Below are 72,089 nucleotides of genomic sequence, written 5' to 3' on the forward strand. Positions count from 1 at the left end.
ACAATATTCAACCAGACTGCTATCTCACCAGGCACTCAAGCCGCAACTTCAAAAATCTAGCTTGACATTACGAATTAGGTCCTGCATGGATCATTTGCCCAAATCCTAGCCCCCAACATGGATCCCTACCATGCCAGGGGCCAATCCAACGCCACAAGTGTGCGGAGCTCAGGCACCATTCTACTTCAAAGAAGTCCAGGTTCTCCCATCCAACAAATCGTCGCTTCAGACAAGCCCAACAGTGGCCACACCTCCATACACCTCTCACCCCACTAGTGAGGGCTCCTGGACTCCCATCTTTCAATCCTTCCACTGGCCTCATCTCCCAGCCCCCACTTGGCCACATCCATAGCTGCTCTAAATCTAAACAAATAAGAGGAGTACCTCTCCACTGCCACCCCCAACCCACACGTTTTTTGAACACCGCCACAAATTGAAATTATTAGTTTTTATAATTATTTTTAAAATTATTGCATCCTCGTATACCAAAAAGGGTCCCTCCCACTTGGCCTTCCAAAATCCTCAACTGCCCCCAAGTTGCCATACCCGAGACCCTCACATCTGAAACACCACCATGAAAACCCCTTCTGCACTGATCGGACTTAGATTGCCGGATAACAGAATTCACCTGATCCGCCGTGCTTTCCACATCCTGAGATAAGATGTCCCCAGGCCTACTCTTAGACGAGCTCACCCACTGACTGACCTGCATGGCCTCCAAAAATGCAACCACAAAAGCTGCTTTTAAAAACACCAGCTCATACTTCCCTGTAGATATGATTTCCAACACCCCAACCAACCCATGAAGCAACTCAAAAGTCAACCCATTTAAACCAATAAAAAACCATCCCCGTTCATTTTTTGCTCACCGCCACCCTGGACAGCCCAGCTACAAAATCACTCGCTAACCAAAAAAACAACATATGAACAGTATCCTCAACTGACCTACCAACCCCTAACTTCTCCCTTAACCCCGCCCACTCATGCCACACCCCAGAAAACACCTGCCACGGTACTTCTGAATTAAATCACTGATGATCCCATGGCAATTTTACGCAACTGGTCTGGACTGGGAAAAATTCCTTAAGCAATTTGTGACTCTCGGGTCAGTTTAACCGATACCAATGATCTTTTTGGCTATTTTTCTGTACTGAAGAAAATGTACTCAAATAGCCTGAAAAAAGAAATTTAATGCAGCCAGCACATTTAAGAAAATAATTAATCAAATATTTATTATTTCTTATTAGCTTACCAGTAGAGAGGAAGACATTTTTACACTTCAAGAGGGTTCCCCTCCTCACTGAAAATTTTAACAGCTCATATTGCCCAGGGTTTGATGAATTAGCTAATATGCTTACATAATTTCATGTTCCAACAGATTTCCTTCTCTTCTGGTACCTCAAAGCCTCTACCCTTCACTGCCCTATTGTACGTACCTGTCTGACGGCATCTCAAACAAATGCAGGACCAACAATCCTGCAATATACAATGCAGGTCAACATTCCAGAGCATCAGACAGTTCTGGAGAGTCCAGACTGTGGAGAATGATCCAACAGTGAATGTTTGTCCTTTGATTTCATTTAATGGAACTCATTATTGAATATCTGAGGATTTTATAATAAATATTTTGGGAGAGACATCTAATACAGGGACAGAACTTTCAGAAATCTGTTAGATATTCAGGTAACTAATGGTTGCTTTTTCTTAAAATTATTATTTTTGTCTGTCTAGGCATATTAGCAATTTTTAGTTTGAAACATAAAAATTATTAGAATTATGCCAGTTTCAATACAGTATTTGTGACGGCATTATGCAATTAGCTTAAAGTTATTTTTCACATTGTTTGGTTCTCTTAGGCTCGGACAATTTCAGCAAACACTTTAAATAAATAGCTTCTTATTTTCAGTGACAGCTGTATACTTGTATTAGGATGAATTGTTGTTTTATATGGTCAATTAAATGTGTGCAATACTGGATTCAATACCTTTTGTTGTTTGTTATTTATTATATTTTAAAACAGATTATAGTATCTATAAAGTTTAATGGACATACAACACTTTGACCTTTCATCAGTGAATCTGCCAAGAATATTCCATTCCATGGGAGCCTAATCACTACCCGTCAGCAATAGAAAACAACAACAAAGTAAAAACTACTTTTTCATTCCCTGGAGAGATCAAAGCCAGAATCCAACACCATGCTTCATAGAACAAAATATTTGTCATATGTGCCTTGTTTCAAAGCTTGGTCCAGGCTATAATGTTGTTTTCATCTAGTTATTTTATCTTAGTATAAAGGTTATTGTTTGATCAAATCTACCGTAGCATTGTACTGTAGCTTCTACAGTTTCTATTGTTTGTATGATCATCATATGAGTGGGATGTGTTTGTACCATTGCTAAATTTTACTAAATGTGTTGCTATTGGAAATGTTTTATGTAGCATAATGATGATATATTAACTCTCATATTTTAGAGATGAAAAAATATGAAACCTTTTTAAGAAACTAAAAATTACACAATAGGTCTGATTAATTAAATATCTCCAAGACTGGAGAAAATAGACTATCGTGGGTAAACTTGATGACCCAACAAACCTGGAATGGATTTGCTCAGGGATTTAAAACATTTGTCAAATGTATGGAAATGTTTTTATGAAATCCATGTTAGATGTTTGCTTGGAGCTCAGCTTTAATTATTGTTGTAATTTTATCTTATTTCAAATCCTATTGAAAATATCAAGCACCAGTACACTGTTTTCTGTATTTTTGTTTCAACCATATGTCCATACATCTTATGTGATGAAAAAGTCAATATTTTATATTAAGAAAAAATTCAATACCATAATTCTCAGAATAGGGCTTTTTTGTGTTTTCATGCATTTCATAAGGTTGCATTAGTTTTTCAATCTCTGATTCATAGAAAAGAATAGATTATTTTCACCCTTTTTTAAGCATTTTCTTCTTGTAGCCATTCTATGTACATCTATTCACTTCCCATCACTTTCCAGTAAAATAACCTACTGAGAGAACAATGGTAGTTTATAATCGTGTCTGAGCCTGTTTGAGATTTCACTCAGATGTCCTTTAATAAGATTACCAGGTAGTAATATTGTGCTTTATTAAATGTCATAGAAGAAGGTGTCACTTCCCACTTCCTTTTTAAAAAGTGCCAGACTGACCAATCTGTGAGTGAGCCATGGATTACATGTGAGCTTTTCTAAAAGTCTATAGTCACGCTAGTTAAACTTAAATTAAGAATATTTTTATTATATCTGTATTGATATTAGTAATGTAGAGATCATAGGGACCCATACGAAAATTTGCATTGGATCCTCAGGAGGAAAGTGACGTGGCAAGTTGTCAGGCAAAATTGTAGTGAATGAACTTTTATTAGTTACCATTAACATTCCAACTAATCAAAAATTAGCTTACCAGTATCTTCAGCATTGCATAGCCTTAGTGTAAAATCCTTGTTTGTTTTTCCTTTGAAAAGTTTTGATTCGAGTATAAACCCAGGACACAAAATCACATGGGCACAGTCTTTGTATCTTTTCACCCACTTTTTACAGGTTATTTTTTGCTTATGTGATGTTTATGAAGGGGGCACTTGTTCTTATGTGATCTTTTGTGCATTATTGTTGGCCAGCAGTAGATGCTGTGTCCTCATAACAATTGCCAATATGATCTGCTCCAAGTATAAACTGACAATGTTTTCTTTCAAAGGCATGTTCAATAATAAAAAAAACCTTGGTTTATATTCAAGTATAAAAATATTTTTTTTTCTAGTAAGCCCTACCCTTTCAACCACCACAGCAAGCAAGCACTGTGGGAACTTAAGACAGAATCAGTGTCAATTTATAACTAAGTTTCTCTGTTGAAGACTGCATTGGGTTTTTTTCAGTTCTTGCCAGCCTGACCAAGAGCCCTATGCAGACAGCCAATAACTAAACAGTGTACAAGGGGGTAATATTGGGAAACCTAATACAATAAAGGTATATGTTTTATCTTCACATGTGCACAACCAATGCTCTCTAAGGCTGCATACACACGTGCAATCACTGTCGTTGGAAAGCATCTTTCACGATCATTTACAATGACTAACGAATGCAGGATGCATGAACGAGTGCTGTACATACAACACTGTTCTGCTCTATGGAGAGGGGAGGGGGAGAACGACGGAGCGGCACCCTGCTGCGCGCTCTCCCCACTTCCATTACGATCGTTTGTCGTCCTTAGTTTTGCCAGGACAGTCGTTCGGACGATGGATGATGGGCAATGTACACACGACAGATTCTCGTCCGATATCGGCCCTGAGCCGATTATCGGATGAGAACCATTAGACGTTTTTACGTCTTATGGTTCGGTTAAGAAAGATATTTTTGTTCAGAAAGATATTATTTCATGAGTAAGCATTCAGTAACTTGGCAAACCCCTCCCCCCTACTGCCCAACCTACTGAAGCATTGAAAGTCAATCCAGACTAAAGGCAGTGCATAAAAATTCCCTAGAAAATATCGCCCTTTATTCTGCACCAATTGGTCACACCTGGTATTTGGAAGGTACATGGTATATTTAGAAACTGTGTACCAAGCTTATATTTTTAGCCTGTTGCTAAAATAGATATTAAATAAAATAAAAATTGTAGCTCCTATTCCTTGTAAAAAAAAAAAAAAAAAAAAAACTTTGCTCCCTTGCCTGGCATAACACTTCTTATACAACAAACTTCTTGTCCCACTACACAACTAAATACAGGGTATAATGTCAAATAAAAGTGTGATAAAAAAAAGTTCTGCAAACCATACAATCTGTCCTAATTCAAGCAGTAGTGAAGTAAGTTCATGAAGACCCTGAATCATTTGAGATCCACACCTTATCACTGATTATCATTTAGAACAGTTTGAACCTATTTTATGCAGTAAAATTTGATGTAAGGTCTTTTATGTTGGCTGATGAGCAAGTATAGATTGCAGTATTTCAGGACTATTGTATTTTCCTCTAATTGGAAGCTTTTCAGTATTGTTAAAACCACTTTAACACACACTGTGAACTGCTAATAATGACCTTTTAGAAGGCACAGATTTTTTAGACCTATACAGCTTTTTCAACTGCTTTTTTAGAAAAGAGAGAAAATGCTAGCCCCAGTTTAAAAGAATGCCAATTAGCTCATATAGAATGAAACTTCTAATTGAAAAGAGTTTTCTTTTCACTGTCCTTTTTGTATGTTATGTGTATTTGTACATGCCGTGAAAAGCAAACTTCTTAAAGGACACCTGTCACGAAAAACTGGTGTCTTTATCTATATTTAAATATTATTCTGTAAATGTATAATTAAAAAATGTATTTGTATGTACCTGCAGTAATGGTTTTTCTTTAGGCTTTTTTTTTTAAAAAAACTAGTGGCATTTAAATACAGCATGGGGTTTGGAGAAACTTCAAGGCTTACATATAAGCAAATAAAAAACCCTACTCATCATTTATAACTACTCTGGACCATGAGAGCTGGTGGAAATGCTGCACCAAAAGACAAAAAGTATATGCCTGTGAACAGGAGATATAAAAACATCAACAACCTAAGAAAAGGGGGGAATCTGACTAAGTCTGCACTAAAGCAAGTCTGCAGTGCATGAACATGTGATGCAACGTAAGCTAATAGTCATAGCCAAAAAGGGCTGTTCGTGCAAGATACATGTATCATCCCAGTGGGGTTCCTCTTCTCAAAAAAGCAGCACCACAACATAAAAATTTTGCTTTAAAAGATAATAAATCAGTGGGCCTTATTTATTAAAGCTCTCCAAAACTAGAAAACATACACAATCATGGAACAACCTGAGTGATCCATCAAACCAGGAATGGATTTGGTCCAGGATAGAAATCATGTGACAAATAGCAAATAAAAAAAACTTTTTAGGAAATCCATTCCAGCATGATAATCTATCTTCTCCAGTCTTGTAGAGGTTTATTAAATCAGTTCTAGGATCTTAATTATGGGAGTTACTGACTGGAAACATTTGTAGGGATAAGCAACCCTACTTTTTTTGGTCAGGTACAGCTGTAGTGGGGTGGCCAGCATCCCAGGATCCAGGAGTGTCAGAGGTAGAGGTGTTGGCCCCACTCACAGGAGTGGCTTTTAATTGTGGTATTGATGCTGGCCACTTTAATTGCTTTACCCAGAATTCTCAGGGATGTTTGACAAGACCAGAAGTGATAAAAGCTGAGGAGTACAGAGGGGAGGAGGTCAGTGTGACCGAATCTGATGGGGCAGCAGTAGCTGAACATGTAGGCTGCAGCCAGATTGTGTGGTCGCCTCCAGTCTTTACGGAGTTCGGGCAGCTGTGGGCCAGAATAGAATGAGTGGTTCCTGAAAGACTCAGCTACTTTGATCAGGTGTATTCTGTCAGCTGTCACTGTCCTAGAGTTCCAGTGGGATGGCCAATTCCCCAATCTGCGAGTGTTTGTGCAATCCACCGTGTGCATCCAAATGTGGGGAACACAATATGAGCAGCTTGAAGGCTTCTTAAACTATATACAGCTAAGTGACATTTGCTATTTGAGCACAATTTGCCAAGTGTTTTAAGCTGCGTACACACGTGCAATTCTTGTCGTTGGAAAGGATCTTTCACAATCCTTTCCAACGATAAAGGACTACACGATGCATGAACGAGTGCTGTACATACAGCACCGTTCTGCTCTATGGAGAGGAGAGGGGGAGAACGACGGAGCGGCACCCTGCTGCGCGCTCTCCCCCTTTCCTTGCATTAGGATCGCTTGTCATTCATCGTTCGTGGATCCGACTGTACACGCCAGATAATCGGCATCGGCCAGATATCGGGCGAGAAAAATCTGACGTGTGTACGCAGCTTTAGGCAAACCTTAGACGCCACCTAGTGTCCATTGTTGGAAACTGTATATGATAAAATATATTCTGCTGAAGATTATTCCAGACTGTTTTGTAGAGCCACAGATTTCAGATCATTTGAACCACTAGTATCAAGTTAGATTTAAGGGAGACAAATCTCCTACTTTGTTTATGTCAACTTCAGTAAGTGTTGTAGAAGAACCCCCTCCTTTCCAAAAGAAGCATCCATTCTTATCTAAATACATTGTATATACTGTGAGATCACCCATAGCAATGAAGGGTGTTTCAAACAGGAAAACAGGGCCAACAGGTTATCCATGCATCAAGGGTTTTATTCACTAATACTATTTTAGCAAAAAAACAGACAATATAAACAAACAGCAAAATAAAGCCTGGCCTCTTGGCCTCTAACTTACTGTTAGATCTCTTTACTAACAATCCAGCCCAACCTAGTGCTGTGCAGGACTCTAAGGCCCTAACCATAAAGCTTTTCCAAATATAGTCTGTGTCTTTACTCACAGTTCACCTTGGACCTCCTTCCAGCTCACTAGCCAAGAACAGAAACACAGGAAAGAGCAGGCTGGGAGTTTATATTCCAAACACAATTTCCAGGATAGGTTTCAGCTGAAACAAATACACTTGATCATCCCCAGGCCTCTTTAGCTCCCCCATCTGGCCAAGAAGTTCATTGTCATTCAGCCTGGTAATTCAGCACCACCTTCAAAAGGAAAACTGTCTGATTCCACAGAAAAATACTCTGCATATAACCTGTATCTGGAGCAAATGTACCTATCATCCTGGATGAAACCCTGGGTCTTCGTTGGCCAGCTGTTACAATATGTATAACAAAAATGGAACCAGTTGGGCTGTTTTTGTGTTTTACATCTCTATACCTAGACATTCCTATACCTGTAGACGTTATTGCAAAAAACTTCTATTTAAATGTATATGTATATGATACTGAGGCATTTTTTGTTCTCAAATATAACCAACCCATGCCCATTTCTTTTTTTACTCAATATGCCTACCGCTACACCTAGGTAGAAAAAATAGTAATAAAAAATGAAAAAAACAAAAAACACATACCGTATTTTTCGGACCATAAGACACACTTTTTTTCCCCCAGAAGTGGGGGGAAAAAGTCCCTGCGTCTTATGGTCCAAATGTATCAAAATGTATCCTTCCCAGCTGCTGTCCCGTCCCGTCTCCTGTTCAGCGCGGCCAGAGTGACTGTCTCCTGTATGTTGGTTTTTAATGCACATAAAATATTTTAGGACACTATTTGTTTCAGAATCTTTTTTTTCTTCATTTCCCTTCTCTAAAAAACTGGTGCGTCTTATGGTCCAGTGCGTCTTATGGTCCGAAAAATACGGTAAATGTATATTCAGTTGTAGCCTCAAATCAAATATTCTTTACATGTTTTTATCTCATGGATACTTTCATTAAGAAATAAACTCATCAACTCACCCAGACATGATGACATATTTTTGTGCAGTAGTCATTTAGGTTATAACAAATTAAACATTTAATGTTTTCAGATCATTCTTCAGTGTTGAGATAGACTCTGTTGGTCAAGTTATGATCTATTTTCAGGCGACATTAGTTCATGTGAGGTTAGTGAACTTCTTGTTTTAATAACTCACAGTACAATATGAGTCACTGTATAACTTGAAGGAACTGTCATGGACTAAAAGTACAGTATATAGCTGGTGTGTAATTTACCAAGGCAGTGAAAATGAATGCTGTCAGCTTCTCCAGACGAGAGGAACAAAAGCTGTCAAATACTTTGAGAATGTAATATATCACTAAAGACAGTTAATCTAGAATATATGACCTCTGGTGTCCAGGAGTTAATAGCGTATTGGTTGTTGAGCTCTGATTTAACTGCACTGTGTGTTGTACAATATTCTAGATGGCCATCATTTACATATTCATTTACCAGAGCAGATTATACATATTTGCATATTTACATTAGTGGAAGAAAAGACATATTTGTTGTGTATTCCCTGAAGCTCCCACATTCTAAATTAGAAATCATCTTTATTATAATTTGCTGAAGTAGAAGCCAAACATTTCTCTTTACCCACTCTTTACTCACAACTTTACCCACTAAAAATGAAGAGTACACCAAACATACAGGAGTGAAAAAAGTTGTGTAAAGTTTACAGAATAATGTTTGGACTACAGGTAGAGTAGTGTGCAGGGGGTTATCTCAGTTAATACAATTTGAAAATGGAAGTTTAGCTGGATATTACCGTTTTCAAAGTTCTACTTTGCCAGGAACATGTTTCTAAGGTTATCTGTTGTTGCTTATACTCTGTTTAATAAGCTTTCAAACATTTTAACATAGCAAGTGCTGCATGAAAACAATCTTAGATGTATTTTAGGCACTAGGTTATTTCGTCATGCAAGCAACCTTTATTTGTCGGAATATTTTCATTTATTCAGGTCATTGCTTAGCTGGAGGTAGTTGGTTACATTTAACTGATTATGTTCAGTAAAGTTCAAGACATTTCCGTGTTAATGCAAACAGCTTCCTTAGCTTTAATGAGTGTCAGCAGCATAACCCAGCATTATACCCTTCTGAGTAACTCCCCTTAATTTATTTACAATTGATTGGTTTAAGGCTGTTGTTGATTGTTTATAGATATTTTGGATGGTGTGAAAGTCTGTGAAACCATCCTGTGCAAAAACATGCTTCAAACCCAAGATGCTGTGAGAATTTGGAATGGTGTAGAAACTAACCGTGTAAGCTGTGATCAGAAAAAATGAAAGCAAAATTGCCTTTGAGCTTTAGCAGCAGATGTTTTTCCCAATTAATGATTTAGGATGCCTTGCATTGTGCCTCAGAGTGGAAGTGGCTATCGTTGTAGAGACAGGGCTTTGCCTTCCCATGGTGGGTCTGATGGCTGATGGTAAAAAGATCAAGTAGCATTAGGAGAGGATCAGAAAGCACAGATCCACTAAATGAATAGCAGGAGCATGTAGATTCTTGCACTGCATGTCCTCAGGTACAGCTTCCTTTCAAGCAAGAAGAACAAAGAGCAGCATAGTAATCATATCACCAAATGTCACTCTAAATCTGGTGAGACTAGCAGGGCAAAAGATGATCTTACTTTGCATATAAACATGTACAAGTTTAAAGGCATGCCTAGGCTAGGAATGCACTTCTATATTTTAAGATATTTAACCTTTCTTTCCATTTATTCATTCAAAGCAGAAACATTTTTTAAACAATCACACCTACCTTTATTCATGACCACAGTGGACCTTTTCTCATTTGGGTCCCGCACTGCCCTGGAATTCCTTTTCATTCTGACGCGGAGTAAGCGCCAGGCACCGCTATCTTTAGTCTTCTTCTTCCTACTTCTGGGTACATCACCCAATCTTGCACATGTGCAGTTAAATAGCCTGCTGTAAAAGGGAAAAAAAGAAAGCCAATTTTATTTTGCACGCATGAGATTGGCATCTCTTTCCCCTCAAGGTAGGAAAATGCCCCTTCAGTGCATGCCTGATCTCGGACATGCACTGAAGGAGCATTCAGGAGCCTCGAGGAATGCATGATGTAGTTATCCCAGAAGGCTCTGCCCACCCATTGCCCCTGATTCATCAATGAAATCCGCACTCGCTGGAAGCGCGAACAGTTGTTGAATAGCGCGATCGCGCACGATTCCGGATCGCTAATACGAATGCGCGACCGATAATCCGATTTTGCTTGATGAATCAGGGGCATTGTGTCTTGATCGCCACAACCATGGTCCACCAAGTCCCTTCACCCTTATTTAAAAAAAAAAAAAAAAAAGTTGTAAAATTAAAAAAAAAAATTATATTTTTATTTTATATAAAAGAGTTTTCTACTATTTTTTGTAATGTAATTTTTTTGAGTCTGCTTTAAGGGTCTTTTGTATTTATTATTATTTGTTTTCACTTTGTTTCACTGTTCCTGAAAACTTGGTCCTGAAAACATACATTAAAAAAAAACTTGTTATCAGACCATTCATTTTATCAGCAGACTTTCCATTGCATTTTTGTTTATTCAAATGCAGTAGGAATAAAACACTTTTATACAATATGTTATGTCAATGGTATAATAAAATTATTTTCAGATATGTCTTTAGATATTTGCGAAATTGAGATTGGGCTATGCAATTCTTTAATGATGTGTGCTCTTTATGTAATCGGATTTAGAATTACCACAAGGTCACAGTATTGTTAAAATTCTCTTGCTTAAAAAGCTTGGAAATAATCCACTTTTAAAAATATTACAGTGACATGTTTTTTTCCACATTACGTTACATGTTAAGCACCAGTAACCTTCAAAGTTTTTGTCAATATCAATATAAAATAAGATAGAATCACCAGTACTGACAAGTAAATAGATTAAATGTTTATTTAATATTAAAGTGATTTGTTTTAGTAGGTCTAAACATTTATATGCAGTCTCTGTCTTATTTATTCTTCTATTAAATAAAGTATTAATGGCTGCCAGAGAGTGATGCTGGGAAGTCCTAAATATGGTGTTAAAGTGTAAGTAAAACAAAAAAAAGTATTTCTTAGGATAGGGTAGGGAATGATTAGATCGCTGTGAAAAGGTAGGCCAGGGAAAGTAAAGTGGCATAAAGAATCCGCTGATTATGCTTTGGGTTATCAATGTATATTTACAAAAACCAAGGGTCTTCTGGCCAGAAAATTGAATCATGTGACAAAGTCTGCCATTCAACACTAAAAATGGGAGATGTCTGGTTGCAAAAAGTACTCAATATAGGGAACAGCTTTAGAGTAAAAGTGAGTATTGCGGCAAAATGTACTTCTGTAGTTATAGTATTACTGGGTGATGTTATTACTTTTTCTACCTTAGGCTAAAAAACTACAGGCTACTAGTGAAAAGTAGTGAAATGGAACAACTATGCAACACAAGCACTGAATTTTCTTGTTCAACCAGAGGTCCAGCTGGGTTATCAACCCAACCCATCTGTTTGATTATGCATCCATCTTCTGCCCACTCTGGCTTGATGGATTAATTGCCCCTTGAGGGTCCTACTGGTAACCAGTTTGTTATGGGAACTGGATCTTGTGTACTGACATGTTTTATTATTTGTTTTGTTTATTGTTCCTTGGTTGACCACTGATAAGACATCCCCTAGGTGATCCAGATGGCCAGTACAAAGAAAAACAGGTTTCAACATTCCTGCACCTATACACATACCTATGCATACCTATATATATATATATATATATATATATATATATATACACACCTCTATATACATATACATATCTATTTACATATTCATAAACAATCTTGAGGTGCAACAGTGTATTACAGGTTGCTTTCTTTCTCATGACCCATATAAGCATAACATCCATACCTTTCTTCTTATCAGGTCACTCCCACCCAAACCTAGTGTGGGAAGGAGGACACAAGATGATCACAAGGGCACAGACCAGACAGTTTACACAAATCCACCTGTATATCCACAATACATGTATTCACTATTCCATGTTTTTGTATTTGACTTGCTAAAAAGTTGGGTGGCTCCCCAGAGGAATAATCAGAAAGCCTCACTATTCCTGCTACATATGTGTATATGTGTATTTTTTAGGTATGCACATTAACAGATAGAATTTTAAGAAAAAATGGTCCTATATAGCAAAAGGAGCTCTGTCATTGGAGGAGAACTGGATCATGTAACCTATCCAAGTCCCATGCCTGAGTTAACTCTTCTTCATCTAGAGTTCTTTCTATTTCCTAGAAAATTTTCTACCCAGCTCCATTGACTTTTAAATGTGCACCTTAATGATATAAAAATGAATACATAATTGCATTAATTTGTGTCTGTGATATACATCTGAAGTTCAGCTTTGACATAAATCCAAAGGCTGAGATCGCTGTCCTTCTGACAATCCAATTTTTCTGGATGTTTTCTTTTACATATTGGCTTCAATAATTTTTAGGTTGGGGATAAAAAACACGTTTGCAGATCAGAAAATGGTCGTGATTATTTCAGGTATGTGACATTTAAATTAGAGTCACTGCAATAGGTAAGCAAACAGCTTTCAGCTGCTGGTCAAAGCATGCACTTGTTCAAATAATATCTGATTTAGCTCACATGTCTTAAACCTAACCTTATATATTCATTTTGGTTACAATGATTAAGATATTTTTCTTTTGCATTTTTCATGGAATGTGGTTTGGTGTTTTGGAGGCATGTTCCAATATTTTTTTTTCCTCTATTGGAATAGATCTCAGCAGTACTCATACATTTAATGAAGGTGAATGAAGTTGTCACAGCAGAGGAAGATGATGAGGGATGGCTGTGATAGGAATGGAATAAGAATTCACAGCATCCACATAGCACATTTGTGCTTTTTCATGATGTGTTCACTCACATGTTGATTACCGATGACCGTTCTTGAAATGGAAGTCAGCAGGTGCAATAAAAATACATACAGCTAACAAACCCCACAACTTGATACCTGACAGGCAGGGTGATCATAATAGACTCAATCTTTATTATGGACAATCATTTCTTTGGAGACTTACATTTCAATGTTCTGCTTACCTGGATTTAAAAAAAGAAAACACATCAATACTAAAAAGCACTTATGTCCACTCTTTTGTAAGTTGTCTTGAGATCTATTACTGTAACAAGTACAGTTATTGCTTGTAGATTCTTCATTAACATATAATACACAGAAATGTGTTTCTTGTTCAAGTAAGATATTTATATAGCCAAACCTTCTTTAGGGTTATGGTTAGAGAAGGGAGCAGTGATTGATAAATACAGCAGTTTATCAAGACATCAAATTAGAAATTTCAAAAATTATACCATAATATAGAGCACATAGACTATGTCTACACAGACTGTTTAGTCATCTTTGAAATTCCTATTTATTCCAATAAGCCTGTCTAAAATGGAACATTTTCTTGATGAGCTAAAAAAGAAATAACATCCTGCAAAGTTTTAGGGCATTTGAGAGTTTTATTTGCTACATATTTAAGGTTTTAAATATTGTTGTAAATGCCTAAACAATTCCATACAAAAGCTCTTGTAGCCATACTGTAAAACAGAAAAAGTGAATACAGTAAATACATCCAACTATTTATTTATATAAATAAATATATCCAAATACATCCAAATAAGAAGCATACAGTAAAATACATCCAACGTTAATATATACAAAGAGATGAAGATGGGAATAGAGTTGTTAAGTAAATTATTTGGCCTTAATAAGTGAGAAAGGGAAGCACATGCAAAGGAAGGTAATACATGATTGTGGGGGTAAAAAAGAACGAGCCCACCAGGGAAGTGGATCATCCCCGCATAGATCAGGGATGAGGTGAGATAGTTGTATTCCCAAGGCTGACACCTGCAGAATGTGTAAGGATACTTTAGGTTACTAATAGACCGAACATTACAAAAAGAACAACAACCTTTTGTTCAAATGTTGCTGTTTTTTTCAATAGCAAGTAACCCATAGCTTCAAGAAAGCAGGAAAGAGGGAATTAGGTAATTAGATGAGGAAAACACTGCTTTAATATATGGCCAAGTCCGAGGAAAGAAGAGAAACCACTGAGGTTCATTTTTAAAGAATTTTAGGCTGTTTCTAGGGAAAAAAACACTTCTAAGAGGTTTTTCACTTAAAATTTCATTTAACTTAAGTAAATGTGCTGCTGAAGATTGGCTAACGTTATTCATCCAAGCTAACAATCCTTTTTTTTCTATTTCAATAATTTTTTATTGAGAAACTTACAAAAAATAAAACAAGAAAGAAGTAAAGTAGAAAGGGATTATAGGTATATTTATGTGAACAGAGTCCAATTCATATAAACATAGGCGATGAGGCCAAGCGTTAAAAAAATACAGGGACCATTTTAACTGCTGTAATTAGGTACGTAAGCAAGAAAAACTGTAAGTGTGTACATTGAAAAGGTTTAGGATTGAGGAGAGCCTCGGCAGGTCTTTTTTGTAACAAATAACCCAAGGCAGTGTATGCCATTTGATAAACCCCAATCCAAAATCATCTTATTTTGAGACCCTCCACTAGACTTGGAATAAGGTCCTATCCATGGGGCAACCACAAGAGCACTTTCCAGTATTGTTTAGGAGAAACTTTTTTAATTTATATCGCAACATGTACCAGCACATGAGCAATTTGTAGTTGGCTTCAATGGCTGAGGCATTACTCAACAGAGAATCATTATGTGACCAAAAAATTACAGCAGGATGAGGAAAGAGAGAGGAGAATTCAGTAAATATGGCATCATGGTCTGACCAGGGAATAGCTAGGATGTCACAGGAAGTTAGAAGTGGCAATGTTTGTAAGAAAGTGAAGACTTGGTCAATTCCGGAAAACAAACGCTGCGAGTGGTAAAAATAAGGAAAGCCCCATTTAATTAGATGGAGTTACCCCCATACATCAGACAGCATCTTTATATGAAGCAAATATACCAGTTCCTGTGAAGCAGCATCTTCAGGAGAGACTGATGGGGGGGGGCACTATTTTTCTTGTCCAATCGAGGCAACAGAGTTACATTGAAGTCACCGCACATTATCAAAGTACCCTCTTTGTGTGCTGGTATCAATTAGAGTATGTGGGGGAAGAATGATACATGCTTATCATTGGAGGCATAGTAGGACACTAGCAATACCAATGCATCTTGGAGCTGGCCCACTAAAATAAAGTATCTGTCTTCTAGATCTGAAATTTGAAAAATGTAGAACATTTGAAAAATTGTAAAAATTGAGAAAAATATAAAAGGGACATTGTTTTAGAATCCTATACGAATTCCACAATTCTTTAGTGAAGCACTAGACCACCGCTACACCACTGGGTAGGAGACCAAAGGAAGTATTTCAGGCAGAAAAATGTAATCCTATAAGCAAAAGGCATCTGTTTTCTGGGTGTTAAATTTAATAAAAGGCTCCTGAGCCTTGCACATTAACCGACCAAAAAACTAATCAATATAATTATGTCAAGTAGGAAACGGGATTACGCCAATGATCCAATGATCTCAATAAAGAAGAGGGAGGAGAACCAGAATAGAGAAATAAACAAAAAAAATATTGTGAACAAAAAATAAAGGGAAAAGAGGCAGGAATTAAAATGTCATCTGCAGCCAAAAAAAAAAATTCCGACTTCTTCTATTTCAATAATTGTCCTGCGAATCTCTTCTTTATCATAACAATAATCTTTTCAGGTGTAAAATTATTGACAGATTCTATTTTTTGCAATCCTTTTGGGAGATGGAATGCAAAGTAAAGTTTTTTTAGCCTATTCAGGTTAACATGAGGAGTAAGCTCAATTTAATTTGCTGTGGACTGCTGGGATTGCTTTCTATCTACATCTGAGCAGAACAGTATACTGTGTGAAGAGCACAGAGGTTTTCCAATTATTTGTCTCAGCGGGTAAAGCAAGGTGTTAAAAGGAGTTTAAAGGGAATGAATTTACCTTGATATAGTCCTTACTTACTACTGACTAAGGTAAACACCTGTATGTTGTTCAGTTTACAATCTCAGCATAGCTGGCTTCCGTGATTGTAATTAACTAATTTTGGCCTGGCTAATAAAGATGACTCAAGGTTCTGAACCCAGAAGAGGACTGGGTGAAGATATCTGCATTGGAACGAGGGGAAAAATTGCAAACAGGCAGATGATTTTCATGTTAGAGATATTGCCTGTCCCTGCAATAAGGAACTTGCCTGCTCACATTTTGTAAGTTTTGTTTCGCTGTAAAATACAGCCACTAACACTATGAAGTAAACAATTTGCTGTAAAAATGTTGTTTTATTTGCATAAAAGAGCAATTACACCATTACAAATACATTTTCCATGATGTTTTACATTTTAACATAACATTTGTTAAGCTGAATCTAACATACTTGAAAAGTAATAACTAAAAAGACTAATGTACTGAAAATTGGACAATAATGTATTTTTTTTTGCACTTTAAAGGTATTAACTACAGACAGGTGAACATCCGTAAACGTTATTTACTTTAAATGTAATGTTCAAATGAGAAGTGCAGAACTAAATGTTATGTGTGTGTAAATGTTATGTGTCTTTTAATGTGATTGTAATAACCACAAACCAACTGAAGTATAAGGTGTACAGGAACAACCATTATTATTATTATTATTATTAATAATAATAATAATATTATTATTAGTAATAATAATAATTAAAAACACTTCCTGCAACCCTGCATAAAACAGGAACATGCTGATTTCACTGGTGTTGTTTGTCCCATAGTGGCCAATAATGTGTCCCTGTTTACAATGTGTTAACTAAACTCACCTCACCTTGCTTTTTCTGCCCTCTTCCAGGTTTGGGATCTTTGACCATCTGGATTAGTCAGGTCAGTATAATGTTACTTCTGAAAAAGTAATTGTTTCTTTCACATTTTACTTTTGTCAAAGGATCCTTCCTTTGCAGCAATTACAGTCTGGAAGACCTTGGGCATTTAATTTGTTGAGGTAATCTGAGGAGATTACACCCCATGCTTCCTAGAACATCTCCAGAAAGTTGTATTTTCTTGATGGAAACTTTGTTTGTATCTGTTGGTCAAGCTGCTCACATGAAAACTCAGTAGGGTTGCAGAATTGCAGTAACTGCTGGCCACTCCTACACACTGTCCAGCTGTCTGCTTTGTTTCTAAATAGTTCATGGAAAGTTAGAGGTGTGCTTTGGGTCATTGTCCTGTTGTAGGATTCTAGCACTGTCCACAGGGTATGGCATGGTGTTGTAAAATGGAATGATAGTCTTTTTTCTTCAAGGTCCCTTTAACCCTGTGCAAAATTTTAAACAACCAGCAGCGAAAGCTAGAGCTTCCCTGCAAACAAATTTTACCCAAGAAACCGCGCCCTACATAAGGCCCATCCAGGACTATTCCCAGGGGCTCTCTTGTCCCAGTGTTACACATGGTATTATTCACTCCTCCGGGATCTTTTTATTTGGTCTGCATCTTACAAATGTTCTTCTTCATGATCTGAAAACCATAACTTTGGATTCATCTATCCATAGGACATTTTCCCAAACTTTCTGTGTCCAGAGTCTATGTTGTTTTTTCATCACATATTTCTTTTTTTGGACATTCTCAGATAGAACTGTTTCTTCTTAACTCTCCCTAGAGACCAGCTTCCCAAAAGTCACCCCTTCACTGCAGATTTTGAGACTGGTGTTTTGTGGGTTTCATTTATTGAAGTTGTCAATTGAAGACCAGTGGGGTGTTCGTTTCTCAAACAAGGGTTTTCTCAAGGGATCCTCCCACCCCTATTTCTATTGCAATTGGAGCCAGTTTGTACTATGCTGTGCATGGAGTTGTACACACCATTGTATGAGATATTCAGTTTATTTGCAATTTTTTGCATGTAATAGGCTTCATTCATCAGGACAAGAATAGACTGATGAAGTTCTAGGAGAAAGTTCTTTGTTTTTGGTCATTTTCAGTCAGTAGGACCCACATGCAAGACATGCTGAACCAGTCTGAAGAAGGCCATTTTTATTGTGTGTTTATTGAGTGTAACTGTATTGAGCTGTACTAAGATAATTGCAAAAGGGATCTAACGATCAATGAAACCTTTACACTGACAGACATGCATTAGTGAACATAGCATTAAATTGAGACTCAAAACTAACTGTTGGTGGTAATAGGGCTCTCTTCATTTATATAAATATTTATTTATTACCAGCTATTTTCATATGATTCCAGCTACCATAATAGTTGTTTACAACATTAACAATGGCTGGATAGTATTTTTGCTCAAATATTGTTGTTTTAATAGACAAAACAATTGTGTTCTTTCAAAAATGAGAATTTCTAACAGCAGTGTGTACTATATATATATATATATATATATATATATATATTATTGCTATATCCACGTGTTACCTTCACATTCAGCTCATTTGCTCAACTTTCATTGATTTACAAATAGCCCTTGACTTATTTTGCAAATGTTGCTAGAATTTGCACACAACAAATAAACAAGCACTTTTGTTGACCGAATCACTATGCCCATTGTCTATAACTGTACCCTGTAAAAAGGGAAGGCACTGCACTGATGAGTAGCTATACAGATAAAGAAGCAAGTCCTCAAGGTCTGCAAACTATAGTATTTAAAACGCAGCTCATATTTAAAATTTGTCATCCACAGATGTAAATCCCAGACACCCCACTGGACTCTGCATATTGTCTAGGTATTTTACATAATTTAACATTAGAATGCTGCAAGTTAGCAGAGCACAGATCAGTAACTGCACATAAAAGTCAAAACATTTCAGGGGAACTGGCTGAAATTTTCTAAACGCTGTCAGCAAAGTTGCCGTGGCAACCATTAATCTTTATACAAGTGCTGCACACCATTTAGGGCCAGAGAACAGACAGGAAATCAAGGACATTGATAATGAAAAAATATATATCGAGCAAATAGTGGACACAAATGGAGCATTATCTTTCCATCATTAATGCCATGCTAACAGTATGTCACAAAGAGGGCATTATTTTTATGTCATTATCTTTACAACTGAGAAGCGAGAATGAGGCACTATAACCTTTTATCAGCCAGAAAACCCATTATCATAATTGGAATGACTGTGAGATGGGCTCTATCTTCTTGGCTCTTCACTTTTATTTTCCCTGAATGTGGTACAGATGCAGGGACAGGTGTGTTAAAGGGAAAGTGTAGCATATTTTTAGTAAAACCATATTTGATATATTGGTTTGAAGTATAATCTAAGGGAATTTAAATTTGACTTTTATCATTTTGTATTTTTTTGTAATGGTATTAAATAGATTTTACACCAACCACTTGGGGAAGCTGTCAATGGCTAGATGAAATGATCCTCTTTAAGAAGATCTAAACCATAAATGGATGAGATTTGGGTTGTTAAAGGCTGCATAATATTAGTAATGACATTTTCTTATTTTAGAAAATATTTTCCCCAATTTTTATTTTGTATCAGCGATGTTGAACTTTAGATTTCTGTTGGAACTTCACGTCTATGTGTACATGCTCCAGCATATTAAGTATGAACATAACCATTTATACCGTAGTCTGCAACTCAGAGGGTGACAACTTACAAATATAAATAAAATACTCATTAGCATGTAAAATACTGTAAGATAATTAGGACACTATTTATTAACAAGAGGGAAATAGAATTTGTTCTCCACTTGTTTCATTGTCCACCTTTAGAAACAGATTTGCCAAGGCAAACTGATGATTGGGCTTAGAGAATAGAGGTATAAATAATCACTAATCACTGCTTCTGAAAATAGTGATGAGCTGCAAAAGATTTTGGAAACAAATAGCATTTATCCTTATTGAAAATAATGGCTATTTGTTTTAAATTGTAAAATAAAATAAATTAATGTAGTTTTCAGCAATTTGGATGATACATTTGGTGATATTATCAAAAATGTTTTTAGGGTATATCTGTATCTGCATTGCCAAAATATGGTAAACCCCCTCTAATATCTCATATGCCATATACATATATCTGTATTTATTTTTGATCATAAACATTTCTCCAGTTGTATTTGTAACTACATGTTTGTTTACCAATGTGAATTACCTTCTTGCAAGAGATAATTTACTTAGCTTAGTAAATGTGTTGAAGATTCACTTTGCAAGGAATACCAAATAATGTTCAAGGAAGGATTTTTTCATGAACATGTCCGGATGGTCAGCAGAGTTTAATTTCATTTTCTAAGCCACATGAAATATTTCTTGCACCAGTTTACCAGGAAACCAGTACTTCCAGGAGTGAAGATCTCTTTGGTCCCACTGTATCCTGCAGTGTTATGTTAAGGTTAGCAGGAATAATCAATGAGAAGGGGAAGATTTAGGCCTAATATTTAGCAAGAGAGAAACGTATTTGGTCTTTTTACAGGTACATGCTCTGTTGAAATGGTAATGCTGTCTCTTTAACTAGCAAAAAGAAGTTCTGGAAAGTACAATGAATATTTGCTTAAACCTGTAACTTCTTTTAGTGATGGAAAGAAAACAGCGAATTCTACTATTTATTACAGCCTGACATTTCCAATGCCCCATCAGCAACCACTATGACATTTAGTATTAAGCCATTAGATATTTCAACATAAGAGAAGCAAACATAAAACAATATTAGTATAATCCTTTCATCTCCAAACATGAACAGGGGAAATAGGCTGCTTGACTACAGAACTAAATGTTAAAATTAAATTAGTTTGCTTTGAAAGGAAACCAGGGGGGGGAATGGATACTTCAAATTTCCAATAGTTAAGCATTTTAGGTCACTGCCCTTGATCTTTTCCCCTAAAACCCCAATTTTCCCCATTAGCTTTTGAGTTGTGGCTTAGCAATTCAAAGTATTAATACCAAGGATAACCTGGAAGTTCAACATGTCCCCTGCACAGCTCTGCAATCAACAATGCTACTCTGGAGCATGAACATTGGTAAATTAGGTATTGCACTACATTGAACAACGCTTGTGACCCCTTAGTGGGGTTGTTGGATAGAGCACTGCACAGGGGATGGGTTGAACCGCATTAGATCCAGACTGCTGTGTTGTGCAGTGGCCCGATCTTGAGCCTAAAGCTAACACCAGTATTTTAAAAAAGCCCACAGCACACTAGTACATTCAAAGAAGAAAAAAAAACATTGGCACACTGTCTTCATTACAATAATGTTAAATATTGTTTTAAATAATTCATTTTACATTATATTAGAGAAAATTCTTAAATATGTTATATCTTTAAAAGTTGAGTCATACCAGATAAAAATGGCTGTCAAAGTCGGTCACTCTTATGTCAATAGAATCTTTTTAAAGGCCTATTTATTTCTCCTTTTTTAAATGTGTGTAAAGCAAACATTGAGTAGAAAATGCCACAGGGAAAACATGCTGCTATGAAAATGGAGAGAAAATTATAAATAGAAAAACAGTATAGGACACAAAATATGTAGTTAGGAAATATGCTTTTTTTATTTGGAAGCATATTAGCCTGTAATATTATACCATAAATAGAGAGCATTTAGTGAAATCAATATGATAATGTAAATGTAATGAAGATATATACATTTCAAATATCTAGGCTTTTTTTCTTAATTCAATAAAAAATACATACATATAATTGTGCAGCTCATGTTTTAAAACCACTCTATTACATATTTTTTATACAATAGTTCAATTACATTGCATATACATTGTGGAAGGGTAAAATATGTTTAAAAATATCGTATATTTTACCTTGACATTTCAAAATGTCAAATGTAGTTAGAAATATTCATAGGTAATTTGCTGACTTTTTTCAAATGAATTGGAAATATGAGATTCAGGTCCGGTCAGCGAGGTAATTGTTAGCTTGATACTCTCAGTCATTCCCTGCAGCAATACAGTATTACAGCTAGTATAATGAAATGTCATTTGATGTGGCTGCTGTGTGCACATCTTACCACCTAGGCTTTAACCAAGCCTTTTTAATGTAGTGTGCTACGTGTTCTTTGCTTTGTACCTAACAATCAAGTCAAATGTTATTTAAAACCTTTGATGTTCCAAAATCAAGGCTTGTTTAAAGCCTTGATCGCTTTTGAATTTGAAAATTAGTAGGAACTTAAAGCGGATCTAGAAAACAAAGAAAAAAAAAGGCATGCACCGTGTACCTTAGAGCTCAGTCTGGGCATTATCGGCGCACAAAGGAAGCTGCGGGGAAGGTGTAACTCCTGCACATCACCCAATCAGCGAGGGGGATCAACGTCACCATGAAGGTCTGCAGTGGAATCAGTGGTGAAAATGGCGGCGTCCATCTCTGCACCAATGGCAGATCCTGGACTGAGATAAGTATGTGACATGATACTGGCACATACTGTGCATACTTGCAAATATGGCAGAAGCTCACGACCCCCCGATCCGTTTAGTTCTGCTTTCAATAATTAAAACCAGTACCAATTAATACCAAAGATACCAACGAAAAGACAGGTCTATATATATATGTATAAATCTATATATATATATATATATATATATATATATATAACTTTCTTAAATAAATCACTGAATGTTCACTAGGTGAGAAATCAGTTTGGAAAGAGGCATGGATAAACAAAAACTATTTCTTCAAAACAAAAAAGAGGAATCTGCAACAAAGTTTGTTAAAATCCTTACAATGTAAACAAATCACCCAGGGGCCATTATTTTTTTCTCAACAAAAAAACAAGAAAAACACCCCCATATACACATACTACAACATACATTATGATGTGTCCTGTTACTTTCATTGCAACTGATGATTTCTGTATTGTATAACATGATGCTTGCAATTAACAAAAGTACATTAAATTGATTACTTTTTTTATAATCCCACCCTGTATTTGTGAATATGCTCCTTTGCCCATTCCCTAGCACATATATTTGCCAACAACTGCAATAGGAGAGAAGCATAAGGTAAGTTTTTGTTATATTTAAATAGAAGGAGGTGGTTTTAAATGTAGCCAAGGCATTCGGGTGGATTTACATATTCCTTCTGTGTTTTTACTCAATGCTGTTAAATCCCATTTATGAATAAGATCCCTTTTATTTTCATATTTTAGCGTATCTGAACCAAATCCCTTAACACTTAACCAACTCATTAACACTATGCAAAAACCTCATTTTAAATGTTTACTATTGGAAATGAACACTATACTTTTGGGGTAGTATTGTTATGGTAATGCTGTCAGCAAAAAACTACATTGTAGAAGATTCAAATAATAAAAGCTTTAGCACAAAGATGCCAAACTTACAAGGTGATGAATGATGTGTCAATGATGTGGAAAGCTGTGTACTAAAATGAAGTGATCTTCATTATAGCTGACACATACTACTAAATGGCAATCAACCTAATATGACTCACCTGTGCAGCTGTTTCTGTAATAATAGATTAGTAACTACAAAGCTAATGTCTTTTTCTTTCATTTTTTCCACTCCAAAAAAATATATTAATAATAATGGAAAAAGCTCAGCACTGCTCTTACAGTCAAACTATTATGTTATAAATTGCTTTACAATATATTTCGGTACAAAAAGAAACGTCTATAGGGACTTTTGAGGCAGCAAACAATGGCATAATATAGACATAATATAAACAAGTATAAAAATATACCTTTATGTCCACATTCATAGTTACATAGTACGGTAGGTTAGGTTGAAAAAAGACATAAGTCCATCAAGTTCAACCACTAGGGAAATAAACATATCCCAGATATAAAACCCTATAAGACATAGTTGGTCCAGAGGAAAGCAAAAAAACCCTGGTACAATTTGCTTAAACAAGGGAAAAAAATCCTTCCTGATTCCATGGCCCTGATTTATTAAAGCTCTCCAAAGCTGGAGAAAATACACTTTCATCAGTGAAGCTGGATGATACAGAAAACCTGGAGTGGATTTTCTAAAAGTCATTAGGTATTTGTTAGCAAATGTTTTCAATTCTGGACCAGATCCATTCCATATTTGCTGGATCACCCAGCATCACTGGTGAAAGTGTATTCTCTCTAGCCTTGGAGAGCTTTAATAAATCAGGGCCCTAATACCCGGTTATATTCTGTGCTTCTAGAAAAGCATCCAGCTTTTTTTTAAAGCAATCTATGGTAGTTGCTAAAACTTCTTTCTGAGTGATTATTTTCAATTGTACAACTTCTGCCCATACAAAGAAAACTTATAAAGATAAAATTCTTACATATATAATATCAATATAGGGGCGAACAATTAATGTAGGATGTCAATCATAAAAGTTTCAACGTGTTTCACAGATATAAATCTGCTTCATCAGGAAACATATATGTATGCAGAAAGGAGGTAATTACTAAAATAAAACACAAACAGGAAAGTACCTCAATATATCAAAAGCAATCAAATGGTATATATATAAACAGGAAAAAAAGAGTAAAACACATAACCATATATACAGCTCCACTGCTACTTTAACCTGGATGGAGGAGGTTCAGGGAGCGGTGCTGCAATCACCAATGCAATCCCACGTGCAAAGATTTCCAAAGATATTTACTTTGCCATCATCGCTCAGCCATTAGCAATTATAGTGGGTGTGTACTGCCAAACTAAAAGGTGTCAAAATCACAAAGACCTCAAAACTAATTTCATAGATAATAGTCAATACTAAAAAAGGTAAGAGTGTGGCAGTAGGGCAGTGCAATCATAAAGCACAAAACTCCATATGTGTATTTATAGTAGAGTATCAGAGTATATAGCTTTTATCAAATCTATCAAAAACTGTCGTCAGCACTACAAATAGAGTTTCTATATGTACCACATAATGATGATAAATATCAAGGAATCAAATCACAAAGTAAAAAAGATATCTATAAATATTTATACACACTCACTATTTGTATGAAGGCAAAATCGAATCCAATGACAAACGATTGTATGGTATGGACTCCCAAAGACAAAAGACCTGTACTCCACTCATACTCCATTGCATACAAGTTTGTGAGTGTTGAATAAACCATTTAATCAAGAATGTTGTAGCAGTGCATGGTAATGAAGGAAACACACAACACCTGCATTGTTGTGAATTAAAATGTGGGTCCATTGTCAGCTACTGTACTACATGTACATTGTGGGATCATGCTGCACAGAGTTCCTTGTGTGTTCATGCACATTGTCACAAATAAAAGGTCTGAATGAGGCCTAAAGGCTAACAATATTTTCAAAAAGTTTAGATCTCCTACTCCATGCTAACAAGTCCCCCCTTATCCCGCAATGACCCTAGATCAGTGACAATGTGGTCTGCGATCCTGCACCATAATGGGTGACTCACACAACAAACAGTGTCACACTTACCTCTTCCTCGCCCGAACATGCCGGCTCTTCCGGATTTAATCAGTTACTCCCTCCAACCGGCCAATCAGGAAATAGCCGCTTAATCACCCTTGGCTATTTAGCTAGCTCTGACGCAGCGTTCGTGCCGAGCCCCCTAGCTCTGAGGAGCATTTCCTATATACCTGTTGGTTAATTTAGTGCTTTCCCTGTCCAGCACCTGTATTAAACCCTTGTGGCCCAGTCTGTTGTTTCCCAGCCAGTTTGCTGTTGCTGTATTCCTCTATGTCTGTGTTTATCCCCATGAAACCTGTGCCTCCTGTTGCTTCCAGTGTCTCCTGTGTTCCCTGTGTCTGCAGTGGCCCTGTGTCACTGGTGTTTATTTCCTAGATCCCTGGTTTGTTACCTGTCCTCTCTTGCTTGCGGCCTGCCTCAACCCCAGCCTTCCTTGACAATTCTTCTGCCTAGTGATTTGGTGATGTGTATCTTTCTGCCCACCCTAGTGCGCCCAAGGGCCGCAACCTGGCAGTAACCAGCAGCACAACATTCTTACCACTAAAGGCTCTGGAGAAGACCTGGTTGCCATTTAGACTCTGCGCCTTGGCCCTTCTCAGGGCTCACACCACTTTTGTGGAAGCCTTACCACCCCCTAGAGGCTCTGTCTCTTCAAGCATGACAAATAGCTTCTAAATCAATGATGTGTTGCAAGGTATAGGAAACATGTTACCTATCCAACCCTTTATTATAGTTATTTAGCAAAACTAAAACTAATTTACTACAAACTTTTAATGGATATTTAAAATGATGCACAACAACTTAAAGTAAACTCTCAGGAAATAGTTAAATAGGCAGTTAAAGCACATGTATGTAAACTGGTTTTGATAATTCTTTTCACCAGTATCAGTTTTAGACAAAATAGGGCCCTGGGTATAAACGAAGTAGGGCCTCCCCTACACGACATTCCAGATACCTGTACCAGACTGTAGCCCTACCAAGTCAATTACTGGAAATGTGATCAATGGGCTGTGGAAATGAGGCATTGGAGTGGAAATATGACAGGTGGGACAGGACTTACAAAAGCTCTTTATATCAGTATGCAAATTGGGTGAAAACAGCTGAAAAAATTGTATTTTCATATGCCAGGACCCCACCCAAGTGATGAGAATGTGCCAGATTGAGCACAGTTCTCCTAAAAGCCTAAAATAAGGGTTGGATCCCCTCCCTCATGTCCCTCAGTGACCACAGTCTCAGGAGCCCAGTGCTCCTCCTGGCATAGTTTTTGGAACAGGGGAAAATCTCTACCAGGGATCACCTAGTCCATAAACAAGTTAATATACAGCCTCCTGGCTGACAAAAAAAATTGGCTGCGCTATAAAGTAAATGCAACTCTGTTTGGATGAACACAGACTGATCTACAGTCATTCTAACCTACAACCACCTGCTGCTTAGAAGCTAAATAGGCTTAAAGGCCTTAGGAAAATGTGGGGCCTGGATTTGGGAATCCACCCCACTTTAATATTGCAGATTCCCATTAAAACCAGCCTCATAACAGACATTTTGAACAACCAGTAGAAGAACCTTCAGGTTCCCCATGGACAAACCAATGCTGGATTTATCTCAGATCTGGTATCTTAGATATCAAGATCCCACAAAGCATCCATCCAGCACTCTGCATAGTAACACGGGTGACATTTTTTTACTGTGTTACATAGGGCTACCTTCATACTATGTCATTGTGTTTTCTACTACTTCAATGAACAGGAAGTGAACAGAAAACTCCCCACTGGGACCAAGGCAGCAAAACATTGCCTGACAGCAGTTTTAACCCCTTCATTCTAAAAACTAAAAAGTATTGTTGTTGTATATAATTTGAAACACACCTCTATATCTCTGGATTAGGCTATTCTTTCCTGCTTATTGCAAAACTAAAACACAAAAATGCATAGAAATAGGTTAAAAAACAAATCTGCCCTTTTTTAATATTGTTAATAATATTATCGCACCAAAATGCAAGACAATTGTGTGTGTGCTTCTGGTAGAAGTAGAAAAAAGGGCATTTTTTTTGACACAGAGGAAAAGGAAAGCCAAACCAACACCACTAAAATTCTTTCCAATTTAGCAGCCATTTTCTAGAATTTAGATTCATGCACATTTTGACTTTCATTCTTTTTCTTTCATTGCAAGCTTTTTATTTCAAATACATCACCATTACGTCTCACTCCTACCTCCTAAACTACTAAACCTTCTACATTATTAGTTTGAACATGCAATTTTTATATCAAGCTCAAACTGAGGAGGGAATTGAAACTTTATTTTACATAGTGCATGTTCAAATAATTTGTACTGCAGATTGCTTTTTGAAATATGAACAAATGAAGGCCAATTTTTTAAACTGCAGCTACCTTTGATATGTATGTATTTTATTATCTGACCTGCATTAGAAAAATGAAACATGAAATGTAGAATATTGAGGGACAGTTGCCATCTTTTCTTTTTCTACATAATGATCACCATTTAATTTAAACATTACTTCTTTATGTAGCCAAAGTATAGAATGAACTGGGCTTCCTATTCAAAAGATCAGAATAAATATTTTACATTCTTTTTCAAATTTTACTGATCAGCTTAAAATTGAAAAGTTGCCTGGGCACAAATTTCAAGCATTATTTTCTACACAAATGAGGCCTCATTGACCTTTCTTTACGTTTGTTATGCTCAGCTTCTCATACATACTATATTCGGGTGTTGTCTGGCTGCTTCTTTCCCTTGCAGCACAGTGTGATCCTTTACAATAATTAATTGCATAAAATCTGTGATTTAATGTAAACAATGCTGTAAAAGAATAGAGGTTAGGAAAAAAATATAAAGTGCAAAGATTTTAAGCATATTTCCTTAATATGATATACTTTAAATTAATATATACATATTATATAAACTATATGAACTGCTCTTCATTGTCTAATACTACTGCCACACTAATCAAATATATTTTATACAATAAATAGGCATAAATCAATAATATCAGGATACGGCTATTGTTAGACTGTGCAATTTTAATTCCTTTAATTTCAGCAGTTACATAAAATAGATTGAAAAGAGGATAAATCCATTTGGTTGTATGTAAACTTTTTAATGGTTTTGGAACTATTGGAATTTAGCATTAATGTAAATGCATTGGATAATTTTTTGGACAATTTGGTTAATTTTAATGTCCTAAGTTTAGCTGTTTTAAAATTTGTATTTTTTTTTCATAAATGTTGTGGTTCTAAAGTTCAAAATCTTTGGACCCCTGAAATAGAACTATGGCCACCCAATAAGTAACAGCTGTGCTGAACTCATTATAACTACATTACAGTTTACATTTACAGTTTTCTGCTAAGACATATTCACACCTGGTGTCCTGTTGTGTTGCATTACAAAATGCATGCCAATGAACATTTTGTAATACACTTTTGTGCTAAGGCAGATAATTCAAAGGCTTCCAAGGCATACAAGGGCTGTTTGACAAGTAGTGAGCCTAACATATAAATAATAAAAATATTTGTAAAAACTCTGTAAATTAATAAAATATAATGCCATAGATTCAATTTTTTTTTTTTTTTTTTAAACAAATTTAAAAATTGCATGTTGGTGTTTTTTTTTCAGATGGAGAAAATTGAGCACAGGGCGGTCATTAGGGAAATCCATAAAGAGATGCAAAAAGTGTTAAAAGATGATTCTCCTTCTTATTCCACTGTCAAAAGATGGGTTGTCGAGATCAAACAAGGTAGAAAAAAACCTCTGTGATAAAGAAAGGCCTGAAGCACCCAAAGTTGTCACAACCCAGGAAATGATTGACAGAATTCACAATATTGTCCTCCAATATTGTGAAGACAGACTACCAGAAGCATTGCTAAAGCTAAGTACACACTTGCAATAGTTATAGTTAGAAAACGAACGACTAACGATTATGCATAATTATTTTGAATGATCGTATTGTGCACAATTCTGTACATGTTGTAATAATACGGTCGTTCAAATATAATCCACCAATACTGTACACACGCTAGATATGATCGTTTGAATGATGCAATAAGTGAGTAAAGGAGAAAGTGTACTGCAGAACCATCTACGATCACTGAACGACCGTACACACCATAGATAGTGAACGATCGACGCTCAATCAGATCCGCAGGGATGGCCGTTCATTTCCAGGGACAATCCTTGTTCGTCTGCGTCGTTGTGCAGTTTTTATGTTAACTATTATCAGACGATCGGTTGTTAGTAGTTTGTTTCAAGCGATAATTATTGCGTATGTGTACGCAGCTTAGGAGTATGGGGATTTCAAATGAAAGAATTTACCACATTCTTACTGAAGAACTTGAAATGAGGAAACTTTCTTCAAGATGGATTCCGAAACTTCTGACTCCTGACCAAAAGAGATAACGAGTGAGATGCTCCAAAGTCTTTCTTGAGCATTTCAAAAAAATAGGCAGCAATTTCTTGAAAAGTTCATAACAATGGATGAGACTTGGATCCATCACTTTGATCCAGAGACAAAACAGCAGTCTCAACAATGGAAACACAAAGGTTCTCCTACCCCAAAGTAGGCAATGATCACCAAGTCCTTAATGAAGGTCATGGCCTCTGTCTTCTGGGATATTCATGGTGTAGTGATGAATGACTTTCTTGAAAAAGGTCAAACAATCACACAGACTTATTATTCCACATTATTAGGAAAGTTAAAGGAGGAATTGAAGGTGAAACGCCTTGACAAAAGGCGTTTTGTTTTATCAGGACAATGCGCCAGCACAAGTCAGCTGTTGAAATAGCCACAATTCATGAATGCAGCTTTGAATTGTTAGAACACCCACCTTATTTGAAATATTGGACATTAACTTTTTTTTTATATACCACAACTACAAGTAGTGTTTTACAATGTGTTCTGCAACATATCTGCTTTGGTTACTGTATTAGGGTGCCAGTGACAAAGAGCAATGCACATACCGAATGTTACCATGCATTGCAGTAACACACATATTAAGGCTTTCATTCCAGCAATGCTCTGGTGAGATTGAGCCCTGCTATTTTACTAATATACCTGTTGATCCAGCCAGTGAATTCCAGTTTAATACATATTTTTCACTTCTTCCTGCTTTGATTACAGTGAAAGACAGTGAAAACAACGTTGCACAGGGCATGGCTGGGCCTAATCAAATCCACTGTTTCTGCATTAACAGCACTGCTTCTGTTAGAAAATATCTCCAAATCTAAGCAGCATTGTTATATTTATTATTAAATTGTATTTATATAGCACCAACATATTGCACAGTGCTGTACGTTAAATTGTTGAGAATGAGGAGGTTTAAGGCAGAGATGGAGGATTTAGATCAATCAGAAAATAGAAAGAAGAACGTTATTTTACTGTAGAAAGTTTGATCACTTATTTATTACTAACACGTGGTATACATTTACAATAATGCTAAACTCCTACCTTACCTGCAGTCTTCCACAGTTTTACAAGTTTTTTTTTTTTTTTGTTGCTTTCACTGCAATTTGTGAACTCTGCAAAGGACCCCTTATACTCACCTTACCAAAGTTATTCCCCTGTTCCTTACTTTTTTGCAGCCATCTGCAATACCCAGCAATTCCAGGTATAGAGGAGCAAGTGGCCTCCTAGCCTTTAACACTGTTTGGGTATAGGAATCAATTGTTAGGTCTGAGTCATTTTAGTACCAGCTGTGGAGGAGAAAGCGGAAATGGTGAATAACCAGTAAGGAGATTAGAAAGGCGTTCAGGGATCCTATTGCAGAAACATTGTCACTTTACTGGATTGGTTTATTTGTACAAAATTTTGTCATGTTGCCTTTGGGGTTTCCACTAATCTTTAAAAAATGTTGGAGGTTTGTCAGAAATAGAATATGTATGCTTATTAAATCATAACTGAGACACCATTTATTTATATTATTTTCCATACTACAATGTTAACATTCATTATTAGAGTTTTATATATTTACCTAATGGAACACATTAGTTTGTGAGTACACAGATACTGAACAGCCAATACATTAAAACCACTTAATAATATTGTATTCCAATAAAACAGTTCTGAGCCATTAAACAATGGACTCCAGACCTCAGATAGTGTCTTATAGCATCATATACTTTAGATCAGGCTGCTTTTTTTCAATAGACCCACAAACACTCAGCCATCCACATGATTAAAAAGAAAACACAATTCATCAGACCAGGTCACCTTCTCTCATTGCTCCATGGTCCGGTTCTGATGTTTATGTGCCCATTGGAAACATATTCGGTTTTAGCTTGGGTCAGTACAAAGTGGTCTGCAGCAATAAGCTGTGATTCACTGTATGTTCTGGTTTCAATGCATCACTTTCAAGAACTGTCTGTTCACTGACTTTCTTATACATAGTACCCCTTGACAGGTGTCATATTTGACATAATGCTATTCATTTCACATGTCAGTGGTTTTAATGTTTTGGCTGTGTGTATATATGAACTGCTCATTGACCTGAAGTAAGGTATCTAATACTGTAAACTATATATCCCTCAGTGTGTGTTTATTCCTTTTCTAATGTCACTCCTAACATTTCAAGTAGAGGCATGTGGTCCTGGTAAGAAACACCCTTTTATAGCGGCGGCGGCAAAAAAAAAAAAAAAGAAAGCATGAAATTTTATGATAGGAACACTAATTTAGTAATAATTGCTTCTGTTTGTACTATTTTTATATATATGGAAAACTATACTGCCTTGCATATTGTTTGTTTTTAGCTCTAAAATGCTCAGAGGAAAAATAATATAATAATAATAATATTACCATGCATATAATTTATATTTGCAAACAAATCCACCTGCTGAGAACCCAAGAGAGCTTGTGGCTAACAACCACCATCTAATGAGAACAATGCCTGCTTTTTACATTAGCAACCTGGTTCCTGGCCATTTACTACCATACAGTGGGAAGCATTCCTATTGGCTAGTGGTGGTATCCAATGATATAGAGGAGTTTAAACCCTAAAACAATTTTGGAGGATAGTTTATGTAAACTGTGATAATAAATTAAACATCTGTGTTGTTTTTTTTTTTTTTTTGGAAATGTTATCAGGAAAAATATTCAGTAAAAAATACAGGTAGTGAGTTATAACTTACTGACATTTGATAATACAAATGTCGGTTCTTTCTAGACGACAATAATTTCAAGGCCAGTTTGTCCTCCACCTTATGCTGTTTTTTTTTTCTACATACCCAAACAACAAACTATATTTATGTACATTACACAGCGCACTCCTAGCTGTGGGACGGTGCAGGGCCTTGTCCCTACTAATGAACATGTGATCACTATATCAGCTATGCTTTGTTGATAATCAGCTATCAGAGACAACTGCTGGTGTATGTCTTTATATAGAAATTCAATCTACACACAGAAATACAGGAAACATTTCTATTTTGTTCCCTGTACCTATAATAATATATAAGAACAAGATATTTAAACCAACCACTGTGTCAAATAAATTACCTTGTATACCTTTAAAAACAAAGGAAAGTTATTTAATGGGGCAAATATTAAAAGGGTCTTTGAAAAGTTAATCAATAAATACACTGATGCTTCAAAATTTTATATGGGCACCCATGACCTTCATATGGATAAACTGTGTTTATAAAATAAACCCCATCATCAAAAAAAATGATTTCTAAATAAATAAGTAAAAAACAAGGGGTTGGGTGGGACCAAGTAGCAGCTAGGTGGCTGAACAAAGTACACAAAGAATATAATGTCTAGAATAAAGCTGTGTTATAATTACCTGTAAAGGCACTGTACCAACAAACAGGCATACAAAGATAATATATGTTCCAAAGTAAAACATAATCCAACTAGAAATATAATACTTCACAGTTCTAATTTAATGGTCAGTATGACCTGATCATAAAATATTTACCCTTGTAATCTAATAAAACAATAATCTAATAAATGTTAGATCCAAAGTAAACATAATCCAACTAGAAATATGGTACTTCACAGTTCTAATTCAAGGGTCAGTATGACCTGATCATAAAATGTTTACCCTTGTAATCTTATAAAGCAATAGTCTAATAAATGTTCTAAAAACCAAAAGTTAATGATTGTTAATCAAGCTGTGTATAAATAAATCATAGTTACTTTAAACATGTGTTCTGAGTCTGAGACTCTGCAATCACTTACCAGATTTAAAAAAGAAAATCATGCAGCTTTTGAAGATTAAAAGGGTAAAAGAATACAGACAGCCTCTGCTGATGTGAAAGGTAGCAGGGGCCCCACTAGACAGACAGCCTACACTCCAAACTAAATGCTAATAAAACTTTGTTATACTTGTAAGGCATAGTACCAATGATGTTTTGAGGCCAGGCAGGGTATTTTTTCCCAAGCGGACCATGCTTTATTTCCAGTATGATAAAGACACATTTTAGTGCATTTGAGAAGATTTTGAAATTCTGACATGTGTTTGTGGCTCTCCGTGCCTTCCTGTCCTACTTACGACTGTACCTTTGAAGCTGAGGAAAACCTCCTAAATAAGCAAGTACTTACATAATTTACAGAAAGGTCAAACACTGGAAGTAAGAATTTTAAATACTTGATGTAAGTTTTTACCTAAGCTGGTAGCAGGGTCTCTTTACATCAGTAGTAATAACACAGGTCTATGTAAAAAGTAATTAAAGCGGAAGTAAACAAAAAAAAAACACCTTTAATCCCGCAGATCAGTCTATCCATCGAGAGGTTTCTTCCATCGGGTCCTGCGTCGTCCTAGTATCCGTTTCCGTCTTCCTCAAAGGAAACGCCGGGCACTGACATCTTCTTTTCTCTTCTATCGGGTTCTTTTTGGGAAAAAATGTTGCTGATCTGACTTTGCATGCTTGAGATCTGCAATTGTGTTTTCCATTGATGAAATAGCTCTTTTTGCACATACCCAAGATAAGGGCATGCGCAGAAGGAGCAGCCAAGAGCCCAGGATGCGTGACATAGGAATCCTGGGATGCTTTGTGTTCCCATTCTGTCTTGATCATCGCGGCAATAAAGACAGAAAGGAGAGGTGCTGCACCCTTTTACTTTTTTTTTTTAAAAAAAGGTGTTGCACTTTAAAAAAAAATCACTTTAAATAAAAGGGTTGTATAGACTTTTATGTAAAGTAAAAATTCTGAGTTTAGGTCCGCCTTACCTGTGAAATTCTTGATTAGTAATGTTCTGATATTGCTTGGATTATTACTTTTTTTTCCTAAACAATAAAAATGCATTCAACCTTATCTAAGCCCAAGAACAAAAATAGAAAAAGAAAAAAATTGCAACTTATCAGATATGGTAACTGTATTATGTAGCACACCGCCTCAGGAGCTGCTGGTATGGGTTCCTGTGTGGTGTGGTTCTGATCTAATTTTTGAGAATTGTAGAAAGAAGGGTTAGGGTGCAGGATGTCCATTAACCGGTCATCTCACTGGGGAGGTATGTACCTCACAATACTTTACTCTTCTAAACTGTCCTTGGGCAATCCACCTGTAAGGCCCGCACTGGTGTCTAGCTCTACCACCTATATTTACTTATATTACGTAATCTGAGTTTTCTGTAATCCATTGCATTGCCAGCACACAGAAAGGAACTCCCTGCATCAGTAGAAGTGTGCTCCCATATGTATGGGAGGTGTCATTTCAACTCCTTTTTGTTTCCTACACTACAAATAACACTGGGGAACACATTTTTTGTTGACTTTAATTTTTAAGCTTATTTAAACTAAAATAGGTATGCTGATTCTGAAAGTGCAGTTAGTTTTCTTCTATCCTGTCAGTTTTTTCCCCACCGCTTACATTAATGCGGTTACTGTAGTGTGGATTTGTATAGAACATTCATTTACACATAAGACAGTGTGGTCAGAGGTTGTGCGCTGCTCTACATAGTGAATAAGAAAAATGTATTTTTCTACTTACACACATATTTCCTTTCTTCCAGATCATGTCTGGCTCTGCTGTTTCTCATCGTAAGTGCCTAAACAACCCTGATTCATTTTGTTATATCTGTGGCAGTTTCACCATTCCCAGTCAAAGGGCGAACATCAGCACATTTGTAGAGCAAGCATATTTGGCATATTTCAAGATTAAACTTGGTGAGCAAGATAAACAGTGTGTCGAGGGTTTATGGATGTGGACAAAAAAAACATGTGATAAGATGCCATTTGGAATACCTATGGTTTAGCGAGAGTCAGGAGATCATTTCAGTGACTGTTACTTTTGTATAGTGAAAACTTCAGGAAATTACAAGACAAATAAATGTAACATAGAGTATCCTAGTCTATCATCGGCTATATGCCCAGTGGCTCATTCAGATGAAATCCCAGTCCCGGTTTTTGTTACACTACCCTCTCTTGAAGAACAAGATTATGGCAATAAACTAGGTGACAATGATGAAGAATTTGAAACTGAAGAAGACACTGTTCTTAAAGGATTTGATCAGCATGAATTGATGACAGTGATTTGGAAGGTGATTTGGAACTATTGAAGAAGGCTTCAGAACTCTTAGCATCAAGACTGCGTGAGAAAAACTTACTTGAAAAGGGAACGTTTTATTGTAAAAAAAAAAAAAAGTCGTAGAATAACAACAAATCATTTGTAATTACAAAAGAAATTTAAATAAATAGTACATTCAAGTTATTACTTCATTATTTTTTCATTGTATGTAAAATTTGTATGTTTTTTGACAAAAATGGAGGCACCCTCCTGTATGGTAAAACTGGATGTGATAGCATAAAACTGGGCTCATTTCTGGTTTCACAACCCAAATAGTGAAAAAATAGAAAAAAAAAACAAGTGTAAGATCTAACGCAACAAGAAATGCATTCCCCAGTGTAATATATATATAATAGTGCAGAGGTCGGCAAACTCTAGTCTTTAGGCCAGATACAGCCTAGCCAGTAGTTTGTTCCAGCCTAAGGCCCCCTGGCCGTTCCGGTCTAACTCCGGCCGGCAACCCGCAGCGGAGCCGGAAAGAACAATTGGAGCTGCTGGAGTTCCTGAGCCACATTCGGCTCTTGAGCTTCCGTGTTGTGGCTCCCTTCCATATTTACCGTGGCCGGTGTTAACACTTCCGCCGTCAGGGTAAATAGGGAACATTTCCCCTTCCGGGGGCGTTCCTGGTGGGGGGCGGAGCCAGTAGGGCAGGACTCGAGAGAGAGTCCCGCCTAGTGTGCTCCAGCCTACCTCTGAAATGGCCTAGTGGACAAAAAGTTTGCTGACCTCTGTAATAGTATATAGTCAATGGCAATTATTGACAGAAAAAGTACTGCTGTATTTTGAGGCTGTAAGAAGGGTGTTCAAGAATCAGAGTAAAATGTGTTCTAGACTTACCTAATTACTAATCTTTAGAGGTCCCTATTGAATGCTGATTCTGGTGGTCTAGGCTGGTGATTTAATTTTTTGAAGCAAAATGTTAAACACAGCCAGCATCCAAATAACATTTACAGTTTTCACACTCTCTAAGTGTCTATTGGGAATAGTTTCATTTATGTAAGCGTTTCTCTATTCGTATACAACCATGCACAAAGCACAGAGCATGGTAAAGCTGGAAACCATGCCATGCTTCTCCAGGTTATATTAATAATGCATGCCCAGGGAATTCAAATCTTGAGCAGCCCTGCATTCCTATTCTCTGCATCACTAGTTAACATGCCATCCACCACAGCGATTAGAAAGGTGCAGGAGATAAGAGAAAGCAGGGCCAGGTTCCAGCAGGATTGCCGTTCAGGATTTTTATAACAAAGCACAATACAGTGCTTCCAGTTCATTCCAATAGAAGACCAACCTATCATGCAAATATTTGGGGAAAACAGCTATAAAATACATGTGAGGCGTTACCAGTTTACTAGGAATTCAGGATTTTTTTAATGTTGTGTGCTGGTATTTTTAATTAGGAACGTCACATAATGTTCTTATTGATCCCTTACTAATGTAATTAAGACTCAAGTCAAAGATAGCTGAATCCTAAAGAATAACTTCATAAACTGCAGAATTTCTGAAGGGCTGTTGTTTATTTTTTATCTCATAGCAAAAAGAATCCCAAATCAATATTTTGTTGAACAGTTTGGCAATTAAAGTTAGCAATTAGTTAAAGTTCAGTTCTCTATAAAAGATAATAACTCAATAAATGTCTTCTATCCCAAGAAGACCTCATCTCCCACTCCACTCTCCCATGGTTGTTATTTACTACAAATAAATGTACCCCATTCCAACCCCCTCCCAACCTCACAACTCCACTATGGCCCAAGGGCCGGATATTGTTCCTTTTTTTTCTCAACATTTTGCCCTTTTAAAATTATACTGTCATAGAGTTACCATAGTTTGATATTTTTATTGCCACAGTATGGACTGTACCATAAATAATGGTGTTGTAAACCTTTATTTTTGTCTACTCAATAAACACAAATTGCTCCCTTAAATTATACCAAAGACTACATTGCACAGACAATGGGCCTGATTTATTAAAGCTCTCCAAGGCTGGAGGGCATACACTTTTATCAGTGAAGCTGGGTGATCCAGAAAACCTGGAATAGATCTGATACAGTATTGCTAGCAATGAGCAAATTACTTTTAAGATATCAATTCTATGTTTGCTGGATCACCCAGCTTTACTGATGAAAGTGTATCCTCTCCAGCCTTGGAGAGCTTTAATAAATCAGGCCCAATATATTTAGTAATGGTAATGTAAAAGGCCAGGGAAAACTGATAGTATTGTTTACAGCACAACTTCCTTTGAAGCTGAACTCCACGCAAAGTTAAATTCATAGATAAAACATACATATTTTATTTGACAGGATAACCTGCAAATATTTGTATTTCTGTGTATGCTATATTATGAATTATAAAGCTCTGTTACACTGCATAGTCCATTCTGCCCCTTGGGTATGACTGGACAATGAAGGAGAAGCAGACATAGTTGTTTACCTTTTCTCTGTGTTGCTTGTGTTTTGTACATCTGCTTGGAGTTCATCTCTAATTCTAAACACCATAGTGCTTACAGAATGTAAGGCACACATGCCAGACACACTCTTAATGGTCCTTGCAAATAGCCTTAAGCTGAAAAAGTTCTACTTTAAAGAAACAATTGAACCATAAAGAAGAGGACTAAACAGGAATATAAGTATCCCTTTATGCAATTTGAGTTTGCTAAATTCTAACTAGAAAAATTAGTCAGTTATATAACATTAAATTGTTGTACGGCTTTTAAAAATGACTATGCATAAAATAATCTGATAAGAAAAACTCTAAAATACAATATACAAGAATAAACAATATTTTATTCTGATTTAAATTCATAAAGCATATTAAGCTAGTGCAAATGATTGCTGACCTGAGGCACATAGGGGCTACAACTCAGAAAATCCTCATCTATAATGATGACTTTTGGCTTAGCCTGTATTACAGTGGTTTTGCATTATACTCCTCAACCAATAAATTTTTCATATCCAAGCTTATCCATCTGTGTCCAACAAATGTCCTCAATCATTTTGATGTCTTCCCTCATCATGTTATGTTGCCACATATTTATACTGGCAGGTGATATCTCTCCTTCATTGGGAAGGTAGAATAAGTTGGTGGAACTGGCAAAAATTATTTGGTTTAAACTTGCAGGTGAAAGTGGAATGCCAAAGAAGTTGAATATTCTTTCAGTAGTCTGTTGCGGTAAGTTAACGATATCTTCAAACTTGACCAAAAGGTAATTTTTGGAGGGCAAATCACTATTTATTCTAAGTGCTGCTGCTGTATTTGCCAACCATAGATGAGAAAGTTTTGAGATGTCATGTGAGTTAGAATTAGAAAATTCTTCTTTAAAGGATTCATATTCGTATGCATAGCCAGAATTCGAGCTACATTTCTGCTTTTCTTTCTCCTGAAATATTGTAGATAAATGTTGTGCAACATTTTTTATTGAATATAGACTGGGATCACTTTTATATAACATTGAATAAACCCAAGCTCGTGGGTCTCGAACAATAAATAATGCTCTTAGCTGAGGTCCAATAGTCTTATGAATAAATGGAAGCTTTAAAGTCCAACTTCCACTACTTAGGCTAAGCACAGGCTGAGCCTTGGGAAATAATGATAGATGATTACGTAATTGTCTAACATAGTCTGCATCTCTATCATACATTCCTTTAAGTCTACTTTTCTGCTCAGAAAAAGAGTCTTTCCTTTTGAACCTTCTTCTTGTATCTTTGCTAGTTGAGGGGTGATGAAAAAGTTTGAGTTTATTGACCTCCTGTAAATCAATATTTTGTAAATGGAGTTGTGTGTTTTGAAGTAAAGATTGCAGCCAGCCTTGAATCAGCTGAAAATGTCCATCCTGTACATCAGAGGCAGTCCATTCACAGGCATCCAAAAATGAATCAATTTTGTATTGTGCTTCAGGAATGTCAATGAATGATGTAGGAACCTTGATATAAACAAAATCTGAACTGTTAAAAAATAGTACTTTTAAAATTTCAGCTCCTGACCCTGGTAGAGATGTAATTACCACAGAAGGAATATTAGAATTTGCTTCAGATATCTTCATGCCCTCATCATTTGAAACCTCACCTTTCCACTTTTGACAAATGGGCTGAGTACACGTTGTCCATACATCAAACAATTCAAAAAACCACAGTGTTATAATCAGAACCAAGATCAAACGCATCAGCCTACTGAAGGGAATATAGAATCTCCAATGAAATGCTAAAATCCCTAAACCTACACATAACATTAGACCCATGATTAAATTAATCTTCAGTCCAAAGTGAAATACATTCATATTGTTTATTTTTTTTTTATACTCAGTTCCCAGGCCAAAGCGTACTATTTTTTTTTGGTCTTCTAATTTTGCATACCCCCCAAAGCCAAGAAAATTAAATCTGACCTGGAGATCATTATAATCTGTTACCATAGACACTACTTTTTCTGTATTATTTATTTCTACAGAGAGTTTAACTCCATATTTGCTATTGTCTAGAAATCTTAGATTTGAAACATTAACATATGGTCCGTGAAATATGTATGCAATCCTTGAAATCTTTTGGCTCACTGGAAAAGTAACATTAACAAACTGAGTCCATCGTTTTTTAAACTCGGCTTTCTGTTCAGCTTCTTGTATTTTAGCTAAAGGGCTATTACCATTTTGATCTATCCAAAACATTTTGTAATGAGCATCCCAAATGTCCATCATAGCACCATTTAATTTGTTCAAAAGTTTAAAGGGAACATATTTAAAATCTATGTCTAAGTTATGAAAAAAGGCACTAACTAAAGAGATTGGGGAGTCCTCATGCTTCTCAATATGGTCAAGCACAAGCAAAGTCTGGTAATTCAAAAGTAAAAGACAACGGTAAACACTTTTTAATTTCATGGAAGACGAATAAGAAGCTACTGCTTCACCGCTTACAAAAACAGATTCCCCTTGCTCACTTGCAGTTATAATCTCACCAGCAGCATCTCCAGATTTATTGGTTGTCCATTTCAACCAATGTGAACATTCACCAAGCTGGCCTTCCCATGGGTTATTGCACTGACTTGTGGGGGATGGAGCAAAAACTAAAACATTATTTAAATGACTAAATTTTGGACCATAGAGAGCCTCTGAAACAAAAACCTGGCCATTTGGAGCAAATGTGAAAGAATTCTGATCTGGATGCTCATGACCAGGATTAAAACTTCTCCAGCCATTTACCCAAGAGTATGGTTGAAAATGAACTATATCATACACAGCTCGACCACCAAGCTTTCCAGACTTGAAGGAAAAAAATGTGTTAGTCTGGGAATGAGGCAAGCCACCTCCATATGTTACCACTCCCCAGTTGGAAAACAAATGCATTTTTGGTGTACCATGGTCTGGTGGTGGATGTAAAGGTAGTTCAGGATTATACCAAAAGTATTCTGTGTGAAGTGTGCTCCACCTCTGTGAAGGCGATGGTACCATTGGTCCATCCTTTGGGCGGTGCTTTCTAATTTGATTTGCTAACCAATTTCCAGCTCCATTTTTCAGAATAAAAGTGTCTAGAAATATTAACTGGCTTTCTGGGCCATAGAACCAGTTGTAATTGGAATCTGCTATTCCAACAGTTCTCTGATATCCAGGTAACACAGTAAAATAATAAAACCAATAGTGCATTTTCAGCCAATTGTCTTCTAAATGATTTATACCAAAATGTCGTTGTGCCAAAAAAACATACTGTGTAATTGACTTTGATGTGTAGCTTCCATATGCAACTCCTTCATCGAGAGAACCATCTACCACATGATTTAGAAGAAACATTGTCTTTTCCATTGTGTCAATAGCAATTTCCTTCCAGGTGCTTGCCTGATTTGATTTATAGTCTTCCACAACTAGTGCACCAGTGAGCAATGCGACCATGTTAGTGGTTTGATGATTGTGGATAAACTGTTTACTCCATGAACGAATTTTTGAATATTCATACATTTCACTACTTACAGATTCAATTTTTTGCAAATATTTTTTTCTTCTGTCACTGTCAAGAGACTGATACAAAAAGTCAAATGCAGTGGCAAATCCAGTTAAAGAATGCGCAACTGGGACTTCATCCCCAGGGGCATTTTCTACAAACCAATCTTTGTAATTTGCCATTCTGTCCATATATTCCAGTACTAAATCAAATGAAGCTTTATCATCTGGAGAGAGAAGGCAGTAGAGTGCCAAGTGTGGTAGATTATTCCCATAAATTTCATTCCACTTGGATGCAAAATCAGCATGCTTTTGAGGAGGCAAGTATGCAGATGGATTTTCCAGCATAATGCTAACAGCATTTCTGATTGCCCTAAATAAATGTATATGGGTACCATGGGACTTCTGCCTTAATCCTTGAACATCTGTGCTATCAAAATACAGGCGTGGATGAGAAGGGTTGTTTCTCTCCTTGATGCTAGCAGTGACAGGAAACAGTTTCTTATGGTGAGTGACATCAGTGTTGAGTGTCATCCAATTATCAGAATAATTGCTACAATAAACATGGCACCATGTCAGAAAAACACAAATAATTGCCAAAAGAAAGTGTTCTACTACATTTGGAGCCATGATCCATTAGACTGCAAATCAATAACACATATGATTCATTTTTTAACTGCCATTTAGGTTCAATGTACACGTGACTTTGGCACACATTGCTAAACCAGGTAGAGAAAATCTTTGCATATTTTTTCCACTTGATGAGATTTCTTCACGTATACTAATTATATTTGCAACACAAGAAACCAATAAGAGAAGATTAAGGAAGTAATATGGTGTTGATAAACCATGTCTGCATTTCCAATAGGTTCTTGATTAGAAGAAGCATTAACAGGATCTTCACTATATGCACGCTTACTTACTTATCTAATTAATGAGATGAATTAATGTTTGTATGCTATTTCCAGAGTAAAAAAATAACTTTGCTGTAATCTATGGTTTAGCTACTGTTTGATGGCCTCACAGATATGTTGAAAGAACAGTATGTACTGTGTTATTTTCAACTAAATAGTAATCTTGATTGTAGTTTCTGTGTTTTGGCTGCGTCCGGCACACAATGTTGCCACTTCTGACACAACTTTCCAGTGACGTTTCCAATTTTCAGTTTAATATAGAAGGAAATACCTGCAGAGAGAAAAAAAAAACAACTTTTTGTGATATAGTGATAAATATAATATTAAATGTAAAAAGCATTATGATCCAGAATCCAGTTCAAAAAAACTTTGCACTTAAATGATATTATGAGTGTACCAGTGGCAATTAAGCCCCTAAAAGGTATACAGAAGATATGTTAATGACAGCTTAAGTATTTGATATTTAGTTTTAGATTACCATATTCACTCCAATACATATATTCTGCAGATATTTTACATGCACCATTTCAGTATATTTATTGTGTTTTACATTTGTGCCAAGTTGTAATCTTCATAAACACTTAGCTCTAAGATTGAGAGGAGCATGAATACTCCAGCTTGTTTTGGATGTATTTCAGCAGATACTTAACTCTTAAGCTACGTACACACGTCAGATTTTTATCGCCCGATAATCGGCATCAGCCAATTATCGGGCGAAAATCTGCCATGTGTACAGTCGGTGTCGTCCATCGTCCGGACGACCGACCTGCCGGATCCACGGACGATGGACGACAGCCGATCCTAATGAAAGGGAAGGGGAGAGCGCGCAGCAGGGTGCCGCTCCGTCGCTCTCCCCCCTCCCCTCTCCATAGAGCATGAACGGTGCTGTATGTACAGCACCGTTCATGCATCGTGCACTCCCTTGTCGTTGGAAAGGATCGTGAAAGATCCTTTCCAACGACAAAAATTGGAAGTGTGTACGCAGCTTTAGTCTGTAATTCTTACTCTGAGATAACAGCCTCAGTCTGGTATGGGTAGTTTTGTTTAATTAGAAAGGTTTTTTGCAATAGGTTATTTTTCTTGCACTTCTAAAGCAATGTTGTGAATGCTATATTTTGTTAAGCAGGTCAAATGTAATTTCACCTCCAACACTAAGCAGTGTGTTGTAAGAGCTAAAATTACTGGTGCAGATAGAGAAATCTGGACTTTATTTGGAAGTCACATTATATCAGAACTGTCTGCAGCTGGAGAGGGAAAACTATCTTTCATTAACCTAAATCCCGTGACTATTATTAAAATGATATTTATAAAAAAAATAGCCTAAACTTTGATCAAAAATATATTTTTTTAAATTAACTCATATCACCACTAATGGATTTTTCATCTTCTGTCCTAATACCTACAGGCACTATGAAAAACAGAAAGGGAGTCTCCCCATATGTGCGTTTTTTGGAGTAATAGGCTGGCTTTAACAACTTTAGAAGAAGAAATTATTGTTAAGGAGCATTTAACTTTTGCAGTGCCGTGCAAGGGAAGAACTTTTGCTGAATCTAGAGTTAGATTTAACTCCTTATCAGTGTCCATTTCTGTATGGTTTTTATGTCTAAAAGCGGTACATTGTTTTTCGTGAAAATGTATTTTACATTTTACTGTAATAGTATTAGAGTGTATATGTATAGAGTATAAAAATATTTGAAACACAAAAACATGTCAAAATAATAAATTAAATACATTTAAAAAATATATATATTAAAAATAAAAAAATTGAATATTGAATGCAATACAAAAAGATTTGAATTTCCTTCCCGACGTCAGGAACTCGCCGGCGACTCATCTGGTGCAGAGAACGCCGGCCCGAAAAAGAAAGAAGATGCAAAGGACAAGGACAAGGAATGCCAGCGGATCAGATAAGGCTTGATTTTACTACTATTTCCCATAGGTTTAGCTACCCTGAGTGTGACTCAGTGTTACTGCTTACAGCTTCCCTTTTTTTAAATTGTACATGATGTTGCTGTAAGGATTTTAAGAAGCTGTGTGTACATGTGCAAAGGTGGTAGAAACCATTATTAATGTTGAATCTCAAATAAATTTTCAAACACAAAACACTGAACCAATTAAAAGAAAAACTTAAAAAAATGTAAGAGGTGACCATAATATGATTTAATGTAATGTAAGTTGTAAACAGGAAGCAAAAACAGGAAAGATAAAAACATTTTATTTTAAGAAAGCAAATTTTGCATTATTAAGGGCAGCTCTCTGTGACTTGGACTGGGAGACAATATTGTCCTCAAAGAACACAGAACAGAAATAGGACGTGCTTAAAGTCTGTTCTACACAAGCACACTTAAAAATATATTCCAATGGGTGTTAAAAATGCTGATGTTAAAAATGTCATAAAGAACAAGAAAAGGGTATTCCAAAAGTATAACAATGAAGGATTACTTTCATTGTTTGAAAACTATAAAGAATATAACAAAAGATTTAAAAAGGAGATAAAATATGCAAAACTTCAAAATGAAAGACATATTGCAAAGCAAATTAAGGCAAACCCCCCAATATTTTTTAAATATAATAATAGCAAAAATATCAGATCTGAGCATGTAGACTCCTTAAAGGATGTCTCTGGGTTTGAAACTGGGGATAAAGAAAAGGCCGATTTACTAAACACTTTTTTAGCTCTGTGTACACAAAGGAAAATGGCAGAGCTCAAGTTCAAATTCATAATAGCAATGTCACTGCCTTAAACGGTTCACAATGGCTCAAGATTGATATGATTAAGAAACAGTTGGGCAAAATTAAGGTTCACAAAGCAAGTTTGGGGCACCCGTTCACAAAAAGGACATTGTTGAAGTGGAGAGAGTGCAGAGAAGGGCAACTAAACTAATAAAAGGAATAAAAGGAATGGAGGAGCTCAGCTATGAGGAGAGATTAGCTGAACTGAATCTATTCTATTCTATCTAGAGAACTCCCTTCCCAATTATTTACTTTGAGATTATTACAAAGAACAACAGGGCACTTTTTGCATCTGGAGGAAAAGAAGTTTAAGCTCCGGATAAGAAAGGGATTCTTCACTGTAAGGTCTGTGAAAATCTGGAATAGGCTCTCTCAGGAAGTAGTTTTAGCAACTAATATAGATTGCTTTAGGAAAAGGCTAGATGCTTTTCCAAAAGCACAGAATATAAATGGGTATTAGGGCTTTAAAGTAAAAATACCAGAGAGACTGTTCATCCAGGGAACATCAGATTGCCTCATAAAATCAGGAAGGAATTTTTTTCCCCGTTGGAGCAAATTGTTTTTTTTTGCCTTCCTCTGGACCAACTATCTCCATAGGGTTTTAAATCTGGGATATGTTTATTTCCCTAGTGGTTGAACTTGATGGACGTATGTCTTTTTTCAATCTGACCTTCTATGTAGCTACCGTAACTACCGTAACTATGTAACGTACCGTAACTACCGTAAAAAAAAGCTTGTTAAGGCTGCTGGAAAATTTAATTATGACAATTTAATGACATACAGAATTTTAACAAGAATAACTTTATTAAAAGTTTTAAAAAAATACTTAAACACTGAAGCTTATTTTTATAATGTAAGTCTATTTTTATATTTTTACAGGTCTGCAGCAACAGGAATTCTTCAGCTGTATAAGTGTTGAGCTAGAAGTGCTGTCTTCACACAATAAATGTTATAAAAAAAACTATATTTTAGTTATAAAAACTCTGCAGTGTTTTATGAAAGCTCCAAAGAACTAAACAAAAACACTTGTAGTGGGGTTACCACTCCACAGCATATATCAAAGGTTCATTATTACCAATAAAATTATCTTTTATTTTCCTCATCCCTCACTCCCATGACAGTGCAGTTCTCTTGATGATCTAGGTCAGGGGTGCCCACACTTTTTTAGCTTGCGAGCTACTATAAAAATGACCAAGTCAAAGTGATCACCAACAATAAAAACTTGGACTTAATAACTTCTATGCGCGGTAAAGTTTATTTTAAAAGGCAGGGCTCTGCGATATACTTGCGTTGCCTTTGCAATCTACCAGTAGATTGCGATCCATCTGTTAGGCATCCCTGATCTAGGTTGTGGACAGTCTCTCCATGTCCTTTCTTACACTACAGAACTAACTATTGGTCCTGCATTGTAAAAGATGACCGCAGGATTGCAACTACAGATTGGCGGACATTCTAGAAGAGGAAGTGGGGGACCAGTAATAGAAGTGGGCCTGTGGAATAAGGAAAGTAAAAAACAAGTAGCAAACAACAAGCATTCACCACTTGCAATGCAAGTGTCCCACACTGCAAGGGTAGTTTATTTTTAATGTTCCTAAAATTAGGGTTTAAAAACCCTGACCTATATATATATATATATACAGCTATAAGTGGCTCAGAAGTATTAAAACAAAAATCATGCAATTAGCATGTTTATATGGAAGTCTGCATTAGCCTTCTACATTTCTCTCTATAAAGTCCATATATACAGCTTATATCCTATCCATGGGTTTTCATCTTTTAGTGATGATAAAGCCAGTTCCTGACGGACTACAAATCTCAGGCCGCTTTGCACTGTACAATTGTATGGTATAGTCATGTAGGGCTTAGTCCACAGACTCCTCAACATAAAAGTTTACCATCCTATGGTTCTGCACAGACAAACATTTGGTGTAATTTGTTTGGCAAGATCACCAGGTACAGGGAAAGCCTATAGAAGAAAAACAATGCAGCCATCACAACTAACATCATATTATAATATCGTAAAATGGTTGGATCTATTACAAATACATTTACCGTCCTAATAACAATATTAAATAAACGATTAATATATGGCCCTCACAAGAATGGAAAGTTCAATTTCACGTCTAATGACTATTTTTTTAAAAGGTGATGTATTAAATATAGTATATATAGTAAATATAGAAAATATATTTGACATTAAAAAACTAGTCGGAGCTTTCTCAAAGAAAATATCTTATCACACAATGACCTGCTTATCATCTATGACTGCACAGAGGTTGAACTTTCAATCTGATTGTCTCCCAACCTCTAAATAGGTACTCATCTTAGACTCCATGAAGATGGAGGCAATCATTTTTAGGCTTAGTTTACCAGGACATTTTTCCCAGTGTTTAACCTGAGGCTTTAAAAGCCCATGTTTGAAATTCCCATGCATTCAAATGGGCTAATCTACACCAGGAAGTCTTTGAGGCACATTTTTGGGCGTTATCTATACCATTGTTTGCAATGTTTAAAAATTTAAAACATGGGGTTAAGGCTGGAAAATGCCCAAAATTGCGGAAAAATGCAAGTTTATTCCAATGTTTTCCCGCGTTTAAAAGAACTTGAAATGTAAACGCATTAAAACAGTGGGAAAATGCAAAGAAAACATGTTTTCCTGTGCTTTAAAGGCAAGCTATAAAACGCTAATTAAAGTGCATGGAAATGCATATAAACACAGTAGGAATGTTTACATGCGTTTTTAAAAACGTCTGTGTAGACACAGCCTTAACCCCCCTAGCGGTAATCCCGAGTGTGGGGTGGATTTTACATGCAAAAACTAATCAGGTAATCCTGAGTCACACTCGGGGTCACTAAAAATCTTTAAAAAAAAACCCTGCTGACCTTGCTCTGTTGTTGTCCTCCGGCATCCTGTGGTCCCCACAGGTCCGGGGGACAAGTCTTTTCGATCTTCAGCTCTTCAGCCGCCAACTGCAGAGACAATCTCCGGGGTTTTCTGGAGACGCCGGTGCATACGTCGGTGCTGGCAGGTGGATTGGCGGGGAATTCAAATAATTTTGTATTGGATTCAATACAAAATAACCGTATTGAGTCCAATACAAAGAAATCTTGATAAAGATGTTAAAGATGTGTGCCAGAAGCTCTCGGGACATGATATACCTGATGACCCAGCCTTTTTCTCCTCCACTTAAATGACTGGCCAGAAAAGGCCTATAGTAGTTCTGTGATTAAACACTTATTAAATGCTGCGAAAGCTTGTATTCCGGGCATGTGGAAAAAGACTGGGTCACCAACTATGAAATCATGGCTCCACAGGGTGAATGAAATAATGTTATTGGAGGATCTCACTTCTGGGATTCATGATACAAATGAGAAATTCACCTCTACCTGGGCCCCTTGGATAGCTTTACAGGAATCTGCTGAATATATAGCGCTGATGGGCCTTTAAAATGTGACATACTGTAACCCAAGTTAATGATCTGTACTATGTAAAGTGCACTGCTTTTTTGTTCTGCTTTTTATGGGACCTGATGGCCTCCTGGCTGTTATCCCTCAAGTTAAATGAGCGATGTCTGTCATGTACAACTGCTGTCTTATCTGGAATGTGAGATGAACAAGTGGAGTCCGCTTTGCACTCGGGACTATTCTTTATTTTTATTTTTTATCCCTATTTTTTTATATGGACATTGGCTGCTCAGAGACAATTACCCCCCCCCCCCCCTTCCCACCTCCTTCTTTTTCCCTTCCGCCTTACCTCCCTTTGTTTTGTTGTTCCCTTTATGTTTATTTTATTGTTATCTTTAAAAATATGTTAATAAAAATAAAATGTTTAGAAAAAACATAGCACCTATTTTGTGAGATATTGAAATCTTCTCAAAGAAGGTGTTTTTTTTATTTTTCACAAATTTTAAGTAGTTTAGCTTTTTTTAAATTCTAACTTAATAAGCCTTCCACTTTCCTACTGTCATTGGCAATGAACACATTCAAATAAATACCAGAGCCAAATGTCTACAACTTACAATATTAATTCCACAAATATACACAGTTATACCAAGTACTGCCAAATACTATCTGTGTTAAATTTATACATTTTCTATAGAAACTTAATTACATCAAAAGTATTCATTCTACAAGTAATCATCAAAGACACATTATACAAAAAAAAAACATATTTTCCTATATTTGGTTGCATAAATAAAACATAAATCTGCTCTGCATAAACTAACTATAAAGTGTCAGGATTGACCTAAATGTAAAGGAAAAGTAATTGTAAATAGAGCTAAGTAAATGGATCTGCAGAGTTTAAGATCTATGCTGGAATTTTTCTGATCCGCCAGTGTGCTTTACTTTTTTCCTTAAATGATGCCAGCCTGGCATCCTATTGGGTATCATCATGGCAACGGAGCAGTGACTATCCTTTATATTTTAAAATCAACCTGTAGTCGGTAAGAAAGCTGAAATTATTTTAGACAACTACATAAAAATGTTATTTTATATATATATATATATATATATATATATATATATATATATATANATATATATATATATATATATATATATATATTTATACCAAACAAACAAAAAATGTACAATAACATCTTACACATCAACATCTATTAACCACTATAATTAGGTCCAAAAGTATATAAAGGTCTGCCTTCAAACTTAATTTGAGGTGGAGGTTAGCAGAACAAAGTTGCTTCTTGCCTGCAGGCCCAGAAACCATGGAGATAGGCTTTAATCTCTGTAAAATTATTCATTTAAGTAAGATGTATAGGAAGTATCCTGCTGCAATGTTTACTTATTATTTATAAATAATTGGACAGTGGTAGATCTCCCGGTTACCATAAATGTCTTAGAAAATCAATCTAGAGTACGCATATTAGGAGCTTTAACCCCCAATTTTTCTTTTAATAAAGATAGAAAATAAAGAAGACTGGTTATATTTAGTATAATATTGATTCATTTAATAAAGTAACAAATAGGACCCATCACAATTCCTTTTTTTTTACACATTTTGGAGCAGTAGTGCATTGGAAGACATTTTAAAGCACCATGACATTTTAAAGTAGAGGCAGCAAGGCCCCAGACGGATGACTTGACTTTTCTCTGCTGCAATTAAGCAATATAGTTGGGTCAGCTCCCTACCCCTACCTTGAGATGGGGCAGTAAATGAGCAGGCTGTAGAACAATGAGGAGTCCTTCTGAACACAGAGTATATTTCCAGGTGATATAAGTTCAGCTTTAAGGCACTGGTCAGCTTGACTATCAAGGAACTAATATTATCAGAAGAAATATCTACCCTGGTAGCATCCATAGAAGCAAGTATAATGCATCTGGTTTAATCATGGGTATTTGTTCTTCAATATTCAATGAAATCATATGAAGAGAACATTTAAAATAAAACAATTACTGTGCAATACCGAATGCAATTATTTAACTAATGTGTCTTAGTGAATCAATTCTTACAAATGCAGTTGACAACGGAGTCTACCAACCATTGTATCATCAATCACTAAATACTTAGACCAATTGAATATACAGAAATATTCGGCTCACACTACAACTGTGCAGGAGTTAAAGATTTGGGAATACTATTTGTATGGCATAGAGAGTTGAGAAATATTTTTGCAGCTCCACAATGGAATGACATTTGGATTCTCTGGAGGGACCTGTACCAGCAGTAAAAATGTGACTTACTCATAGCACAGAATATTACTTATACCATAAAGGAAGAAAAGGATTGCAGGTTACATATTCATCTTTGTACTGAAAGTGACTCGGATGATGGGGAACACACCAGTGAGTCCTAAATAAAAAACCTGTGGTACTACAACATATTACTATTTGTTTTAGGCTTATATGATGTGTATGTACCATGCAATGCTATTCATTTACAGAGGCACACTAACACACCAAGGCAGTGCACCTACAACTTATATACATTACAGGCCAACACAATGTAGGGTGACTAATGTCCGTCATTTGCTGGTTAGTATAAATTGGTACGATTCTTTTCCCAGATGGCTCCAGTTCAAAATGGGGTGAATGCTGCAAATTTATTGGGTGGGCACAATTAATACGAAAGAGGTGAACAGAAATGCGATATGGTGTTCTGTGTGTTCTACATGAGGGTGCAGAGCAGACAGATCAGTAATAAAAGATGTGGATGATAATATTAGACTAAAACAGGGGTGTATAAGGTTCAGGCCACACACATTGGGACCGATTTATTAAAGCTCTCCAAGAGAAGATACACTTTCATCAGTGAAACTGGGAGATCCAGCAAACCTGGAACCGATATGGTCTCGGATTGAAAACATTTGCTGACACATAGAAAATTACTTTTATGGAATCTATTCCAGGTTTATTGGATCACCCAGCTTCACGGATGTAAGTGTATCCTGACCAGCCTTGGAGAACTTTAATAAATCAGGCCTATTGCACCTGATGTTCTCCACCCCTTGTTAGGATGAGCAGACAGAAAGCATGTTTTATTACTAATGTGGAAATTCCATGAAACAGCCTTTTCATTCTATCCGGTTGCATTTTCCCTTAAAACATGTCCAGCACACTTCTGCTTTGAGATGCTATTAGTCAATTAAGTGTTCCCAAGTGTCGATGTTATTGAAGCTGAAAAAAAAAAAACAAAGCCGGACCCCCTGTGAAATACTATTTAAAGTTTACACAAACCCATTAATGGAATTTCACATTATGTGTCTTGATGGTGATCATGGTTTTGTTTACACAACTATTGGCCATGGCTGCACACAGCCGATTGGTGCTCTTGCAGTCACATGGACATATTGAAAAAAATGTGGACATATTGAGAAAATGTAAGTTATCCAATATAAAGAAAGTTCCTTGCGCTAATTATTAAGCTATATTTTACTAACGTATTCATAGATAAGGATGGGTTTATGTGGTGTGACCAGCTCCTATCACACCCTGGAGCCTCAATCTGCTTGAGCTGCTATCATCCAACACAAAGGGCACGGTGGGGAGTAAAAACTGACTATTGAGGTACAGGTTCTCTGCTTGAGAATGACACGCTGTATAATAAACATTTAGCCAATGATTGGAAGTTGACCAAACCAGTACAGATCTGGCTCTGTGCTTGGCATGGTCAAAATGCATGGGGACAGGAGAAAAGGTGGCATTATCACCTTGGTGTTCTGAATAAATGGAGACACCATGCAATATAGGGCAAGTAAAACATAATTCTAAAACATATTTACATATAAACATGCAAAGAACATTTTCAGGTTCACAGACATTTTAAAGACAGGGCCAGCTTCCCGTGCCTTTATTAATCCCTGCTCCTCATCACCTCTCTTTGGAATGTTTTTCAAAATCGCCGCTTTTTCTGTACTGAGCAGGCACTGATAATCATCCAATGCTTAGCTAAATTTCCCTGCATACAAAAGTCAATGTACACTTGACATAATTTGTTAGAAAAAAGTGAGTCTTTTTTTATTTTCAGAAGAAGACATGAAAAGTCTGAGCTACCACTAAAACTAAAAACTTTTTGTTTTAACTTTAGCAGCACTTGAACAGAAAATTGTAGAGTAGGTGAAGATTTATTAATCTGTTACATCTGAATTTCAAGAAATTTCAGGAAAAGATACACATTCATGCAGTTCTGTTATAAATATACATCTATCAATATACTTTATTCAGTGCAAATACCTTAATACCACCTGTTATTGGCCATTTAGAGTCTGCATATTGAAGAGTTAGAGTGCGAAAGGAAGAAGCGTTACAAGGAGCTAATCAGTTCATGTGCTAACAAAAAACATGCTGACAGAAAAAGAAGAGTGAATGAGTATATTTTTAGTATGGGATGAAACGGCACAAATACATTGGTGTATGGTTCCTTATTGGAGCCTGGGTTTATAACGCTGTGGATGGCACAGGTTAGGGGTGGATGATGAGAATGCCACCAGTTCAGAGAATGGTTGTGCAGATCACGTATTCGTTCTATACTGTTATAAGGAACTGCAGTTTCAGAATGCAATTGCAATCGAGATAAAGCCAACACCCTGATCCCACACCCTACATTCCATATCTAAAAAATATCTTTCACCCCACATACCTTAGGGGTAGATGATGAGAATGCCACCAGTTCAGAGAAAAAATTTGTATAAAATATATACCGTTATATGGAGTGGCAGTTTCAGGATGCCATTGCAAGGCAACACCCTGATCTCACACCCTACATTCCATATTCAAAAAATATCTTTCTACCCCACATACCTTAGGGGAAGATGATGAGAATGCCACCAGTTCAGAGAAAAAATTTGTATAAAATATATACTGTTATAAGGAGTGGCAGTTTCAGGATGCCATTGCAAGGCAACACCCTGATCTCACACCCCACTCATTCCTAAACCAAATATCTATCCTCCCTACATACCGTCAAAACTCATATGTGCATACACACATATGACTCCCTTAACCTTCTTGAACTCCCTACTCAGTGTGCAATCTCCATTTACTGAATAGTCAACCTTATCACCCCTCATATGAATTGTATTCATACAAACACCATTTTCACTAAATGCTGCTCTCTTCACTTATCGGAATGTTAAATGCCAATTGTTCATACGGTTTCTAAAAATCTCAGACACTCCAAAATCATTCTTATCACAGCATCTTCTCAGTTCTCCTTGAACCCCAAGCCATTCCAAAAATTGGAGAACAAATGAGTATACCATCCAGATCTATTGAAATAAATCTATTGACTTACACTCAAATAATGCATTGTTTAAAGTCTGCAAAGCATAAACAAGTAGCACAACCAAAACTAATTGGTGCTTTAAATATGGGGAACTGGATGATAGTAAAAAGGGTTTGAAGAGGGATAACTGAGGAGTTATTAGATTCTGAAGCAGAAGAATAAATATGTTATTTGGAATAATATGTATACTATCAAATAAAAGAAGAAAATAACAAAGACAATACTGGAACTGGCTCACAGGGATCATAATATCCAGCAACTACTACTATACAAATGTAATCATTTAGGATCTAAATCCAAAAGGGAATAGTCATAGTATTTAACCCTCCCCCCTTCAAAAAAAATAAGGAAACAAAAGCCTGAATAAATGTTATACATGTGTAAACCTTTAGGGTGTGAAATGTTGGAAAACAGGTTTCCAACAGGTTTTTACTGCTGTCTATGAACCTAATGGGAAGATTCAGTCTTCTGATTTTTTCTGATGACCACTGTTATAAGGACACAAAGTAATGAGAATTCCACAACTTTACAGGAGATGACGAGAATTCTTCCACTTGGGACACCTGTTTTAGTGACCCTAAATTTAATGGAAGTTTCTATTGCACTACTGTAAAGAAACTACAGCTTCGCAATTTTCTGTAAAAATAATTGAAGAAGTATGTACAGTCAGTAGTCTGTGCATAGGTAACCCGTTGTACCTAAAACTCAACCAACCTGTATACCAAAGAACTGATACTTGAAAGGTTTCAGTTGGCCAATAACTTGACTAACCAATATGACAAACAGAAAATACCTGAAACCCGTTGGGCAGTATCAGACCATTAACAACACCAAAACACGGTTGAATGTTTTAAATAAAAACCTGTTGGGATTGGTGGTCAATGTCAGTTGGCAGAAATTTCATACTGGCCTAGGGCAACCCATATTACACTCCACAGGACACACATGCATATTATTTCAATTATTACAGTTTAGTTTTTATTTTATTCACACATTCTGAAGCTGGAAGGGTATAAATGTAAGAAAGTTATATGGTCCAAATGGTAATATTTATTTAGGGTCCTAGTTTTGGAGCACTTTAATCAAGAAGACCCCTTCAACTGGTAAACTGCACACGCCTACTCCTTCCCCCACCCACCAAGGCAGAGCGTGAAGGAGAAAAAAAATCACCATTTTATTAGACTTTATTTTATTTTTGATGGAAGGGTCTTTTTTTGTGAATCATGGTACTGTTGTTAAAGGGTCACTAGAACAGAAACTTACTGCTTGGGTGAACAACTTCATATAAGAATGAATGCTCTAATTACCACAGTGCCAGCTAATATTCTATTCTGGTTATTTTCATACATAATTATTATATTTCTCCATGGAGGTTATTAAAGTATCATCAACATGTCCACAGTACCTGTATGCTGATATTGATCCTTGGGTGAGCAACATCTGTAACAAAAATACGGAGTGGTACTGGACTACGGTAATGCTATTTACAGCTCATTGACATGATTCTGTGTTTTAGGCATGTTGGTCTTCTGCACATGGATAGTGTTCCTTTGCACATAGATTTAAATAAAATACCCTTAAATATCCTAATAAAAAAAATGGACTTTTAGTATTACCATAAACATCCTTAGTTTTTTTTATTTTAGTGCTAAATATAGCTTAACGTCAAACAATGTTATATACTTGTTAAAGTAAAGAAAACAGTATGCTGCAGGTAGTAAACATAAAAGCAGTTAAACTGATCTTTAATTGGCTTGACTTGTGCCACTGCGAGAAAAGGAGCAGTTATAGAACACATTTAACCTGCTTGAAATATTTACTCTTCGCTATAATATCTTACAGATATATATCTTATTCCAACTGTGAGAAATATTTGTGTAACTTTGACACAGTACAGAAGTCAGTGTACAGTTCCTACATGGCTCAAACTATGTAGGAACTGCAAATGACCTGAATATGACGCTTGCGTCTTTACAGTCTACTACACACAACTTCAGTCGCAGCTCCAGTGAATGCTCAAAGGAGATGTCAGACAATTTATTTTCAGCTTCTTTTTAAAGGAGTATTGGACAGATCAATCCAGTGGAACAATGCAGATATATTTATATATATATATATGTATATATATATATATATATATATATATATATATAAATATATATATATATATATATATATATATATATATATATATATATACAAGGTATATATTTATACAATACAATTGTATAAATTGTATTTTATTGTATAAATAAAATTGTATATAAAATTTTCAGCTTCTCTTTAAAGGACTATTGGACAGATCAATCCAGTGGAACAATACAGATATATATACTTTATACATATATATTTTTTTATTTTATTTAAATATATATATAAGTATACATATATATATATATATATATATATATATATATACATGCAAACACACACACTAGGATAACTCAACATAGGTGCATAGGACAAACACAAACTGAATAGTAACTTGATGTCAAATCACAGACATAATAAAAAAAATAACATAACATAAATAACATCCACTAGATGGAGTCTAATAGTTTTCTTTTCTCATATGAAGAATACAATAATATTTAACTTCTGGATAACTGTACACATGTAGTAGTCATTAGCACTCAGTGACACTGTGATCCCAATTCCAGTTAATAGATCAGCATTATTATAATGACATAATTATATACTCACCATAGGCTATCACTGTATGCTGGATTACATATCTAAAGATGATTTAAAAAGAAATGGTATTAAGGTTTGTTGATTTAGATGAATAGTAAAAGTTTACCTGTGTGTGCAGCCTCCTGATCATACTAATCAGTGCAGCTCCAGAGTAATGTCATTGGCAGGCAGTGATAGAAGTGTAGAGAGAAGGAAGAATCAAATTTCCCAGCCTGTATATGATGGATGGAGGGAAGCTTTATTCTGCTGCTGTAGCAGGCTGAGCATTGCTTCCTAGCTCAGATCAGATCCTCCTGGTCTCAGACGTCAGCATTGGAGATCAGCATTCACCAGGGATGCACACATATAGCTGGGCGTTGGAGAGGATGATTGTGAAGTGCAGCAAAGGGTGAAGCTTTCAATGTGATGGGGATGAAGGTGGAGTCTAGCAGACAGCTCACTTACTGCCAGATTTCCCCAGGATCCTAGTGCTGCTCTGAAAAGGAAAAACCTTTTTATTCTGCCAAGGATTTGGTGGAAGGAATCTGCAGATCAGTAGGGGACAAGTATAAAAAAGAAAGCTTTACTCCTTAGGAGAGTTTTACAAAAAGAAATAGACTGTTCACTTAGGAAAGTGTATTATCCAATTGTAATAATTATTTAACTTAGCTTAGTAAATGGAATGATAATTTACTTTGCAGAGAAACCCATTTTCACATTCAAGGAAATCTACAAAACTAGGATTTTTGTTTGCACATGGGTGGATGGTAAAGCAGGGGTGCACCTCATTAACTTGTCAAGAGGATAATTTACTGAGCTGAATAATCTATATTTCATTACTAAATCAATTAAAAGCTAAACTGTGAAATGTAACACATTTCAGTATAGAAAACAGAACACACCTTTGCATAACGATGTACATAGATATTACAAGCTATGTGATGTTTACATGTTTGCTTTATTTATACTCTCCCGTCGCAAATCTTATATCAGAAGGAGAGGAATGGAAGGGCAGAATTTTGTACATGAATTCTGGGACTTCATATTGATTGGAATATCAATCAGATTGGTTGAGCTCAAAATTGGCAGTGGGATCAGCCATGATTACTCATTAGATTTTTAGGCTCTGCTTGCTGCTTTGATGTGCTGGTTTTGTTTTACTGCTTCTACCTAAGATGCATGTCCTTGAGTTTGCTAATTCAAATAAAAGAATGCAATTTTCTGTCTGCCTGATATCTGTTAACAGTTCTTATCTGTGCACATGATATCTCGTTTGAACAATGCTTATCTGGGTGTCCCATACCTTGTCTTTAACAGTTCTTACCTGGGTGTTTGATATCTGTTCTTTAATGTTTAGGGGTCTTAAGCTATGTACACACGTCAGATTTTTATCGCCCGATAATCGGCATTGTAGGTACAGGATCGGTGCCATACGATCGTTCGCAGATATCGTGCAGGATCGTTCGTCGTTCGTTTACCAACGATAAAAATTGGAAGTGTGTACACAGCTTAACGCAACAATGTGGAGGGACAGGCAACAAATTGTGATATCAAGTACTTTAGAGATAAAAACTACAACACTATGTCATCACTAAATATACACAAAACATTTTCCATAGATACAGCACAGTTGGTGAGCTGTCTGTCCAAATTGGGTCAAAAGTGTTATATTCAGAATTTCCAGACTGATTTTTACCTTACAAACTACTTGATTGGCACGGTAAACTGAACTGTGGGCCCTTAACCTACGTAGGAGACAGCTACCACTGGCTGTACATATTATATGCAGGTTCTCACTGCTTCCTGTCTGTTGGAAACAGGGGTAAGGATTGGCAAGTAATGCTGCTGTCAAGGTAAAGAGTGTTGAGCATTGTGATTGCCTGGAAGACATCAGGGACATTTACATTTTTATCAATTCAGTTCAGAGAGAGGGGTGGATTGTCTACAATTAGATTTTAAAATAGGTAAAATGCCCAATGCCTCCAGTAGCCTTATGGTATGCATCTTCATGGCACTCTGCATACAGCTGATCTATTCCTATATAACATTCAACATCATAGTAATATAAAAGTTCAGTTATAGATTTGTTTTCCAAGCTTGGTTTAATTTTTTCACTGAGTTTTGCCATTAGGAGATTCTGCCACTAGTAATAATTTCCCACCCTCCTTCCTGTCTTTTAAACTCTTGGTGCTCCCACACTCCCCACTTTTCCACTCTATTGCTCATTTACTCTTTAATCCCATCCACCTCCACATTCCCACCTATCCAGGCTCCTCAAGAACACATGTTAGGTTCAGTAACCTGTGAAGAGGAGATTCAAGACATTTCCTTTTGGAGAGTCGAGAAATATGAGATCAGATTCCACATCCTTATTGGTATATCACCCCATCAGCAGTATTCCCCCTCCCATTTGCAATGCAAAGTTACCTTCTCTTCAATGTCATCCAAAATTATTGCACTGGTAAAAAGCCTCCAATATGGTCTAGGTATTACAACAACTCTTGCAGAGACCCCCTGAGCAAACTGCTGCAAAAGATGTCAGTAGTGAAGATTTTTCTGGCAGCGGATCTTGAATGACAGTGGGTAGCTCTGTGCTAGTTTCAATTGTGAGTGATGTTTATTTATGTGCCTGCATACTCTCTGATGTCTTTAGACCCATACCCTGCTCACCTAGTAGGAAAGAAGGCTACTAGAAAAAAACTGGAATGTCTGTGAGATCTGCCTGCACACCCTTCAAAGCAGTGTTGGCCTTAAGGTGGCCACCCCAAGTGCAGGGGTAGCAAAAGGGGCAGCAATGGGTGTTGTGGCCACTTACCGGTAGGTGCATCCTTCCACAGCTATCTTCCTCCTCCAGCCCTTTCATGTACAACCCTTTCTACCCACCTTACCCACCCCTCACTGGGTTACCAAACTCAACAGGCACTTTTCTAAGTTGCTAACATGGATCATTACCCAGCCATCCTAAATAAATGTATTTCTTGTCCATTAGCCCTCCAGCCCTGGAGCACACTTTTACTAGTATCTAAATAACAATGAACCCTTTAGATGACTATATCACACTTGTTTAAATGTTGAAATGCGAATGTCAGAAAAAAATAAGTATTACTGTCTGTTTTATCACCCTTTCTAAAGGCCCAGCAGTACAAAAAGTCCTCTCAAGGATCAAAACAAAAAAAAATTGACTAGTGAATTTTAATTGCACTGTGTTGTTTGTTTATAACAAGACCTGTGCTTTAATATATATCTTTGAGTGTTATTGAAACCTCTTTTAACCAGTGTATTTTGGGTGAATAGTGACCATGTACCGATAACTTGTTAGAAAGTTAATAATAAATAGTAATAATAATAATAATAATAAATCAACCTAAATTCCAACTAAATTTTCAACTATAAAAAAAAAAAATTACTTGAATTTTTGTGATTTTATAAAGGAATACTAGGGTCCATAAAAATGTCCTAATAGTGTTTCTATTTTTTATTGCAGCTATAATACATGACTACATCATGAGGGACAGAAGGGTACTTATTGCTTGTGTTAAAATGAAAAAACACTGTGGTTAATTGAAAAAGTGCTAATTAAAACTAGGACAAAAGTAATTTTTTAACCTGTTCCAACTAATAGAGGAAGTCTGTCTGGCTCTCATTGCATAACTTCCTACTTTTAATAAAGTTTGGGGTAAAGTAAGGAGGGGTTAGAGGGTGAGGTTTGCTAGTCATGCAGTGTAAATATCTCATTTTAAATGATTTTAGAGGTTTGTCAGACTTTTTTTATGTACATGGTAAGATAAAAATGATTATTTTTTATTACTTATTTATTACAATAACCAATATATTTTATTAAGGGTGAGGTTTTTTTTCTCCTTTTTGAGAAAAGTAAGTGGGGAGGTTGGTAAATGGTAAATCTTACCTAAAACTAACAAAATTGTTTTGACTTGATTGACAAACATAAAAATTCATTGTGCCTAATTTATTAACACTCCAAGGCATCAGTGAAGCTGGGTGATCCAGCCAACCTGAAATGGATTTCCTAAAAATTGTTTGCTATTTGTTAGCAAATATTTTGAAACCTGGAGCAGATCCATTCCAGGTTTCCCGAATCACCCAGCTTCACTGATGAAAGTGTATCCTCTCCAGCCTTGGAGAGCTTTAATAAACTAGGCCCACTATGTCTGCCTATTCTTTTGCATTGTTTGATCACAAAGGTGTTAGCATGTGTTATGCCATGAATTAATATGTTTTTTGAGTTAAAGCAGCCTATTCATTTCAATGGCCAAGCTTAACACACAAAAGTGTAAAGCATATGATCAGACAAAAAACTAGATGAACACCATTTTTATCAATGTAGTGCATTGCAGGGGTGTACATCATTGGACATCTGGTGCACTGCAATGCATCTGCATTGGTTAATAAGTTACCATTGGTAATGAATGGCACAAGAACACACTACTGTACATAACATATGTTAAATGCATTGTAGTAATGTTCACTATGCACAGATGTTTTACTGTGTCCATTGGCTCTTTTAGTCTAATTTCTGCTTGTTGTATGACTGTGGAAAATAATGTTAGATCAGCACTAAGAACACTAAACTTTATCTAAAGCCAAGTCGGTGAGAGGATAGAATCACTGCCGGTTTTTATTGATTAATAGAAATGCCTGCCTGGAAAACCATGAAACACAGTTTTTGCAATTACATCCAAACAGCAACTTTTCACAGAGCCAGAGCCAAAACCCCCCATATCAAGGTGGCTGACATGTCTTTTACCTTTATAAAGGATGTTCTATAACTGTCATTTTGGGAAAGGTGTCCCAGAAACATTGGTGCTTTGGATGTATTATGAACTGTTTTTCATTAAATTGTATTGCAGTATACACTCACCACATACACCCATCACATCTCCCAAATCTGCCATCACTGGATCAAAGTTTGCAATATATCAGGCTGTAGGCATATCATTTTCCTCCCCAAGCTTCTTGTCTACTTTCTTTACATCACATCCCATCTGTTCCAGATGCACACCCTGTTCACACTAAGCTGTCGTGTAAGGGGTCATAAATGGGGTGTCGTGTCTATTATATCCTGATTTTTGTCTTCTGCTTATCTTTTCCTGTGTGCTGAGGATTGCATACTATATAAATAACACACTGTAAATGCATCATAAAAGCCGTACAAATGCAATTGCAAAGTGTCTGACAAATGAATTGTTGAGAATTGCACACAATATGAAACTGTGTTATCTAATTCTCACCAACAGCATATGGAGCACAATGAATCACATAAAAGTGTTAGATGAAAGTGCTCTGAAGATTTTACTCATTTTCTGAAAAACATATGTTTTTGTACATCCTTTAAGAAAAACTATCATCAGAACTCCTGTATACCCTTCAGGAAATGTTTTCTTGCTGTTTTCTATTACTTTGCACACCCCCCCCCCCCCCCAAACTTTAGATATCTCCTCATCCAAATAGGAAAAAAGAACTGATCTCCTTTTCAACTTCTTAGACTTCAGTTGGGCAGCAGTTTGGTCCAGGTCCCTCCTGTCTCACCAAACCCCCAGTTGCATTGTCCTCATCAACTCATGTGACATGCAGCCATTCTAGCAGGATGAGTGCTGATGGCTGGTTTACCATTAGAAGGAGAAAGGACCTCTATGTGATAATGGAGAGAACATCTCACATACTGCTCAAACCCCCTCCCCCCATTAACTGAGCAGATATCTACCTCCATGCACATGCTCACCCTTGCAAAAATATCTCTGCTTCTTCGCCTCCAAAGCTGTGTACACACATTCAATAACTATCTTTGGAAACGAACGACTAACGGCCGTTCGTCCGATAACCGTTAACAAAAAATGTGTACAGTGACGCCATGTTGAATTCTGTTGTACAGGGATGACAAGAAAACAATACCATGTCAAATTTAGCTTCTTCAACTAGTTGTTTTTAAAAATCTACCAGTAATTTATTTTGTCCATAATTAGATGACTGAAATAAATCTACATTAGTTCTTGAAAAATGGACAACAATGTAAAGTCCTACAGTGTGGGGAAAGGATATATGCAATACTATGTGCAATATTTTGATAAGTATTTTAGGATTAGCAAAATTACATTTTGCTTTACAGTTTTGGTCCAATTACTATTCTAATTTATACCTTACTGCCAATTATTTATTAAAAATGTTTGCAATCTGTGTCAGATACAGTCTCCTACGTCTAATACGGATGGTATCAAAGCAAAATCTGTATAATATGAAGTGTCAGAGCAAATCAATAAACTGTAGGAGGTCTCCTAACGAAGCAGAGTTGAATCACATCATGGCAATGGTCTGCTGAGCCTGTCTCCTGTTGTTATTGGATTTAAGGCTTAGTTCTTCTTCAGGTATGTTTGATTTTATCTGTTTATATTGTAAATTGATTTTTTGGTGCTCATATTTGTATTTAGAATCTGTTGTATGTTTGTGCAGACTTTTTATAACTATAACAAAAAATAGTTCGTGTAAATGTTTCCCTCTAAATTAACACCATTTTGGAAATACCATTTCAAATATAATTGTTTTTTTTTCTTTTTTAATTGAGTTTGCTGTTATGGTTTCCCTTATGGCCAATTTCCCATTCCTTATCAGCTTTAACAGTTGAAGGGTTTTCAGTTTTGTCCAGATTGTGATTTGGTAAAACAAAACAGTTTTGTAATATTTTTTTCAGTACATTTTTGGGGTTTTGTTTCTTTGTTTTAAAAGGGGTCATGTTTCAGAAAAAGCTCCACATCCTCTCCCACCATCCTTTTAAAAAATGTATAAAATCTAAGGCACTACTCTGTCTCTGACTTCTAATCAATGATCAATAGGGGATGTACTCCACTTACGATATATGAGGCATACATGTTTTTAGCCCCCAAATACATAACCTTACATTTATTATCATGAAACCACCTTTACTACAGTTTCCCAATTAAACAGTATATCCAGGTCTATCTAAAATATCTCGTAGACAAAACTTCTACATAGCTTGTTGCCGTTTTCAAACATCTTTAGTTAATCCAGTCCTATTGACTATTGAACCCTTACAATTCAGATGTATTTATTTGTGATGTATTGTATATTTTGGATTGAGTTTCTAATCTACATGTCAGCTGCATCCCCCCTATACAGGTCTAAGTAAGTCAAAGATCATGAATACTGATGTTTTTTTTCCTTTGATGGTGATTAATAAACATTGTGTTCACTTGATTGTATGAATTCATTTGAATGCATTTATAATATTAAAAAAAACAGTAAGCAATGTTTAAAAATGTAGCAGGGAACCTTTGAAACTTACACAAGTCATTGTTAGATAACTTAATCAGGTAAGTGTATTGTGTATTTTGTTGCAAAACCATCAAAGGAGAGTGAGCTACAAAGTTCTAGCCAGCTCTGCACAACAAGGCCAAATGTGGAATTTATCAAGTGGAACTAAATAGGTTCAGAGCCCTTTGTAAGAAATTATGAATATTATTGAGAACAATTTCCAATAAAATGTGAATATTAAATTCAATAATAATAATTCTTCCTGTAAGTTCTGGGACGGTCGTCAGCGATGGAGAAAACACACAACAATTGCGTATAAAAAAGCTATATTTTTTAACAGAATCATATATGCAGGAAAAGAGTTACATGACTAAAATATAAATACAACAAATAATAACAATATTATAAACAAGGCCTACATGCAATAGTTATCATCCTTGAGCCAGAACCATTTTCTGTCCCCTTCCTGGGTCACCCCTGTCTTCTGCTTCTCCCTCCTTTGTTCCAAACACTGCCTCTGTCCTGGTTTTACAACCCCTCTTTGTTGTGTAATACATCCCCCCATTGCCATGTCTCTATCAACATAGCTACTCCGGGTTTGTCAATATGGATGGCCACATTAAGTTTTTTTTATCCCAGGTATGATAAAAGGATAGTGGAATTCCAACTGTTCCATCCAAATGTGGCATTAAACAAACACTAGATTTATTAGGTTGCTACCCATCAAATGATGTCTCTGTCATGATCACTAAAACAGAAAAGCAGAAAAACTTGTTTGGATGCAAAGAAGGTAAAGATCAAAGTTATGAAAGGTTCAAAGAGAGCTTTATTTGCCTTTAGGTTTGTGTCTGAAATACCATAAGACAGGTTAGAACTGTTGAATCACTAGGACAGAAAGGCAGAAAAACTTGTTTGGATGCAAAAAGGTAAAGATCAAAGTTTTGACAGGTTCACGTGACAATCTGCCTCCCGGTGACTCTTAGTTGGATTCTCATGAGAGCTTTTTTGCCTTTAGGTTTGTCTCTTAAATACCATAAGACCGGTTGGAACAGTTGAAAACAACAATTTATTCAATAAAAATATGTATATAACCAGGAGGTAAAAGCAAGCATATATGAGCCTTGGTAAAGGAAAACATCTGAAATTCTTGTTCTTGTGATGCTGTTTGCTAACATGATTATTTATCATAAGTTATCATAAAGGTCTTTGCAGCATTTACAAATATTGCTCCTTTTAGAGTTACCTAAAGAAAGGATCCCAAAACATTTTAGGCAATGAACAGTTGTCAGAATTTTTGAGGACAAGACTGTGGCCAGGTAAAATAAACCAATGCCCTGGTGTTTCGGGGGTCAGTGGGAATAAAAAATGTCCTTATGCTGATGGTCACAAGAAAAAAAAAATCTCTTACAGTGGTGGTGAGTGTGAATGGCAAATTCCCCTTTAGATGCTGGTACGGGAGTCATAATGCCTGTTGGTTTGCAGTAAAAAAAAAAAAACTCAACATCGGTGCTAAGTGGGGTAAAACCAGCCCAATTAGTGTTTAGTAGGAGGAATCATCCAATAGTGTCAGTGGGATCTAATAAGCCTCTTAAGCAAACGTGCCCGTGGGAATATTAAATGTTCCCCTCCACACAGTAGGTAAAATGACAGTATTAACCCCCTTTTCTCAGCATTTGTGGCAAATAGATTAAAAAAAAAAAAACAGTTAAAATGAAGAGATAGAACAGCTAGGGTATTATGGTGTGGCAATATGTAGATAATTTGTTGTGGAAGCTATATAAAAGACATAAGGATGATAATATCAGTGAGAATGTCCGGAATGAATTTGATTCTCTAGTGAAATAGAAGCCAATAAAGAGAACTACAAAGAGAGGCAGCAGAAGAGGGGCGATGGGAAGGATGAATAAGTCTGGCTGCAGAATTCCTAATAGATTTTAGAGGAGAGAGTCGGGTTAGACGAAAGACCAGAGAGGAGGATGTTACAGTAGTCCAGAGGAGAGATAATAAGAGTGTGTACAACAAATGTTGTGGTCTCTGGGGACAGGAAGAGCAGACATTTGAGATGCTGTGCAGGTGAAAGTGAGAGGACCTAGAATTGTTCTGAATATGGGGGGTTAAGGAAAAGGCAGAATTGAAGGTGACACCAAGACAATGGGCCTGATTTATGAAAGCTCTCCAAGGCTGGGGAGAATACAATTTCATAAGTGAAGCTGGGTGGTTCAGCAAACCTGGAATGAATCTTGTCCAAGATTCAATACATGTGCTAGCAAATAACAAATGACTAAAGAAATCCAATCCAGGTTTGCTGGATCACCCAGCTTTACTGATGAAAATGTATCCTAACCAGCCTTGGAGAGTTTTAATAAATCAGGTCCAATGTGCCAGAAGGGAGGGACAAAAAACAAAGAACAACTTCTCAGGAATACATATTTGTATTTAGAATCTGTTGTATGTTTGTGTAGATTTTTATAACTATAACAAAGAATAGTTTTTGTAAATTGTTCCCTCTAAAATAACACCATTTTGGAAATAATATTTCAAATATATATATTTTTTCTTTTTTAATTCAGTTCACTATTATGGTTTTCCTTATGGTCAATTTTCCATTCTTGATCAGCTTCAACAGTTGAAAGGTTTTCAACTGTTGAAGCTGATTATGATTTAGTAAAACAAAACAATTTTGTAATATTTTTTTCAGTACATTTTTGGGGTTTAGTTCCTTCGTTTTTAAAGGTTCATGTTACATAAAAAGCTCCACATCCTCTCCTACCATCTTTTCAAAATATTTATAAAATCTAAGGCACTACTCTGTTTTTGACTTCTAATCAAAGATCTATAGGGGATGTACTCCACTTACGATATATGAGGCATACATGTTTTTAGCCCCCAAATACTTAACCTTACATTTATTATCATGAAACCACCTTTTCTACTGTTTGCCAATCAAACAGTATATCCAGGTCTATCTAAGACATCTTGTAGACAATTAAAACTTCTACATAGCTTGTTGCCGTTTTCAAACATCTTTAGTACATCCAGTCTTATTGACTATGAACACCATTCAGGTGTATTTATTTGTGATGTATTGTATGTTTTGGATTGAGTTTCTAATCTACATATCAGCTGCTTCTCTCCCCTGTAAAAGTCTAAGTAAGTCAAGGATCATAAATACTGATGTTTTTTTTCCTTTGATGGTGATTAATAAACTCTGTGTGTTCACTTGATTGTACAAATTCATTTGAATGCATTGATAATAAAAAAAACAGTAAACATTATTTAAAAAATGTAGCAGGGAACCTTTGAAACTTAAGCTACGTACACACGCCCAACGGTTCTCGCCTGATAATCGTCTCAGGGCCGATATCAGGCGAGGATCTGGCATGTGTACAGCGCCAGTCGTCCATTGTCCAAACTACTGTCCTGGCGGATCCACAAATGAAGGACGACTAACAATCCTGATAGAAGGGAAGGGGGAGAGTGCACAGCAGGGTGCTGCTTCGTCGCTCTCCCCCTCCCCTCTTCATAGAGCTGTATGTACAGCACTCGTTCATGCATCGTGCAGTGCTACTCCTTGGAAAGGATCGTGAAAGATCCTTTCCAACGACTATTATTGCATGTGTGTATGTGGCTTTACACAAGACATTGTTAGATAACTTAATCAGGTAAGTGTATTGTGTATTTTGTTGCAAAACCATCACAGGAGAGTGGGCTACAAAGTTCTAGCCAGCTCTGTACAACAAGGCCAAATGTGGAATTTATCAAGTCATACTAAATCGATTCAGAGCCCTTTGTAAAAAAATTATGATTATTATTAAGAACAATTTCCAATAAAATATGAATATTAATTCAATAGTAATAATTCTTCCTGTAAGTTCTAAAACGGCCGTCACCGAAGGAGAAAACACACAACAATTGCGTATAAAAAAGCTATATTTTTACATAATCATACATGCAGAAAAGAGTTACATAACACAAATATAAATACAACACATACAACAAATAATAACTATATTATAAACAAGGCCTACATGCAATAGTTATCATCCTTGGACCTGAACCATTTTCTGTCCTCTTCCTGGGTCACCCCTGTCTTCTATGTCTCCTTCCTGATTTTGTCTCCTCCCTGTGTTCCAAACAGTGTCTTTGTCCTAGTTTTACAACCCCTTCTTGTTGTGTAATACATCCCCCCATTGTCATATCTCTATAAACATAGCTACTCCGGGTTTGTCAATATGGATGGCTACATCAAGTTTCTTTATCCAAGGTATAATAATAAGATACTGGAATTCACCTGTTCCTTCCAAATGTGGCATTAAACCAACACTAGATTTATTAGGTTGCTACTCATCAAATGATGTTTCTGTCATGATCACTAGGACAGAAAGGCAGAAAAACTTGTTTGGATGCAAAAAGGTAAAGATCAAAGTTTTGACAGGTTCACGTGACAATCTGCCTCCCGGTGACCCTTAGTTAGATTCTCATGAGAGCTTTTTTGCCTTTAGGTTTGTGTCTGAAATACCATAATAGCGGTTGGAACTGTTGAAAACAACAATTTATTCAATAAAAATATGTATATAACCAGGAGGTAAAAGCAAGCATATATGAGCCTTGGTAAAGGAAACATTTGAAATTCTTGTTCTTGTGATGCTGTTTGCTAACATGATTATTTATCATAAGTTATCATAAAGGTCTTTGTAGCACTTACAAATATTGCTCCTTTTAGAGTTACCTAAAGAAAGGATCCCAAAACATTTTAGGCAGTTGTCAGAATTATTGAGGACCAGACTGTGGCCAGGTAAAATAAACCAATGCCCTGGTGTTTCGGGGGTCAGTGGGGATAAAAAATGTCCTTATGTTGATGGTCACAAGGAATAAAAATCTCTTACAGTGGTAAGTGTGAATGAAAAATTCCCCTTTAGATGCTGGTACGGGAGTCATAATGCCTGTTGGTTTGCAGTAAAAAAATAAAATCTCAACATCGCTACTAAGTGGGGTAAAACCAGTCTGCATTAGTGTTTAGTAGGAGGAATCATCCAGCAGTGTCAGTGGGATCTAATAAGCCTCTTAAGCAAATGTGTCCGTGGGAATATTAAATGTTCCCCTCCACACAGTAGGTAAAATGACAGTATTAACCCCCTTTTCTCAGCATTTGTGGCAAATAGATTAAAAAAAAAAACAGGTAGTTAAAATGAAGAGATAGAACAGCTAGGGTATTATGGTGGAGCAAATATGTGGATAATTTGTTGTGGAAGCTATCTATAAAACATAAGGATGATAATTTCAGTGAGAATGTCCGGAATGAATTTGATTCTCTAGTGAAATAGAAGCCAATAAAGAGAACTACAAAGAGAGGCAGCAGAAGAGGGGCGGTGGAAAGGATGAATAAGTCTGGCTGCAGAATTTCCAATAGATTTTAGAGGAGAGAGTCGGGTTAGACGAAAGACCAGGGAGGAGGATGTTACAGTAGTCCAGACCAGAGATGATAAGAACGTTAACAACAAATGTTGTGGTCTCTGGGGACAAGAAGAGCGGACATTTGAGATGCTGTGCAGGTGAAAGTGAGAGGACCTAGAAATGTTCTGAATATGGGGGGTTAAGGAGAGGGCAGAATCGAAGGTGACACCAAGACAATGGGCCTGATTTATGAAAGCTCTCCAAGGCTGGGGAGAATACAATTTTATAAGTAAAGCTGGGTGATTCAGCAAACCTGGAATGGATCTAGTCAAGGGTTCAATACATTTGCTAGCAAATAACAAATGACTTTGAAGAAATCTATTCCAGGTTTTCTGGATCAACCAGCTTCACTGATGAAAGTGTATCCTAAGCAGACTTGGAGAGTTTTAATAAATCAGGTCCAATGTGCCTGAGGGAAGGGACAAATTCCAGACAAACAACTTCTCAGCATTACAGTGGAAACTACGGACCTGATTTATTAATGTTCTTCAAGACTGGGGAGGACAGACTCTTGTAGGTGTACCTTGGTGATACAGCAAACCTGAAATGGATCTGGTCTGAAATTTAAAGCATTTGTGAAATGCAGCTACACAATGGGTTTTTGGATTTGTTTAGTTCTAAAGGAACCTATGATTTACACTAACCAACAGAAAAAGAATTTGCACTGTTCACTTTTGGGTTTAGTTAGGCTTTACCCTCCGGCCTTCATGTGTACATGTTGAAGAAGTTTTGCTTCCACATGGCTCTTATTATATCCTGCCATGCCCACCACCACACAAACTCAGTAAGGGGTTCAGAGGAGAGCCTTTGATGTTATATGACCAAATAATGAAATTTATGGTAAACAGCAACCTTTTTACATTTTTGTAATATTTGACGCTTTCAGATGATACCTGAATATAACAACAATTTTTCTTGATATTAAATGGGCTCACGTAGGGTAAATATAATAGGGACCATAATATTATTCTGGCCTATTTATATATTAAAGTGCATTTAAAGTCAATTTCTTTTTTCAGTTTTGAAAAAAATGGAAGATGTAGAACCTCCTAAATGGATAGAAAGTAAAACATCTCCTCATCTAAAAAAAATAAAAAAATGTATAGCTTTACATACACTAATTAATTATTATCAAGCTAATTAAACCTTAAAATGCCAGATGTAATATAACACTAAAATAATCATCGCTCATTAACACTACAAATTAAATGTTATCTGATGGTATTATGCCTGTACATTACTTTAGAAAAAAGTGTAATTTAACATTTATAACCTAACTGGTAGTCAAAACTATTCTTGCACTGGGGCCTATTTTATTTTTGTAAAAGCGGTTTTACTTGCCACATTCCTTGTTCCACCAACAACTGGTGCTGTTCTTCTTTCTCTGATGGTCTGGGCTGTAGGCAGGTCTATGGCATGCAATCCTCACTTGCAGGACTGCTTATCCCTCATTGGGTGTGCTGATGTCAGAGGGCCCTGGCCTGATAAAGCCTAAAAGAGAAGTGTCTTTTGGCGATCAGCTAAACGAAAATATTAAAAAGGGAGTATGGCAATTGCACAGCTCCCAACATGGGATTATGCCAGCAGAGGAGGGTGGGTAAATGTCACCCTTACTTTCTAGGAACAAAAAACTTAACTTACAGCTGTCCAATTAATAAGCTGCAGGTCCACTATTAATAAGCGATGTGACTGCTGGGCTTTCTGCGCTCCAGTAAACTTATAAAAGGGAAGAGACTTTCAAGCTTCTGCCAGAGAAGAAAACACTTACCAGAAGCTGCCACCCCCTTGTCACAGCTATAAATTAATGGGTTGAAAATCTCTTTCCTTTAGGATAAGAATTGAAGTGATTTCCTTGGAGGTTATTTAAATTGTTTGGCACTTAAGTCGTAGTGACTAAGTTCTGTGCAAGTGTATGTTTACAATTAATTTGTCTTATGGACACTGTTAAAAGAATTTTACAGTTCGCTGTTGATATTAAGAAGCGCTACCGGTAACAACCATTAACAAAGTCCATGACCAACGAATTCCATAGCGTTTGTGAGTTTTCATTCTGAGTTAAGAATATTGCTGGCTATAATCCCATACAGTAGTGAGGGATAAAGTAAGCAAAAAACCTAGACAAAAACTAGCAAATAACCCTGCAGTTCATGGAGAGCCTCGCTACAAATGTAGTTTTTTGCCTGGAGCTCGACTTT

At 36.3% G+C, this 72,089-nt stretch overlaps 1 protein-coding gene across 1 annotated transcript; it reads right to left on the reverse strand.

Annotated features, from left to right (window-relative positions):
• Positions 1 to 38,939: 38,939 nt before the first annotated feature.
• Positions 38,940 to 57,569, reverse strand: DSEL (dermatan sulfate epimerase like). The gene is made up of 2 exons (XM_072411497.1): positions 57,284 to 57,569; positions 38,940 to 43,278 (listed from the first exon to the last, which is right to left on the reverse strand). Exon 2 carries the CDS (start codon positions 42,721 to 42,723, stop codon positions 39,106 to 39,108), a length of 3,618 nt encoding a protein of 1,205 aa, XP_072267598.1. The 5' UTR covers positions 42,724 to 43,278; positions 57,284 to 57,569; the 3' UTR covers positions 38,940 to 39,105.
• Between the last annotated feature and the right edge of the window lie 14,520 nt (positions 57,570 to 72,089).

The sequence above is a fragment of the Pyxicephalus adspersus genome, chromosome 5 (genome assembly GCF_032062135.1).
Source record: "Pyxicephalus adspersus chromosome 5, UCB_Pads_2.0, whole genome shotgun sequence".
In the NCBI taxonomy this organism is placed as follows: domain Eukaryota; kingdom Metazoa; phylum Chordata; class Amphibia; order Anura; family Pyxicephalidae; genus Pyxicephalus; species Pyxicephalus adspersus.

Coding starts and splice junctions, on each gene's coding strand:
- DSEL (XM_072411497.1), bottom strand. CDS start 42,723: ATGGCTCCAAATGTAGTAGAACACTTTCTTTTGGCAATTATTTGTGTT.